Below are 72,089 nucleotides of genomic sequence, written 5' to 3' on the forward strand. Positions count from 1 at the left end.
ATTCATCTGTAGTGAAGTAGGTTCTGCGAATACATGTACTGCGGTCGGATGAGTGGATAATTTTGTATTATTAATGTTATTTTGTTATTATTGTATTGTTTAATGTGTTTATTAATTATTCTTTCCATGTTTTAAATTTTCGAGAATGTCCAATTACAGTTGTTATGTTGCCGAAATTTCGCTAAATCGAATTAGGATAAATTTTAATAAAATGCATAAAATTTACTAAAATACATATGTGTGTGGTACTTAATTTAACTAATTAATTACTACACATATTTAAACAAATAATAGAATAAAGTTACTTTTTTTAGAAGTTTCGAAATGGATAGAAATTGGATGAGTGCGAATAAATTATCAGCGGAGTATAGTGAAGGCGTTGAAAATTTCTTGGACTTTTGTAAGAAGTATGCCAAAATTCCTAAATTGGTTCTTTGTCCTTGTCTTAAATGTGGTAACATGGAGCGTATGAACACTACTAGACAAATGAGCATTAATATAGGAACGGAATAGACAAGAGTTATAAGGTTTGGGTTTATTACGAGAAAAAAAATAGAGTTCTAGGCGAGGGATTGTCTAAGTCTAACAAGGTTAACACATAAAAATGATAATTTATAATTAGTCATAATTTTTTTACTTTAAGTTACAAATTTTGTTGTGACTGAATGTAAGATTTTTTGTAGTGTGTTGTGATTTCGAGAAATTATAAAAATTACATTTATGGTTTAATTCAATAAAATACCCAAAATTCACACCACCGACACCGTGAACATTCAACTAAATTATGAACGCATATTAAAAAAAAGTTAATACATAATAATAAATTAATATATATATATATATATCATACATGTACGTTTACAAAATTGTTTAAAAAATTTGAGAAATGTAATTTTAGAGGAAACATAAATATTTTTGTGAGTTGAATATTTTATAAGCATATTTATATATATATATATATATATATTTATATATATATATTATATAAAATTTGAGCATTAAAAAAAATTGATAAATTATTATGTAAAATATTTTTTCTCAACATATTCATATATTTATACATCTTTTAAATAAATTATTTTTAATAAATAAAATATAAAAATAACTAAGTTATATAACAAATTATATATACAAGTTCAATATTCTAAATGTATTTTTCTCTAAAAAATATTTTTATTAATTTTTTTAGTTGATAGGATATTATGAGTCTTGGGTATAAAAAATGATTATATATATACACTACTTGAAAATTGAGTTTTAGTGACACTCTATACATGTTACTGAAACTTTTTAGTGACACTTCAACGCGTGTCATTAATGAGGCTGACTGGAAATGCAGTTTTTAGTGACACTCCACACGTGTCACTGAAACCTATTGCACTCGTTTTTTGCGCGTTACTATAGGGATATAGTGGTTTTGCCAGACTAAAAAGGTAACAACCACACACAAGGAGTGTCACTATATCCTATTTTTTTTTTTCTTTTTTATTAATATTTTTAGAGTTATAGTGACACACCAAAAGTGCCACTATATTAAATATTTTTTAAAAATAAATAAAATAATTAATTATTTTAATTCAAATTTTATATATTATAAATAATAATTTATATTAACTATACACAAATACAATTAAATATAACAATAATAATTTTAATTGACTAAATTTAAAATTTATAAATTAGACCATTATAATAATTCACATCAACAAAATTAATAAATATTACATATTAGTTCATTATACTAATAAATCCATAACTATAAAATTATATAATAACTATTGGTCTATTAAAACAAAAAACAACTAACATCGGTAAGTTTGAATAATCGATAACATCTCACTTGCCCTATTAAAAAAAAAAATAACTAACGTCAGTAAGTTTGAATAACTGATAACGTCTCACTTGCCCAATGCTCTTTCACTTCATCAATTTCTTCTTCTGTATACTTTGCATCACTTAACTACAAAATTTAAAGATAAATAATATATTAATTAAAGTTATCATCATATGCATTTTTAATAATAATAATAATAATAATAATAATAATAATAATAATAATAATAATAATAATAATAATAATGTATGACATATTTATATAGTTTGTATGTTATGTACCTCGGCCAAAAAGTGTTTTTGATTCGAAGCTTGAATTAAATCTTTCATCATCTTCATTACATAATATCTACATTCAGTGTCTTCCGGTTGATGTGGACACTAAAGATTTTTCTTTAAATTAATAAAGATCTTAATAAAATATAATTGAAATTTAAAATAAAGAATACGTACAGTTGGGCGTCGAACTTTTAGCTTCAGTGGAATTTCTTTCCTTATCGCCCTGTAGTAAGTTTGAAATGCCAATGTGACCGTTTCTCTAATATCAGGTCGATTACTCAAGTGTGAGTTTTTAGGATCCATGAAACATAACCAATAAGAGTCGGGCACCAATAATATCAACATCCAATGCTCACTATGTAATCCAAAAAAAAAAGTTAATTAGATTGAGTATTAGATCACAATTTTATTTATCATACATAAAACTAAATTTAAATTTACCCATCAATCCAAGGAGTGACCATGTACTGCTGATTATTTGACATTTTTTTTTTATACGTCTATACAAAGAAGAGACACGTGCATCAAGCGATGTAAAACGAGCTGCTACTTCATTCGGATTAACAAATTGAAAACAATTGTTGGCGATTATGTTGTACGAGCCATTGATATAGTATCCTAATAGAAAATTTAGACAAAGCTACCTTAGATAAATTTTTGAATAAATAACAAGAATAAAGTTAAAAATAATAAATTTATTATATATATATATCATGTAATATACCTCATGTAGCACGTGATGATACCTTGCCCAATCTTTTTGTTGAAAATAAAGTCCAAGATGTCTTCGTTCGATATATACAAGCCTGACATATCTAGATCAAATATGTGTCTTTCAATGGATACTTTCACATTCGCATTGTTAGGCCACGTTGATATAATTTTATAAACCTCATTCAAGTAATGACCTCTTATTACAGGTTGTTACACTTCTTGTGACAGAGGTTCACGAATACGACGTGTAGGCTCTTGTTGTTGTTGGGTTAAGGGTGCCGCTGAGTGTCTTGATTTGGTAATTAAAGCATCCTGCATATTGATTTATGAATAAATTAAAATTAAAAAAGTAGCTTTTCTAAGAAGTATAGATGACAAATAAACCAATTGTGTCACCTGATCGGTCCAATCATGAAATATGACCAAATATTTGGGCCATGCTATGACAACCCCAGTAGCTTGAGAAACTACACACACATCCATGTCAACCATGGGGTAAGGCAATGGAGTTGCTCCTTTAATAGGGTGTTGGATGGTCACATGGCAATCAATATCACCCATGTCTACATTGAAGTCATTTGGTCTAGTATCAAGATGAAACCCAAGTGCAACAATATTATCTCTAGATTGTATGGCTAATCGACATTTATGGCGCTGCACACAAAGTATAATTCATACATATCGATATGAACAAAAAAATTTTTAGAAATAATTAGACAGCATTTTTCCTATAATATTAACCTAACCATCCAATAAACACACAATAAGTTTTCCCTGTATATTTAAATTTATTACCTCAGGCATAGGAGGCGGTTCTAATGGTGGGTCCGGTACATAATAGGATGTTGGCGGTTGTGGTACATAAACACATCCTTCGATTAGTTGCTCACGAGCATCTTGTTATTGTTCTCCGGAGTTCGATCTTGAAGGAGCTCCACAAGATCCCCACCAACTATATTGTTCTTGAAACATCTTTCTCATCAATTCTTCTTGTTGTCGACGGAATAGCTCTTGTTCTCGATGAAAAGCCTCTTGTTGTTATCGAAAAAGTTCTTGTTGTTTACGAATTTGATCGTGTTGTTGACGTACAAGTTCTTCTTGTTTTCGAATGCGCTCTTCTTGCTCGCAAAACCGTTGCTCCACATCAGATGTAAGGATTTGTTTCTCTTTCCCTCTGCTTGACCTAGGTCTTGGGGTGTTCCAAAACTATGTCGGGGTCACACCAAATCCTACACCTCGAACTTGTCCTCGTTCTTAGGTGTACCCAATGCCTTTGTTAGCACGTCCTCAGAACCTTGTGGTTCCCACTCGCCTTTTTCTTGAAGCTCTCGGTAATGGTCCTGTTAAATTATAAAAAAGTTAAAGATATAGAATATTATAAAAAGTGAATCAACACTTATGAAATATTCATTAATACTTACAATTTTTTGTTTAATCTCTTTTGCATCTTCTGAAAGCTCTCCTTTATTGTTAGTTCTTGCTCTTGACCATAAATCAGCTCTATCAAAACCATTCAACTGATGCCCAAGTTGTTTCTCTAATTCAGCCTTAGCCCGCACATACCCTCCTCGTCCAAGTTTGTAGTTATACTTATTCATTGCTCGTACATCTTGCATTTTCTTTCTTAATGCAAGCCATTCATCTGAAATCCTAGATTCAACAAATTTTTGCCAATCCTCATCTGGTATCAATTTCTCATACCCTTTTGGTTTCCTAGGAGGAAACTCATCTGGTCTCTCTTTTATGCCTTTTGAACCCAATTTTTGGTTAGATAAGTCTTCTAATTTCTAAAGCGCGCCGCGGCGTGACTCAACATTTTGATTTTATGGTTAGGGTCTAACTCAAATGTTTTCTACAAGATTAAAAAAGTAAATCATGTAAGAAAAAGAAAAATACAAGTAGTAAACACTTAAATCAATTAATCAAATAATACCTACATTCATGACCTCCCATATCTCTTTTTTTTTGGCAGCGGGGACTTCTTTCCAACAATTGCAGAGAATTGACACAAGCCTGCGTACCGTAGACCCTAACATCGAAGACATGTCTACTCGACCAATACCAGTTGGTTGACCGTAGACATTGTAATCAACAAAAATACGCCTTCCTTCACTTCTAGATTGGATTAATCTAGGCAATAGAGAAGGTCCCTTAGAAGGTTTCTGACTGTTGTTCTCTTCTCCAACCCCATCATCATCTTCTAAATCATCCTCCAAATCATCCTCTAAATCAACCACATCATCACCGCAATGATCATACATCTGTGATAAGAAACTAAGTTAATAATAATAGAAAGAACAACAAACAAATAATACATCAATATAGCTAAAAGCAAATAATAGAAAATAATATAACTCAATAATCAAGCAACATTATATCAATTAATACAGCCATATAGCTCAAAGCAAAAATAGAAAATAAGCAAGCTAATACCACAACTCTATATTTAATACCTTAAAAATTTATTAATCAACCCATACACCTTCACCATTTTCACGAAAAGTGCTATCATTATCAACCAAATCATCATTTTTTGGTATGGTGAATGTGACATGTTGTTCTTCAAGTGGTATATCATGCAAATCATCATTTTTGTTACTCCAATCTCTTGTTTGTGTTGTAAGCACAACTGACCATTGATTGTTTGCTGGATCATCCACATAAAAAACTTGTGTGGCTTGTGATGCCATCATTGATCGATCGTTTTTGTGCCCAATTTGATTTAGATTTACTAATGTGATTCCAAAGTTTTCTTTTTTCACACCAGTGTCACTCTTCACCCAATCACAAAGGAAAACAAGTACTCGAGTCCCGATATAATCTAACTCCCAAATTTCTTTAATTACTCCGTAGAAAGACATATCACATTGAACAGGATTTCTATCTTTCGAAGTAGATATTTGAACAGTTCTAGCAACAAGACTAACACAACTGTTTTGTGTAGTTCTATCATTATCATACTCTGCTGTATTAAACTGAGTACCATTCACCATATATGTTGAAAACTTTGTCACACTGAAAGAAGGACCTCTAGAAATCCACTTGACAATATCGGTCACATTATTTGATGTTTTGCTCATTTCATTCACAACCTATTCACGAAATATCTAATTAAAATCCATATAACACTAAGAAACATCAAAACTGCTTGAAAAAATATGATACCTTGTTCTCTAACCAACTACTAAATGTTCGATAATGTTCATCATGTAGCCATCTTTGATTCCTAGCTTTAGATGGGTACTTCGTCTTAATCCAATTAAAATGTTTCCTTCAAAGTTAAATCAATTAATTAAACTTATTTTGCAAAGATTCATAATGCAATCATAAAGATTATGAATATAAACTTACTCAATGTAAGGCTCAATTTCAGTTACATTCTGCAACACAAGACGATGTGCTTCATCTCGTTCATCTCGGCTAACAGTGCATACAACACTACCTTGACGACTTTGAATCCCATCATTGGATACATCACGAACCCCAATGCTCTGTAAACCCGGTATGTATTCACAGCAAAACTCAGAAGCCTCTTCTGCAATATAGCATTCAATAATACACCCTTCTGGTCGAGTTTTATTCCTAACATAACCCTTAAGAATCTTCATGTATCTCTCAAACGGATACATCCATCTAAAGTAAACTGGACCACACCATTTCACTTCTCTAACTAAGGGAACTGTCAGATGAATCATTATATCAAAGAATGCAGGAGGAAAGAATTGCTCAAACTTACACAAGATATAAGAGATTTCATCTTGTAACTCTTGTAGGTTAGACATATCCACCACCTTAGCACATAGTGACTTGAAAAAAAAGCACAACCTAGTTATTATCTCTCGAACTGTTTTCGGCAAGACAGATCGAATAGCCACTGGTAATACATGTTGCATCAGAATATGACAGTCATGAGATTTCATGCCACTCAAACTACAAGTTTTTATGTTTACCAACGAAATTATATTTGAACAAAATCCATCTGGAACTTTCATATTGAACAAACAAGAACAAATTTCTTCCTTTTCATCTTTAGTTAGTGTGTAACAAGCCCGAGGCAAATATGTCCTACTTTTCACAATCTTTGGAGCCAATTTTTCTCACATTTTCATTGCAACCAAGTCTTTTCTTGCCTTAATTCCATCTTTACTCTTTCCAGGAATATTCAATAAAGTTCCAATCAAACAATTGCAAACATTTTTCTGTATGTGCATAACATCTAAGTTATGACGTACAACCATGTGCTCCCAATACTCAAGATAAAAAAAAAAAATTGATTTCTTTTTACAAAGTGACTTAGGTTCCTCCATAACCTTAGACTTTCCACGACCCTTCCGCTTTTTAGATGCACGAACACTTGACTTCCCCAACTTGAAAACAATTTTAGACATCTTTTGAAGTACCTGGGTTTCGTATAAAGCTTCAAGAGCATTTCTAAACTCTTGTTTACCATTGAATGCCTTACTCCATGTTCGAAGTTTATGAGTATCCTTCAAGAATCTCCTATGTCCCATATAACAAACTTTCCGAGAATATTTCAAGAATTCGGAACATGTTTGTTCTTCACAAATAGGACAAGCTTTATATCTTCACACTATAGCCAGATAAATTCCCATAAGCAGGAAAGTCATTAATTGTCCATAACAATATGGCTCTAAGATTAAATTCTTCTTCCCTGTGAGCATCATAAACCTTAACACCTTCATCCCACAAATTTTTTAGATCATCTATCAAGAGGGCCAAATAGACATCTATGTCATTACCACGTTGTTTAGGTCCTAATATCAACAATGTCAACAATGTGAATTTTCTCTTCATACACAACCATAGTGGTAGATAGTAGATAACAAGCATAACTGGCCAGGAACTATGCTTACTGGTAAGAGATGAGTAAGGATTAAACCCATCAGTAGCAAGACCTAGACGAATATTACAAAGTTCATTTGCAAAAGAAGGCCACTTCATATTAACTTTCTTCCATTGCAAAGTGTCAGCTGGATGTCTTAATTTATCGTCATCTATTCTCTCATTTGCATGCCACGACAAACTTTTGGCATGTTTGGCATTTTTAAATAACCGAATAAAACGAGGAATAGGCAGAAGGTACCACAATACCTTGGCAGGTACTCCTTCCTTAACATCCACACCATTTCTTTTCTTTTTCCATCGTGACTCTCCACAAGTAGGACATGATTTTAAATTTGACAATTCTTTATGATACAACATGCAATCATTAGGACATGCATGGATTTTCTTATATTCCATGCTTAATGTACATATTGTCTTTTTGACCTCGTAAATGAAAGCGACATCTCATTTTTTCCGGCAATAAGTCATTCAAAAAAATAAGTAATTCTGAACAACTAGTATCACTCCAACCGTGTTTATCTTTCAAGTTGAACAACCTAATAATCGTTGATAATTTTGTAAACTTTTTACAGCCGGGATAAAGCGGTTTTTCTGCGTCACTAAGCAAATTATCAAACTTACTTTGGTCTACTGTCGATCCGTAATGTGCATCTTCAATCATTTCATCTAATGGATCCCAATTCACCTCTTCAATATACTCACTTACTTCCTTAGGCTTAGGAGAAGTATTTGGTCTACTAGGGGGATTCTCCCCATGACTATACCAAATATTATAGCTTTTGTCAATCCCATTGAAAAACAAATGCTCCTTGACCTTACTTAAATTCAATTTTTTTGCATTTTCACACTTAACACATGGACAAAAAGTATCATTTGGATCTACTATATTTTTCATACAAAATCTTATGAAGAATTCGACACCATTTCTATACTCCTCAGATAACCTATTTGTTGACATCCATTTTTTATCCATATTTTTCTTCCTACATCATCCGTATTAAATTATAAAAAATAAAATAAAAATGAAACACATAAAATTTCATTGACAATACGATCAAATCAAACAAGCTAACATTTATCAATAATAACAAATAAAATTCTAAAAAAAATTGGACAACATTTCCCCTATAATATTAACCTAACCATCTGTTATAGCAAACAAATAATTCAAACAATTCAACCAACACGTAATAAGCTTTCATCCTTATACCACCGCAACACAATCAAATTTTCGTAGAACCTACTTCACTAAGGCACACAAGTTAGAAACCTTCTGTTATCACCGCAACACACAATTAATATCAAAACCTACTTCGCTATGGATGAATATTTAGGGTATTCAAACTCCTCTAACATTTGTATAATATTAATTAACAGAAAAAAAAAAATTAATATGCACACGTACCTCTTCTAATTTAAAATGACTACATTAACTTTGTAACGATCCTTGCTAGTAACCAAAACACTAATAATAACATTGAAAAAAATTATTAAAATAGGTAGTAGAAATGACAATCATCATGATCAAGCTAATAATAATAATAAAAAAAAGTATAGTTTGCTTTGCTTATTATTTCTCTTTCTTATGTTTGAGATTTGAAATTGTCACTATAAAATTATTACTTTCCAATAGAGTAATGATTTAAGAGAGTAGACAACATAGTATTAAAAAAAAAGTTTGATGTAAACTTTGACTATAAAAAAAAATCAAAACTTTATTAGCTTTTCTCTAAAAATTGATAATTTCATTACCATTTTGGAATAGTCTTAATAGGTACATTCTCCTCTCTTATGATATGAAAATCATCGATATTTTTTTTTTCTCTATAAGCTTAGTTGTATTATTAATCTAAAAAAAATGTTAGTTTTCTATTATTATATTAAAATTAAAATTAAAATTTATATTATTTGTTTCTTAAAAGATTTTTATCATGCTATAAAATAGTTTAATTTTTATATTTAGATTAAATCTCTAAATACAAAATAGAGTATACACAAATTTTAATTAATTTTTTGCTTTTTCAATTTTAGTGAGCTTGAACTCAATAAATTTTATATTAATATAATCTAAAATAACAAAAAAAAAACATAAATAAACAAAAAAAAAAACAACATAAATAATCTGAAATTTTAAAAATATAATTCATATTTAGATTAAAGTTTTGAATAATATATCCAAATTTTAACTAACAAAAGACACAACTTAAAAACAACTACACTTTCTTCATACAAAATCACATTTTTCAAATGGAAAAAATAACGAAAATGGAAAAATAATCTGAAATGGAAAAAAAAAATAAACGAAAATGAAATAAAAACTTCTTACTTGAGATGCGTTCGTCTGTTGCGCCTAAGGAGGAGCACGGGTCTCCGCCTGAGAGGGAAGACCTCGCGCCGGCCTCAGATGGGGAAAATTTTTGGGTCTGGTTGGGGTATCGCGCGAGAGTTGCAGTGGGGTGTGGGGAACGTTTGTGGGGGAAGAGATGAATTACTAGGGCTGATATATATATATATATATATATATATATTTTAAATAAAATGGTATGGTTCTCACGTGGCTTTAGCGATGCGCAAAAAGCATGGGGAAACCTGTTTGGTCACATGCGTGGCACGTCACCATAGGCCTTGCTTTTTTTTTTTTTTTAATTTTTATAAAATTATATATTTTGAGTTTTATTTTTAGTGACACTCCATATTTTTTGTGACACACATTCCGCGTAATAAATACCGAACATTTAGAGTCTAATGCTGTGTGTCCCAAAAAACCACTCTTAATTTTTTAGTGACACACACTTTTATGAGTGTTACTATATAGTGTCACTAAATGCCTAATTTGTAGTAGTGATAGTACAATTAGAAAAAATCTTTACAGGTGTAATAAATTGTGAAGCGTCTGAAACTCTAAGGTAGAGTCTGAAAATAGAGTTTGATGATAGCATTGCTCTCATTTATATCTAAAAAGGTCATTATTTATTGGAACACACTCCACATCTCTCTCGACAAAGATACTTCTCTCTTTATTCCTATCCCTTTCTCTCTCATTAATTTTCTAGTACAACTTTCTCTCTCCCCTCCTATGTTTTTCTTTGGTAGGTGGGTGTAGGTCAAAAAGAATACAATAAAAGTAGTCAATATTTTGTGTAAGGCTTCTCACTATAGTTACAAACTTTTGAAACTTCTCCCTTTATATATTAATATATATAGAACTAAAAAAAATAAATTAACCAATTAAATTATCAATAAAATACTAATTTGAACAAAATTACATAAAAAAAAAAAAAGTTAAGACTATTAAGAAAATTTAAAAGAACAGAAAAATACTTTATATTGCAACAAATTCTTAATTACACGTTTAATACCAAAATTAATTTCTTCGATCTTGGTTATCTAGATCACCATTTTGGTTGTCTAGATCACCAACTAGGAATGAGAATGAAAATTCCTTAGGAGTAAATTCACAATTATGATAATCATTTTCTTCATATCTTGCTACATCATAAATAGGGTCATTAGAAAAATGATCCGATGGATAACTGTCACTCGTGGATTCATTCACCGCCTCTATATTTGGACCAGACTTCTCAAAATGTTGTTTCCTCTTACTTATTTTTACCCTTAAAGAGACTTCTTCGCATTTTATTTAGGGCTCCTTTTATTTCTTTAAGTGTTCCTTTTTTCTTTTCTTCTATTAGTTTTTGTACATCGTTAAAATTAAAATAAGGATCATGTGGTGATGAAAACCTCATACTTTGTGTTCTACGTACATGATCAAATAAATAAGTTTTTCCCATATCTGCTTGATATATAATCTGTATATATAATTTATAGAAAATATAAATTAGCACACTAACTATTATACTTTAATATAAAAAATATAATCCGTATAACAAATATAATCATGTAGTAAATTTTTATTTGTTCATACTAATAACTTAATATTAATAACTTAAATATCATAAAAAAATAATTAAAAATATTTTAAAATTAAAAAAATCAAAAAATATATTATAATTTTTGAAAATATTATTTTTTTCTTTCTCTGATTTGTTTTTCTTAACTGACTACAGTTTGTTGTGTAAAAATAATATATATATTACTTTAATAAGTAAATATATGTATGTATTACTTTCTAAGTAAATATATGTATATATTACTTTCTAAGCAAATATATATTACTTTCATAAGTAAATATATATATATATATATTATTTTGACACATTAAATTATAGTCTGTTAAAAAAAAACACATTAGAGGAAAAAAATTAGTATTTTTAAAAATTAAAATATATTTTTTGTTTTTTTTTACTTTTAAAATATTTTTAATTATTTTTTTATGATATTTAGATTATTAATATTAAGTGATCAGTGTAGATAAATAAAATTTTACTACGTGATTATATTTGTTATACTGATTATATTTTTTGTATTAGAGTATAATTATTAGTATGTTAATTTATATTTCTATGAATTGTGTATACAAATTATATATCAAGTAGATATAGAAAAAGTTTATTTATTTGATTATGTACGTAGAACGCAAAGTATGAGGTTTTCATTATCACATAATCTTCATTTTAATTTTAACGATGTACAAAAATTAATAGAAGAAAAGAAAAAAGAAACACTTAAAGAAATAAAAGGAGCCGTAAATAAAATGCGAAGAAGTCTCTTTAAGGGCAAAAAAAAGTAAGAGGAAACAACATTCTGAGAGGCCTGATCCAAATTCAAAGGCAGTAGATGAGTCCACCAGTGACCGTTATCCCTCTGATCATTTTTCTAGTGATTCTATTTATGATGTAGCAAGATATGAAGAAAATGATTATCATAACTGTGAATTTACTCCTAAGAAATTTTCATTCTCATTCCCAGTTGGTAAACAACCAAGATGGTGATCTAGATTACTAAGTTCGAAGAAAATTATTTTGGTATTGAACGTGTAATTAAGATTTTGTTACAATATAAAGTATTTTTTTATGTAATTTTGTTCGAATTAGTAATTTATTGATAATTTAATTGGTTAATTTATCTTTTTTTAGTTCTATATATTGTAATATATATATATATATGGGGAGAAGTTTCAAAAGTTTGTAACCATAGTGAGAAGTCTTACACAATATATTGACTACTTTTATTATATTCTTTTTTATCTACACCTACCTACCAAAGAAAAACATAAGAGGAGAGAGAGAAAGCTGTAGTAGAAAATGAATGAGAGAGAAAGGAATAGGGACAAAGAGAGAAGTATCTATGTTGAGAGAGATGTGGTGTGTGTTCCAATAAATAATGACTTTTTTGGATGTTAATGAGAGCAATGCTATCATCAAACTCTATTTTCAGACTCTACCTTAGAGTCTCAGATGCTTCATAATTTATTACAGCTATAAAGATATTTTTTAGTTGTACTATATATATAATCATTTTTTATACTCAAGACTCATAATATCTAGTCAACTAAAAAAATTAATTAAAATATTTTTTTTTAGAGAAAAATACATTTAGAATATTGAACTTGTATATGTAATTTATTATATAACTTAGTTATTATTTTTTTTTATTTATTTAAAATATGTATAGATATATAAATATGTCGAGAAAAAAATATTTATACATAACAATTTATCTATTTTTTTAATACTTAAAATTTATAATATATATATGTAAATATGTTTATAAAATATTAAACTAACAAAATTATTTATGTTTCCTCTAAAATTACATTTCTCTAATTTTTTTAGACTATTTTGTAAACATACATGTATATATATTAACTTATTATTATGTATTAACTTTTTTTTTAATATGCATTCATATTTTAGTAAAATGTTCAAGGTGTTAGTAGTGTGAATTTTAGCTATTTTTTCAATTTAAGTCGTACATGTAATTTTTATAATTTCTCAAAATCACAGAAGCAATGTAGTGCAAAGGGTGTCGGCAGTTTGCAATATTGCCAAGTAAACAAGCAATATAATAATATATTTGCAATAAAATAAAAATATGACATCTTATTGAACTTCCAACAACACGCTTAATAAAAATAAAACAAATTTTGAACTAAATATACACGCAACTAGTAAACAGGCCGTGCTTCGCGTGCGGCTATTTATAAAAATTTTATATTATACATATGAATATTAATTGAATAATAAAATCATATCAAATAATTTTAAAATTATTTATAAAAAAAGAAGATAAATCTATATAGAGAACTCTAAATAACTCTAAAAAAATTATCATACAATTTTTTATATAAAAAAGAAAGCACGCAAAAAAAAAAAAAATCTTCAAAACAATTGTCATTATCCTAACTCACTTGATCACTACTATATTTAAAGTTGATGTCATTACAGTATCTCACTTGTAGTCATCATTAATATCTTTTCGAGTAGATTTGCTGTTTGCTTTGTACATAAAATAAATCAACAATAATCGATAAATACTCACTTTTATACAAATGTGAATCATTCTATTATAAATTAATTAAGTGAATCATTACCATATTTCACTTGTAGTCATCATTAATATACTTTTCAATAAGTTTACTCTGTACATAAAATAAATTTAACAATGATCAGTGTAGTGTGTACTCACTTTTATACATAAGTGAATCATTATCTTATAAATTAATTAAATGAATCAATAGTTATCATATATGGTTATATATTTTATAATTATTTTTAAATTTTTAATTAATTAATTTTTTTTTAATTTTTTTAACAAAATTAATGATCTTTAATTAAATTAAATAAAAAAAAATAGAAAAAATTGATTAAGGAGAGAATTAAAAGTAAAATAAAAAATAGGAAAGTAAAAAATTTAAGGAGACAATAAATAGAGGTTGTTGCCTTTAATTTTGCCCAAAATACGTGGACTTGGATAAGGACGACACGTGGATCTGAGAGGACCAACTTTTAAAAAAATCATCTAAGTTTTAAATGACATAGGAGCGCCTCTGGGAAGGTGCCTCCCGGAGGAGGCATGAGAAGGACCTTCACGCTCCCGGAGGCCAAGGACATATTAAGGCAATTCCGGGAGGTACTGGACTCTATTGAACAATTACCTCGCATTTAATCCCGCATGGGGAAAGACGTATTGAAACTACCATAAGCGATATGACAGATGGCGTAACCCCCCTTTCTCAGCTATTATGCTATGATTATTGAGGCTAGTGACGGCTAATTTATGAGAAATCACATCAACCCAGAAGGGATAAAAGATTATATCCACCTAACACCTAAGATACATACGGTATAGGTTATGTATTTCCTATTTTGTATATGTTGGGAATATGTGCCCCTATGAAGCCTGCACAGAAAGACAAGTGATTCATTCCTAGGGATCACCCCAGAAAAACACTATAAATACCCTACAAACACACTGAGAAAGGGGTCGAGGATTCTGGATTAAGAGGACGGATACTTAAATCCTATGAAGGATGCTTGAATTCTTTTACGGATGGAAAGTCCTAGAGTGGCACTTTTTGCTACGTGACATCGCTAGGACAGATACTTAAATCCTATGAAGGATGCTTGAATTCTTTTACCAATGGAAAGTCCTAGAGTGGCACTCTTTGCTACATGACATCTCTAGGACGGATACCTAAATCCTATGAAGGATGCTTGAATTCTTTTACGGATGGAAAGTCCTAGAGTGGCACTCTTTGCTACGTGACATCTCTAGGACAGATACTTAAATCCTATGAAGGATGCTTGAATTCTTTTACGGATAGAAAGTCCTAGAGTGGCACTCTTTGCTACGTGACATCTCTAGGACGGATACTTTAATCCTATGAAGGATGCTTGAATTCTTTTACGAATGGAAAGTCCTAGAGTGATACTTTTGCTACATGACATCTCTAGGACGGATACTTAAATCCTATGAAGGATACTTGAATTCTTTTACGGATGGAAAGTCCTAGAGTGGCACTCTTTGCTACGTGACATCTCTAGGACAGATACTTAAATCCTATGAAAGATGCTTGAATTCTTTTACGGATAGAAAGTCCTAGAGTGGCACTCTTTGCTACGTGACATCTCTAGGACGGATACTTAAATCATATGAAGGATGCTTGAATTCTTTTACGAATGGAAAGTCCTAGAGTGGCACTTTTTACTACGTGACATCTCTAAGACGGATACTTAAATCCTATGAAGGACACTTGAATTTCATTACGGATGGAGGTTCCTAGAGTGGCACTCTTTGCTACGTGACATCTCTAGGACGGATACTTAAATTCTATGAAGGATGCTTGAATTCTTTTACGGATGGAAAGTCCTAGAGTGGCACTCTTTGCTACATGACATCTCTAGGACGGATACTTAAATCCTATGAAGGACGCTTGGATTCCATTACGGATGGAGAGTCCTAGAGTGGCACTCTTTGCTACGTGACATCTCTAGGACGGATACTTAAATCCTATGAAGGATGCTTGAATTCTTTTACGGATGGAAAGTCCTAGAGTGGCACTCTTTGCTACATGACATCTCTAGGACTGATACTTAAATCCTATGAATGATGCTTGAATTCTTTTACGAATGGAAAGTCCTAGAGTGGCACTCTTTGCTACATGACATCTCTAGGACGGATACTTAAATCCTATGAAGGATGCTTGAATTCTTTTACAGATGGAAAATCCTAGAGTGACACTCTTTGCTACGTGACATTTCAAGGACGGATCCTTAAATCCTATGAAGGATGTTTGAACCCCAACACAGATTGAAAGTCCTAGAGTGACACTCTTTGCTACGTGACAATTCTAGGACAGATATAAGAATCGTAGCTAGTACAGGATGCCACATGACTGCCTTATAGATACAAAAGTAAAAAAATCAAATCAAATCAAATCAAATCAAATTCTCCATTTTAATAAAACATCTCATCCAATGAAAATTTAGTGAATGATACTCATAATCCTACATCAAGAAACAACAATACACAAGCTCAACATATAGAATAAAGTTGTGCATCAAAGAGATCTAATACACATCAAGAAAGCTCAATACATAGAGCAAAGTCCTACATCAAGAAAGTTCAGTCCAAAGAGCATAAACCCACACCAAAAGAGTTCGACATAGAGCATTACACATAAAAGAAAAGTCCAAAAAACGACAAGGTTCCCATCATAAATAAGACACGACATCGCTCAAATAAAATGGACATACAACAAGTAGAAATAGGATACTAATGAGCCGCCTCAGAATCAACCGGAATTTCAATGGTACCTTTGTCGAACTCGACAACCTGATTGCCATCTTCTTCAGCCTCAGGAACACCAGTGTCAAACTCAGAAGCAGTAGATTCCTCGTCACCAGAGGCAACTGAATCAGGAAACATTTTCCTATAAACTTCTAACTCCTCATCTCCCTTCCATGTAGCAGACCTACCTTTTTTGAAATCGGTGAACAACTCTAGGCGAGCTTTACACATAGCTTTAAATGCAATGTCATCTAGCTGAGCATACAAACCAGCTGATTTCTCCTTTTTCGTTTACAAGCTCTTTATCAGTCTCTTCAATCTTCTTCTGTAAAGTGTTAAGCTTTTCAATGACCTTCTTGTTTTCCTCCTGAAGCACTTTGTTAGACTTCTTAAGGACGGTGTTCTCCTTGTCAAGTTGTTTGCGATCTCGACGAATAAAAATTGCATCGGAAAGAGCCTTTCAAGAACAAACAAACATCAGAACAAATAAAAATCTCAATAAGAAAGAAGCTTTGAAAAGATACTTACTCGATATATTGAAGAGACCAAGTCATCAGAAGATGCAGCGCATCCAAGCTCATGTAAACGCCTCTCATCTAGAGGACTCAAGAGAGCCTCAACATGTCTTTCAATCGTAGAAGGATTCGAGTGCACACAAATATTTCTTGGAATAATAGTGCCCTCTTCGTCGTCACTCCCCAAGTCAACTCTACATCTCTTATTTGGATCTTCCCTGGCATAAGTTTTCGAAGTAACAACACCCTTTGGAGATGCAAAAGCACTTGAAGGTCCCGTAATTGATGATTGCCCGTCGGAACCAATTTTTTGAGTCGTGGCCTTCTTGGCTCTTGCCAAAATATTGGAAGAGGACGGCATTATGAAAGACATCCTCTTAGTGTATTGGTCTGTTAGAATCGTTCTTCCTCTGTTAAATGAGCAAGAATAAAAAACTTGGCCCCAGTCAACTCTAAAGCTCGCTTCAATAAGAAAACAGAAATTCGACCACTCGGTCAAATAAGGAAATTACCTTCTGTCCGCCCCTCGACTTTGCTCCAAAGAAAACTTGAAGCCAAATCTTTCTCGTTCAACAATTTTTTCCACCATTTATCCTCCTGAGAGATTGCAAAAATCTCTCGCAGTTTTCATTTATTCTATGATGACAAATCAGGAGCGGTCCTTGATTCACCACCTACAATAGGGAAATGCAAATGAATTAGAAACACAAGGATCACATACAAAATGCAAGATGCTAGAAAATATAGTGGCCTAATGTGTGGCACCCACCTAGCACCCTCCAACTAGTAGGGAACCTATCAGCTCCAGGTGTGAACATTTCTTCTCCATGGAAGAAACAATAAAATTCTTTCCAATCCCGGTCCGCAGATTTTGGTTTCCAAATTAAAAACTGGTCCTCATTTCGACTTACAAAACTATACCTCCCCTTTTCTTTATCATGTTCTTTTACAGTGTACAGAGCACGAAATTCTACTAAGTCAACACTTATCTCAAATACATCAGAGAACCTCTCAATACTTAAAAGCAATCTCCAAGAAATAGGCATCAGTTGGCTAGGAGCAATCTGATACCAATGCGAGATCGACAAAACAAAAGGTGGAAAAGGAAACCTGAAGCCTCAAAAAAAGGTATACAAATACATACCACACCAATCAGAAACATCCCAGCCTATTCGTTCCTCCCTCCTAGGTAGCCTCATTTTTATATTATGAGGAATGCCATAAGCCAATCTGATTTGAGCTAGGAGTGGAACTGTCAATTTAGAGCTGAGATTGATGCGTAAAATACTCTGTGATTTACCTAGGAGACTCGGTCCATCATCATCATTCACTAATTGGGCTAAGGCATAACCTATTACTGGGACTTCCTCCGCGTCCACCGCTAACCCAATTGCATCATGGTCGTCTACATCCTGACCATAGTACTCTTCTGCGACGGTGACAGGAATGAGAGACGAGGCATCCGGAACCTCTCGATCAAAATCACTATCCGTGTCCGTAAGGACCACAACCTGTCAGCGACCACTATCAATATCAGAATGTGCTGATCTAACAACCATACTAGGGACAAAGAATGACGGGTACCCCCTTTCCACTACTCAATGTAAGTAACAATATTATTAGAAAATATCCATCTACATGGAGATAAACCCCCTTTGGAATTCCGTAATTTCGAGATGAATACATAGCTTGGGGTCTACACTCTTTCCTATCTCAACAATCTTAAAATGGATGAGGAACACAATAAACACATTCTTTGCTACTCAACAATTCAAGGATGGACACAAATACTCAAAAATACATTTTCCTATTATTTAACATTTTACCAAATGCCCAATCTAAAATTCCTAGTCCAAGCCCACAAAACACATAATTTTTTTTTACCTTTTATTTTCTTTTTCCTATCATGTTTTATAAATAAAAAAGTTATTTTTCTAAACACAAAAATAAACTTCATCAAAATATATATATACCCACCAATACACACTATATTTCACCACTAGTTCTCAAGCATTACATCAATTATAAAATAGTCCCTATACACTATTCAGATTTTATACATCATTATAGAAAAAAATCAAAAACATCAAGAACAATGCTCCTCTACTTCACCAAAACCCTAAAAATGCTATTCTAAGTCATTCAAATATTTATCAAACCCACTTTACCAATATTTCTACAACAAAAATAAATTTCATACAAATTCTAAACATTTTTCAAAATCTTCTCTTTCATTTATTTCAGATTATTTATTCCTCCATATCCATTTCCCCACAAGTATCAATAACTCCATAGAATATTTACAAACCCATCCAAAAATAAATGCGCTAGAATAAAACCACAACTAAATTGAAAACTAAACATGAATCAAGAAGGCTAACCTGGAATAGGTGAAGAGATCTTCAAAGCTCTTCAAAATGTGTTCCTGTGAGTAGAGAAGGTATGGAGAAAATGAGAGCTCGAAGGTTCGAATCAAATAGGGTACCTGTCTATAGTAGAATAGCCAGAGAAAACGCTTTGGTACGTGAAGATGGGTTTGAAAATTATAGTCAAATTGTGTGTGACTATAGTTAAATTTTAGGGAAACTTTTGCTATTTTTTTTATAAAAATACTGTCAGACGGAATTTTTTACTTTTCTACTGTGTGTTTTTATAAGTTTCATACTGCAGTATACTGTTTAAAGTTTCACTGGTGTTCTACTGGTATTTTTTAGTTGTTCTACTTTGTGTTTTACTGGTGTTTTATAAAAACACAGTATTTTTGAGAAAAATTTCTTGTGACAATATTTTTGTAAAAATTCACTCAAATTCTAGTAATTTTGTAAATTTCCCTAAATTTTACTCAAATCTACTTAGTGGACAATTGAAAGACCAAAGCCCATTTAGTTATTCTTTGACACTTAACTCAATAAAGACCATCCTCCATAAGTCAAGGCCCACCAGCTCTTAATCGGACTCAAAATTCACTATATAATATATTTATACTAACATATAAATGTATATAGTGGTAAATAAAAATTATTATTATTATTATTATTATTATTATTTTACTATTGTTATTATTATTGCCATTATTACTTACCACACATACTACTCATTTAAACTACTCCTTATGCAAACTTAATATTTATACATTCTTGAACTCAATCAATGCAATGAAAAATTAAAATTATCGTCGATGCATTTATTTCAATTTTTTGCCAGTTGTCGATGCAACTACTCTTCAAGTCAACCACACTTGACTCCAAGAGTAAGGGACAAACTGTAGTGGCCAAAAATTTCACCAGGCCCAAATGCCTCTTACGACCCAAATCGGAATTACAATCCTTCAAAACCAAGTCAGTAAATATAATCCACTCATCCAAAATGCATTGGGCTTTAGCCAGGGCCGTCTCAAGGTGTTGAGAGGCCTAGGGCGAATTTTGAAATGAGGCTTTTTTTTTTCTTTTACAAAAATTTAAAATAAATATTATTTAAATTTTGACACAATATCGATTTTAACTATTTTATCTCCATATAACAAATAATTTTTCTTGCCACGTAAATTAACTCGATAATGTAATATTTAATTATTAATAACATCTCTATTGGAGTACTATATATTTTGGTACTTTTGTTAAAAATATAATAAAAAAAAAATAGTATATCAAAAATTATTTTAATTTTTTGTTACTAGTTTGTATCTTGAAATGCTACTGTACTTTATATATTAGAGTAATTTCATAAAAAAAATATACTAAATATAATATTGGGCCTTTTTCATTTTTACACTTTAAAATAGTTTTTTTTTTTTTTTTTGTATTTTACGAAATTCTACATAGAAACCCTTATTGCAACTAGCGCTGCAACCACTTTAGAAACCCAAATCGTAAATTTGAAAAAAAAAATTAAAAAAATAGTATATGGAGTAATTTCCCTTTAATATTTTCTCTAATTTTTGTACCAGTGTGTACCTTAAAATACTATTGTACATTATATATTAAAGTAATTTCATAAAAAATATACAAAATATAATATTTGGTCCAAAATATTATATTCTTATTTTAAAGAAATAAATAAATAAAATAAACCTTACAAATTTAAACTAATTCTTCACTATGTATTTGTTCTTATATGGATGTATTATGTAAAACACAAAAAAAATTAAAATAACCAAAATTGGACTCAGCAATGAATCGAACCCAGGACCTCCCCAATCTATACAAATTTATGCTTCCATGCTTCCCACTTGTGCTACAGCTTTCTATAGATATTTGTTGAACTAAAAGAGATATATACTCTTTTGTGTGTATATATATCAATTTAATTTTTCGGGGGCCTCCAAAATAGTGGGGCCTGGGGCGTATGCCCCGGCCGCCCCACCCTCTGGCCGGCCCTGGCTTTAGCTAAGATACAAGGCCCAAGCGAGCCCAGTAGCTACAAGACCAATCAAATACAAAGAATAGGAATGAGTCTATAACGGATCCAAAAGAATCGATCCTTCCTCTTGGAAAAGGGGAAGACCACTTCCCACATTCGTTCTTCATAACGGATGAATTGGACGATCAAAAGCTCTATAAAAGGAGAACCCAAGAATCTTGAAGGATCATCTCATCTTCATTTACTGAACACTTACTCAAGCATTTACGAAATACATTACTATTATTATTACCAGTCATTCTCCATCACCCTACAGTGGAAATATATATTTTCTATCTTCTTTATTTACATTCAGATATTCTTTATTTGAATTGTTTGCTGACTTGATCGTCGAAGTCCCTTCGGCTGGCACCATCCCAGTGTCCCAAGGTCTCAACGGTCCTTTTTTCCTTTGTTCTACAAGTTGTCGGTGCCCGCGATCCTTCCATTCCGATCATTGTAGATTTTGCCCTCTACACTAAAAAAAATAATTAGAAATTCCAAAAAAAATATTACGTTTACTTAAACAAATTTAAAATTTTGGAGGAAAAGAAGACTCAAACTTGTTTCTATAAAATTTAGTTTTTACAAAATTGCATTTTAACTTATTTTTTTTTATATCTAAATGGATTTTTTATAAAGAATATATAATTTTTAAATTGCTTATTTAGTTTTAAAATTTTGATCTCTTAATTATTCAAAATGATTTTTTTAAGAACTAATTTTTTTTTAAGATTTACCAAAAAAATGTTAAATATTTCTCATTTTTATTTTCAGGAGATACTATTTGATAATTGTTAAAGTTATGGGTAAAGTTGCTAAAGTTACGTCAACATTTAAACAAAATAATAGAATGCAACCTAACAGAAGGACTAAATTTTTATAAATGTAATTTTTTTTAAAAAAAATTGTAAATGTAAAAGTTCAGGGTAAATTTTTAACATTGTGTATAGTTAGAGGGCAGAATCAGGTAGTATCGAAAGTTCAGGGGGCAATATTACTAATTATTCTTTTTTTTTAAGTATATTTTGTGAAAATTTAAAGGAAAAGGTTATTATTCTATTATATATACACAATTGAACTTATATCTAAGAATATTTTATTTAAGAATAACTTCTAATGTATTATAAAAAAATAAATAAACAAATAAGCCCAAATTTAAGATACTTATAAATAAGAATAACCTCTAAATTGAAATTAGTTATACATTTTTTAAGTCTCGTATTAAAAAAATATAAATCTATGTAAGAATAATTATATCTTAATAAAATATATATATCTTATACATTTATTTATGTTGTATTATTATAATTTTACTCTAAATTATAATACATATATAAATATTATATTTACTCGAAAATAATTTTGTTATGATATAATATTAACGATTGTTTATTGTTATTTTTATTTGATTATTTTTTAGTGTTTTGATTCATTTTTTCTAGTGTACCTCTATTTAGTTATAACTTTTTAATTAAAATATAATTTTTTGGTCATGTATTCTTAGATAGAGATACTACTATATATATAAAATAGGCATGCTCTTAATGGGTATTACCTATGAATGTGTATTGTATTATTAGCCATTGGATCAAATCTAATGGTTGATATTCATAACTATTAATTAAATTTTTAAATTAGATATTTTTTAATTTTAACCTATTACCTGATGACATGGAAGTCATTTTTTATATCCATTCTTTCTATTTTTTCCTCATTCCACATATATATATATATATATATATATAGGCGAGTATTCAATAATTATATTTTTACTGTAACCATATGGTTACATTTTCCTTTGACCTGTAATAGCAGGTTACTAATAGGTAGACATTCATTTTTTAAAATTAATTAATTATAATTAACTATTTTCTTAAAATAATTAATTAAATATTTAACAAGACCTCTTTTAGACATTAATATTTATATTTAAATCCTTATTTTAATTATTTTAATAATTAAGCCATTTAGTTATAATATTTACAATAATTTTTTTTTTTTACAAAAATTAAACTTCTTTTGACACAAATTAAAATTCTCTTCTTATAATAAATTTTTAAATAATTAATTATTTTTAAATGATATTTAATTATTTTGTTACAATTAGATGAACTAAGTATGAGGCCTCAAGCTAATCAATCGATAACAAGTGCAGCCATTTTTTTTTCTAAAAAGTCCTTCAACTTCTTTTACTTTTTACTTTTTAAATATTTAAATAAAAAAAATTAAATAATTAAGTTTAATAATTTAAAATTAAGATGACAAGTATAATAAAATTTAAATTATGAAATTATATGTGTATAATTTTAAATTATAAAAAGTTTTGCTATAAAATTTTAAATAATTTAAGTGTAAAAAATAAATTGCTAAAAGATCCTTATATAGTAATAAATTGCAAAAAATTAATTAATAATTATAATTAATTTAATTTTAAAATATAATTAATCTTAATTAAAGTTTTATAAGGAAATAAATGATTAGGTTACTTTCAAGTTACAAGTTATTTATTATTTATTTTTATTTAATTTCCAAATTAATCACAACCATTTAATAGTAATCCAATGGCTTAAAAAAATGTAACCATGATGGTTACAATAAAAATGTAACCATTGAAACCTCTTCCTTTATGTAAATATTAATACATTGATACCTTACAATTTAATTATGGTAATTTAAAAACTTCAATAACCGTCAATTACACCCTCAAGCCTCACTACAACAAATATTTCCATTCTAAAACATATATTATTTTTTTTTTTTTGAAAAGGCATAACATATATTATAAAGGTAGAGGTTTTAATGGTTAAGGCTGAGCATCAGCGACCTGCAGGGTTGCTGCAACCACTGAACATACCAGAGTGGAAATGGGAGGACATTGCTATGGACTTCGTGGTAGGTATGCCTAGAACCACGGGACAGTTTGACTCTGTGTGGGTCATAGTGGACAAGTTTACAAAGTCAGCGCACTTCTTACCTGTTCGGACGAATTTCTCCATTGACCAGTATGCTGAGTTATATGTCAGAGAAATTGTTCGTCTTCATGGTGTCCCAAAGTCCATTGTTTCGGATAGAGATCTGAAGTTTACATCGAGATTCTGGGAGAGTCTGCATCGAGCTATGGGTACTTAGTTAAAGTTCAGCACAACTTTTCATCCTCAAATGGATGGACAATCCGAGAGGATGATACAGATTCTAGAAGACATGCTATGGGCATGTGTGCTTGACTTTGAAGGATCATGGGTAAAGTACCTTCCCTTGATCGAGTTCTCTTATAACAATAGCTATCAGGCAACAATCGGGATGGCCCCATATGAGCTTTTATATGGAAGAAAATGTAGATCACCTATTCATTGGGATGAAGTGGGTGAAAGAAAGTTTTTGGGTCCCGAAGCTGTTCAGAAAACAAGTGAGGCAGTTGATAAGATTAGAGCGCGAATCCTCGCAGCTCAGAGTAGACAGAAGAGTTATGTTGATCCAAAGCGTTGGGAAATTGATTTCCAGGTCGGAGACATGGTATTTCTCCGAATATCTCCGATGAAAGGCATTAAACGCTTTGGAAAGAAAGGAAAGCTTAGCCCGAGGTTCATTGGGCCTTTCGAAATCCTTGAAAGGATAGGGCAAGTAGCGTACAGGTTGGCTATGCCCCCAGCGCTGGCAGCTGTTCATGATGTGTTCCATGTTTCTATGCTTCGAAAGTATGTCTCAGATGCGTCCCATATTCTGAGCTATGAAACATTGGAACTCCAACCAGACTTGTCATACGAGGAACAACCAATGCAAATACTCGATAGAAGAGAAAAAGTCTTGAGGAGCAAGACAGTGGCACTGGTGAAAGTACTGTGGAGGAACAGTAAAGTGGGAGAGGCAATCTGGGAACTCGAGACGGATACGCAACAGAAATATCCGGAGTTGTTCAGGTAAATTTCGGGATGAAATTTCTATAAGGAAGGGGTAATTGTAATACCCTGGAATTAGGAAATGGATTAGCAAAACCCTAATTAGATAATTATGAATAATTAAGGAATTAGATTATTATATAGTTCAGTATATGTGAGTTAATATGAATTTTAACATGTTAAGACCCTGTTGGTGAGCTAGAGGCATTTTAGTAATTATGACCCGAGAAGGTTAAAATGATGAAATTAATTTAATTAAGTGTTTAATGGAACTATATTATTATATAGTATGCCTATGTTTTCTTTTCAGGTGTGTTCTGACATGTTGGCGTGGTATAGTCACAACCGGGTATTTCGGGCCGAACCGGGTTCGAGCCCGAAATACAAATTGGATTGATTTATTTGGCATTTTATTTGATTATATAAAATCTGAAATTTATTTGGAAATAATTGAGTATGAAATGACTAAAATACCATTGTGAGGGTGTATGTGTGTATTTAAGCCCTAGGGGCAAAATGGTCTTTTGACCATATTTGATTTACACTTAATAAAATTGATTTTGAGGGAAATAGATGATTTTTTTTCTGGTTGCTTCTCCCTCTCACCCGAACCCTCTTTCTCTCCCTAACCCTCTCAAAATTTTCAAAGCTAAATTGGTGCGAATTGCTTGAAATTGGTTGTTGATTGGAGCTTTGGAGTTGTGAGTTCTTGTGCAAGGAATTTGAGGTAGATTTATAGCTTTTTAACTTTGAATCCTTGTTGAATCTTATGGTTGTAAAAGCATGAATTAGTTGATATGTTCTTGTTAATACATGTGTGAAAGAATTGGGGTGTTTTTATGTGATTTGTGTGTTAATCTCTTGATTTGTGTTTGATTGAGCTTAGAGTACAATTCAAGGATGTTTTACATCCTTAAACCTAATTTTTTATCTATTGTTTTACTGCTGGAAATTGTTAAGTTGTTGAAGATGAAGCTCTTGTTTAAGAGCTTGAGTTTTGTTAAGTTGGATTGGGTTTGGTGTGAGCTATAGATGGGATTCTTGAAATGTTTTCTAGCTCGAATCCATGTGTTTGTTATGTTTTGGTTGCTGGAAAATAAGGTTGATTCATGCCTAGAGATTTAAGGTTGAAAGTATGAAGTTTTGTTGAATTATGTTCTTGAATGAAGCATGATGTTCATGGATTTGTAATATGAAATTATAAAGTTTATTGTTGGATTTGATGCATGAGATATGTGTTTTTGATCCTCTGATATATGCTAGCAGCTCTATTTCGTGATTCTGAGAGATATGTATGTTTGGGGTGAGTTTGGGTGAGTTTTGGTACTTATTTTCGAAGCTGAAATTGAGTTTTCTGGGTTTTAAAACCCAGTGGTCGCGACTATCATAGGTCTGGTCGCGACCATGGTAATGACAGTTTATTAATTTTTATGAGTTTTTGTTTTTGCCATAACTTTTGACTCGGGACTCTGTTTGGGACGTTCTTTATACTGTTGGAAAGCTCTTTTCGAGCTCTATGTGATTATCTGTTATTTGAATGCTAATTTTATATTTTTGTGAAAGTGGATTTAGGGATTAACCCTATTTGTGTAAATCCCGGTATTGTGACTAGGATTACCGGCACCTGGTCAGGAGCACCCGGGGATTTGGAATCTCTACTATTGCGGGACATCAGGTAAGACAATAGGTAGCACGTAGAGTTATGCGCGGTGGCGCTTATATTGGAAATGGGATATGTGAGTAATTAATAACTGGGATTAGGGTTATTACCCTAATGTGAGCGGTTTGATAGCCTAGGGTTGTTACCCTAGTGATATATGTTGTGTAAATGCTATGCCATGTTATATAAAAATGAATATGTTGAGATTTAGGGTTATGTGTTCAAGGCATAACCAGGTTGGACTCGGTTACTAGAACCGAGAGGAACCATTCTAAGGCCTTATTGTAATTAGACGTGTGAGCGCAACACGTAGGTCTACGCTACGTAGACATAAATAGGCATTCGAGCGTAACATGCAGGTCTGTATCATGCATGCATATGTGAATGGCATTACTGATTATATAGTGTGATAACTATGTTTATCATTATTTTATACTGTCTTGCTGGGCTTGGCTCACGGATGCTCTACTGTGCAGTAAAGGGTAAGGCTTTAGCTGATCAGCCATGAGTTTAGGAGCTGGGCGAAGAATGTACATGTCCGAGCCATATCAGACCAAGCGGGTTAAGGGTCTACCAGTGATATATTTTGAAATTCCATTTTGCCGCTCGGCTGAAAGAAAAAGACTTGTAATAAAGTTTGTAAATATTTTTGGGATCCCAACTATTAAAAAAGATTAAATTGTTACAAGTTTTATTTTAATTCTATTTATTATAAAATTTTAAATCATGCGCTATTTTGATTAGTAATCCCATTTAGGGGACTAGGATTTTCATAAGTATTTTGGGTAGCGTGCCTAATTATTTAGGGCGTTACAAAAGTGCTTACTTCCTCCCGAAGTAAGACTTTATCAAGTCTCCTCCCGAAGACTAATCTCTTGTTCAATCAAGTCGTTCTTTACAAACTCTAGGACAGAGTAAGATCAGAAATAAACTACTAGAACCTAGATGAACAAATAGGCTCTCACAAAACAAAGAAAACTCTCTTCTCTAAAATAAGATAAGTGCAAAAAATGAATAATAGAAGAGTTGATTCAAATGACTGCTCTCTAGGCTCTATTTATAGAACATAGAAACCTTAGAGACAGTCACAAGATCGAATCTATAGCTGTACAAAAAACTTTCCTAAGAAAACACGATCTACAACATCAGATTCGGATGCTGACGCAGCATATCAGACCAGAAACGGGAAACTTGCTATAATCGGGTCCGATCCTCTATTAATACTTGATTCCTGCCAAAAACAGATTAGATAATCTGATTGTATCAAGATACAATCGAAATCAATAAGGAAAAGGCAATAATCAAAGTTTTCTTTAAAAACCAACTTTCCATAAGAGAATTGCTTCTCTTACAAGAAGTTTCCAAATAATGGAAAGCCCAGCTGAAAAGAGCAACTTTCCTAACAAGGAAAAGAGCAACTAAAACCCGAAAACACAAGGTAAGAAATCGGGTATGCATGCAAAACAATCTTACCATAAAGGAAAAAATATTTTGTCAACTAACTTGCCAAAAAAGGACTTTACAATCTCCCCCTTTGGAACTTTAGATGAACAAAATATTTTTTAACACAAAGTACCTGCAAATTAAAGTTAGACATAACAAATAAAAACTCCCCCTGAGTAACACAATCGAAAAACAAAATAACATGCTAACTTTTAATCCAAAGTAGTTCACAAGTACCAAACACAACTCCCCCTGAAAAATAGGTCCAATTAAAAACAAAATATTACTCCCCCTTTTTGTTTATCTAAGGGCCAAAGATAACAAACAAGAAAATATAGTAATATGTCCAACAAAAGCAATAAAAGAAAGAAAAACTTATTCTCTATAAAGCTTAATCAAAGAGGACAACTGCTTGGACATCTCTTGCTGAACCTCCTCCATGGTAGGGGTGTTCACTAAGTATCCGATCCAATCCAATCCGCACGATCCAATCCAATCCAATCCGCAAAATGCGGATATCCGCACTTGCGCGGATTGGATTGGATTGAAAAATCTAAAATCCGCACTTGTGCGGATTGGATGTTGTTTGACCTCAAAAAGTAACCGATCCAATCCAATCCGCACTTAATTATATATATTTTTAAAAAATTATAATATATAATATATATTAATTTTCTAGTAATATTAAAAAAAAAACACAAATTTCTAATTTATTAATCTTTTTTAGTAATATATTGAGTTAGTCTATTTTATTTATTTTATAATAAAAAACACTAGAAAAATTATTCTATTCAAATAGACACATACACACAAATTTAAATATATATACTAATTTATTTATTTTAATAATAAATACATATATATTTTAGTGTAAAGTATATATTAACATATATGTATATGGGTTTGATTTATATATAAATGGTGATGGAAATAGAATATTATTTGAGATTAAGAAACAATAGTCTTTTTTTAATTTTTTTTCTATGAAATATTAAATAATTTATTATTAAAAAAATAACCGATCCAAAATAACCGATCCAATCCGCACTATTGCGGATTGGATTGGATCGGATTTAAATTATTATGCGGATCGGATTGGATCCAAAATATGAAATCCGCACTTAGTGCGGATTGGATGTTGTTTGACCAAAAAAGTGCGGATTGGATCGGATGAACACCCCTACTCCATGGTAGCAAGACGATTGTTCACCAACTGAACCTCATTCTTAACCTCCTGGATTTCTGCAGAAGTAGAACTCGAGCTTGAAGCAGCAACACCACTAGCTTTAGGCCTCTTTTGAAAAATGCCATCAAAATACTCTGAGGGTTGGAATGTTGTTCCAGTCAGTGAAGACTCAAGAGTTTCATGAGATTGGGCCACATTTTTCTGAGAGGACAAAACCTTAAAGATTAAATTTGGAAACACAAACTTAAAAGTTGGCTTTTACCTCTTCAAAATGAGACAATTTGGTTCAAAATGTGGGAGGCCAAGTCAATGGATGCTCCTGAGGTGATACGGTAGAGGAAGGAGGCCACATCTTGAGACACCACAGTCGTGTTTGAGTTTGGAACCCAATTGCTAAGAGAAAATCGCATGAGAGATGCATGAGCAAAGGTTAGATGTGTAATGCGAAGACTCTCCCCCGATTTCAGTTCTGCCCGTGCACTAGTGAGTTCAGTGAGCATTAATTGGCGATCCATAGACATTATGGCATTTGGGACATTCTCTAGCAGTTGCAAGGCGTGAGAAATATCTTTTTTCAGAGAATGAAAACCAATGTCCTCTAACATACACTTTTCGAAAAAGTCTAGAATTCTCTTCAAGAAAATCATCAGGTAAGTTAGCATAGAAATCTTTGACAATGTTTGCAATGTACCCTTTGAAACTAGTGAGAGTGTTCTCCCATTGATGGTATTGAATGAACTTAACAATTCCATACACCCTATGAGCATGGAAATCGTAATTCCTTTCACTCTCAAACTTTTGGGTAGCATACAAATTCCAATCACGCTCATTATCACGATAGTAGAAATGAGGACAATAGGAGAGAGATGTAGGAATGTTACCAGGAGATGATTCCTTCATTGGCTGCTTGCCTTTGGCAGCAGCAGAAGCCTTGGCTACTAAAGATGATCGAGCAAGAGTTGGAGCAGATTTGGTCAGAGGTGGCTCTAGTTCAAGATCAATTTCCTCACTGTCTGAGGAAACTCCAATGTCTTCTGGAATGTCCTTCTCAGAATGGAGAGACACAGATTTGTCCGAGGAACCAACAGAGGGATCCTCCATGGGTTCTTCTTCTTCAGAACTCAAAGGAATTGAAGGGGGATTTACCTTTTGTTTCATGGCAGGAGGAACTAGCTTTTTATGACTTCGAGATGATTGAAGTTCCTTCTCGACAGAAGCTTGCTGGGTACGAGTGCGAGTGGAAGGACCAGTTGGAGTAGAAGCAGCAACTTCTTTTACTGATGCAGGAGGAGGAGAAACTGTAGCAGGTGGTGGAGATCCCTTTAAAGATGAAGAAGATGAGGTCCAAGTTTTGTATGGGCGCACAAATTTTCGAACCACTTGTTTAGGAATTCGTTTGGGCTTCACGGGCTGAGATTCACGCTGAGGAAACGATGAATCTCCTATTTTTGCAGTAGCAGGAGGGACGGTTGAAGCAGCATGAGGAGGATTCGAGGGGGTTGCATCGGTTTCTACCACCTTTTTGGGCTGCCCTAGGTTCTTTGTGTTGGAATTATATTTATCCAAGATCTTAGATCTACTCACAAGTATGTTGATTTAACAACCTAATATTGAACTTCTAAAACGATGAACTAAACACATAAAAGTTAAGAATAACTTACAGTGATTGCAGCGAAATTAATGTCTCCTTCCACTCAGATCTCTAACCCTTGATTCCTGTCTGTAGCAGAGTATAATCAAGATCTGAGCCCGAAAGTTCTTCAGTTGGATGTGATCCTTCACAGTCTTCCAAACTATAATGAGGTACTGAGTGATGTGTGTGGGCACTTCTCTCTCACTAGGAATTTCGAAATTTCTCTCTTGTTTTCTCTCTTGATTTCGTGTGACACAATGCAAAGCAAAACTTTTTTAAACCTCTTTAAGAGTAGAGAGAGGGGCGGCTATAAATAGGAAAAGGGCAGAGCACAACTTTCCAAATAAACAGTTTCCTCTTTTACTGTGTAATTGAATAACTGCCTTATTTAGTGTGATCCACCACTTTCCTATTTAGGCTAGGCTTTGATTAGCAATTATATGGAAATTTAAATTGAAAATAATAATTGGGAAACATGCAAGCATGTGGCCGGCCATGGTGTGTATGGGCCTCACATGGATTTTGCAGTTTTCTCAATTTTATTTCTATTTCTCCAAAAATGCCATTTTTCAAATTCTAATCATTTAAATGCCAAAACTAATTATTTAATAACTAAAATAGATTATTAAATAATATTGCCATTTAAAATAATTATTAATTTAGACATGCAAAGTCTCATAATTAATAATTAAACCTAGAAACCCTTTTATTTACAATTTCATCCTTAAACTGTGAGAATTCACAAATTAGACATAGTCTAACTTTTAGAATTATAATTGATTAATCATAAATCAATTATAGAGTCTTACAAACAGTATAGTCTCAACTAGAATGGGGACCATGGATCTATATACTGAGCTTCCAATAAGTTGAACCGATTTACCAAGTAAATCCCTAACTTATTAATTCCTCGTTGAATCCACTCTTAGAACTTGGAATTGTACTCTCAGACTTATATAGAGCATATCATATGTTTCACGATATCAATATGCTATCTCATTTAACCATTGTTATAATCTTAATGTGATTTAGAGATCCTCTATATAGATGATTTACATCGAGATGGGACCAATTTACCGTTTACACCCCTCAATGTATTTTGCCCCTTTGAACACTTAGTTACCTGTAAATGATGTTTTAGTGATCTGATATACAGTCACTGAAACAAGAGCTCATCCATTTACTTCTATTTAACTAAGCTCAAAAGGAACCATCACTTTACTTCTATACACCAAAAGAAGCTATAGATTTCCATATTTATGTTCAGCACTCCCATTCAGTTATGCTATCATGTTCCCAAAATATATGTATTATCCTGACCCAAAGGTAGGCTTAACTAATAAATCAAAGAACAAGAATATCACTCCTGAGATTGAGCCTAAGCATATCAGGATTTAGATTCTCTTAATCTAAGATCAACTTCTAATATTGACTTGGACAGATACAACGGTAAGTTTACAATATCTTTGACCAAGTTCAATATCGGTCCAGTCCAATGCATACTCCATACATTCGAAACCAGTATACTTTGCCAATGTTCTGGAAAGAACATAACACTTACTCCAAGTGTAAGTATACTTCATCGCTGATTATCACATCAGTGTAAATCCAAAACACTGATGAATAGGGACCAAATCTTTTGAATCATATAATCACAATCACATTCGACTGTATTGACAATACTGTAATTGTGAATAACTATATGTTCTGGATTTAACTGATTTTGTGCATATATCAAGTATATATATTAAACCATAAATATGTAACATACATGTAATCATAATTCACTTCAAAATTTTAAATTGATAACTAACCAGATTGTAATGGGTTTTATTTAGGGCATAAAACCCAACAAACTCCCACTTGCACTAACATAAAACAAGTTGTGCATTACAATCAATCTTTTACCTTGATCCTCTGATCAAGTGTAGTATATTTGAATCCACCCATATATCTGGAACCAGGTTCATAAGACTCATGAAATCTCCTTAACTTATGCTTTACTCATCAAGGGATACTGAAATCCTTACTGCCCATTAAGTATATCTGAACAACCAGAAGACATATCTCTCAAATTTTAAAATTTGGAATTGAGATAATGCAGTGTAGAATTTTCTTCAGTAAAATAACTTTCTGGTAATTTTGAATTTACAAAGTTATATCTTCTCTGATGAAGCTTGAATTATTATAGATGGGTTTTAACACTCTTCTATAATGATTCCTCCATCCCCAGAGTAACCACCATCTCACAATTTTAATGAGTCGGTGTGCATATAGGGATCATTAATGCATAGTTCCTTAATAACATATACGTCACTTTTATAAATCTTTCTTGATGGTCCCCTAATGTTCCCCATTTGATTACATCTCAGATGGCTCCCACTCAATAACAAATGTCTGATTAGAAACTTTTAACCTTTTACTATTGTTTCTGGGAATATCTCATTGTGACTTATTATCTTAAGCTGAAACTGTAAGTTTCTTTAAGACTAGATCAACAACATAACAATCTAGTATTTGAAGTGTAAAATACTTGCTAGAGATTTAAGCAATCAAATCAAGATACCATAAAATGTTATGAGGAACAGACATCTTGAATCAAGTCTTTCGAATAGACTATGCAAGAATTCTTCTATCTTACTCTCATAATTGTGATAAGTTATTTCTATCCATGTGAATGGTTAGACTTGTTTTTATCAGAGGTGTTCTTAAGTTCCTATCACAATTATCAACCAAACGAAGATGGGTAAAGAATTTTAATATTCTCCCACTCAACCAAGGTAATGTGATACATTATCAAAGAACTTTAATGGTATCAATAACTATTACAACAATGAATCTAAACTGGAACATATAATCAAGATCAAGGATTTATTCTGATAATAGCTAATTTATTATATTATTTCTATGTTTAAAATTATTTGTCACAAAGGGTACTGTAGAATAAAGTCCACCCCTAAGCTTATAGAGATTATGGTCCACCCCTAAAGGTTGTCAATCTCTAAGTGTGATAGAGAATCTGTGGAGTTGAATATAATCCAGAGTTCATTAGATATAAAAGATCGTTTGAACTGCATATTATTCTTAACTTTTCTCCACCCCTATCAGATCAAAAGATCCTTTTATTAAACAAATTCTCAAATAATTGTTTTTGGAACTAACAATTATTCATAAACATAGAAATAATTTCTAGTGTTTATGTAGTAATAACTCTGTAAGGAGTTTAAATACCTTTTGAATTTGTATCAATAATAAAAACACATACATATGCAAACATAATAAATATAATAATTGGTAATAGATAAGATAAAGTACTGAAGCTCAAATCATAAATTGCAATTTATTTGAAAAAGATACTTTATTATAAACCAAAAAATTGTTTGCAATATTATGAGAACCAAACAGGGAATTAAGATCCCAAAACTTGAAATCCAAATTGTTTGAAAAACTAAACAATTAATTCAAATGAAAGAGCTTCTTCTTTATTGTAGACAATCTCCATCCACCATCCAGCTTTCTAATCCAACTCGCTAAGACAGCACCCGAGTTTAAGAAGCTTTAGCTATAAGAAGAATAATAAACAAGGTTAGTAGTCCAGAATTAATAATCCAAAAGGATAATAATTCACTAAAAACACATCAGTTTATAAAGAAAATACCTTGTTTCTTTGCGAGATACTTAGGACATTGGGATTTCCAATGGCCTTTCTCATTGCGGATAGAAACACTTTCCTTTTGGTGTATTACCGTAAGCTCCGCATTTTGTTCTTAGCTGCATTTGCAGCTTGAGCTCGCTTCTTGGCATTTTTCCACTTCTTCTTATGATTGGATTTGGAAGTAGAAGCAACACGTGCCTCAGGATTACTCGTCTTATTACCATTTCCAGAATTCTGAGGTTTATTCCCTCTTTTCTTGGGACCTCCAATCAAATTTTCATATGTCTGAAGGTCATTGACTAAAGTATGAAAGTCTTGTTCCTTCTTATTCATGACATAATTTGATGTGTAGGGCAGAAAATCTGGAGTCAGACTATTCAAGATGAGACTTACTTGAGTAGTCTGATCCATTTCAGCACCATGATTCTGGGCTTCCTGGAAATAACTAGCCATCTGGAGAAGGTGATCACGCACATTCTGATGGGGTTCCATCCGTGCGTTGATGAATTTCTTAATCGCGTCAAAACGAGACTGGATAGATGCCATACCGAATAGCTCAGTTAACTGTGTCATGATTTCTGCAGCCGTGACAGTGTTTGCAAACCTTGTTTTCAAGGTGTCAACCATGCTGGAAAGCATGAAGTAACGAGCTTTATTGTTAGCATTCTGCCAACGCTCGAACTTCTCTTTCACAGTTTTGGTTGCATTGTCACCTGGTTGCTCAGGGGACGGCTCAGTCAACACAAACGAGGCACTTTCACCTATGAGAGCAATATGAATGTTCTCTCTCCACTTTGGGAAGTTAGACCCATTTAGCTTATTTTCAGTTAAGAGTGACAACATGGGATTTGACATTGCAATTCAGGATACTACAAGATAATACATAGATATCAATTATGGTTTATCACAAAATCTTATTTAGAAATTATTAGCACACAGCAAGTAGGAATGACTATAGAAAATACAAAAAAAATATTCAATCCTAAATAATTTCCAAGGTTTTCAACAAACTGATATCAGTGTCCCGTTTAGGCGAGAGTCAAAGCTATCATCCATTGAATAGAGTTGTCAGCTCATCTAAAATGGCAAACATTCTAGCAACCTTTTATTCGATCGAAAAGAGAATCTGACGTTGTCCCGTTTAGGCGAGAGTCAAGGTCATTCCTATTTCATGAGCTTCTACCATTGTTTCATATGTTTGTAAGTCTTATACAGTACCCACCATTAGGGTGATCAATACCAATATAAAACACTTACAAACATACTTATCTTTCGAGATTAAACGACGCTAACTTGCTAATGAACGTTCCTCCATTAGGGAGGATTACTCACTAAAAAAATAGCTATGTAAAACCAACAATGGAGATCGAATATCTTAAAATAATAAAGCTCATTATTTAAAATTGTATTTTCTTCTATTATTTATTTATTTTAAATCCATATATATTTGTTAAATTTTAAATTAGAATAGAATCTAAATAAAATTTAATTTAATATCTGTAAAATTAAACTTAGATGGTTAAGAAAATAAAATGAATTATTTCCATCTTAGTATTAATTTTCCAACAAATTAAGAAAATTACTTAATTTAAGTTGTATTAATTTAAATTAATTTGCAACTCAAATTAAAATTTTCTATAAATATATATATTGTATTTCCAAAAATATACAATTTTCGAAATACATTAAAATAAATCAAACTTTACTTAGAAAAAATACTTCAAGCAAAAATATTATCTATCTAGATTTTCTTGACTAATTAATCCAATTTCTAATAATATATTTCAGTTCCTTTATTTTAAATTAACCATTAAATGAAAAGATCATTGATTTAAGTTGATTCAAAATTAATTAAAATAATTAATTTACAACTTCAATCTATCTTTCAAGATAAATTCAAAATCATCTTTCATAATTAAATGCAATTTTGAAAAAATGATTAATAAAATAAATAAAATATATTTTGAAAATTATTCAAATTTAAGTTGTTATGGAAATATCCAACTTAAAATAATTTTCTTATTTAATTAAATATCATGAAAATTACAATATATAAGTATCATTATGAAAATCAACTTAGATATTTAATTTTCAATTTAATTAAATGTATTAAATTCAGGAAATAAATAATTAAGTATAGCGAAGGCTTAATCATTAATTTCCAATTTAATACAAGGAAAAATATCCTTAATTGAATTGTACCAAAATTAATTATTAAACAATTAATTTCACAATCAATGATATTTTCCTATATTAGAAATAATAATTAGTATAGAAATAACTATCTAGAAAATATCTCAATTCTACTAAGTATCTTTTCAAGATCTGGAAAATGTCTGATTTAAGTTATTATAGAAAGAATCTATAATTTACAAACTTAAAATTTTCCAAACATAATTTAATTAAATATCAAATTAGGTGGTAACTACCTAATTTAAAGATATTCCCCTTTTAAGTTTAAAACCAACTTAAAATAATATCTTTTAAGAATCTTCAATAACTAATTCCTAGAATTCCTCAGCTTAATATTATAATCAAAATATATTCAAATTTAAGTTAAAAGGAAAAATTAGTAATAACTAATTCATAACTTAAATAAGGATATTTAATGAAATAATAAAAGTAAGTTTCAGAAAGAATCTAGTTAGTTAAAATTCTTTATTTAATTAAATACAATAAAAATACAAATAGTTTATCTAGAAATGAAATTCATTAAACTATGTTTTTCTTAAATTAATTTCGAAGAAATTAATTATGTTGCTATTCAATTTTATTAGGTCAAACTAGTATAATTAACCGAGCACAGTTATCCAAATCAAGTAAATGGGCCTTCACAATTGGGGTTGTTCATGTGAGGGGGGGCTGGGTCCAGTATGTCGCACCCACTTCTAAGGCTCCCAACTCTCACACAAGGCCCAAAAGAGAGGAATTTAACCTTAAAATGAACAACTGTTATTAATTGAATAGGCCCATTAACTAAATGAGCCTAAATAAAATCTATCAGGTTATGACATTTTATTTAGCAACAACAACCTATATGTATCTATAATAGAAATTAAACATATAGGCTCACACAGGCACACAGATTTGGATGGATCCTATCATGTTACTACGTCATACACATATGAAAGAAGTTTGTAAAAATTACCTGTTACAAATTATCTACTTGATCTATCATCAATTGAACCATGGGTTAAAATCAGATCAATTAATTTGTCAACAAGTTAACCCTGGCAATTTAGATCAAGTAATAATAGGTTTTAGAAAACTTACAAACAATCTAAAACACATACTCCTGCAACAAGGTTAGATTTGGATAGTTGGATGTAGGATTTATTTAATTTTAAACATGTATTTCGAAAAATAAAATTAAAATTAAACCTACCATTTTGAAAAATTAGGTTTTGGGTAACCTAAATGTCATTTCAAAATTAAATTGCTAACTTTCCTTTTAAATTTCATGTTATTTAATAAATCAAATAATAAAATAGAAAATGGTAAATACATACCCTTTTCTTATTTTACAATTTAATTTAATTAAAAAAAAAATTTAAAAAGTTAACAAAAATACCTTATTTCCTCTTTTAAAATTATCATGATTATTTTGATATTATTTTAATTAAGGTCAAGTTACCAAAATAAAAAATTAATATCTGACCTTAAAAAAATAAAATAATCAAATTTTAAAGGAAATAAGAAAAAAAAGATAAGCAAAACTTGATTTTTCCTATTTTCAAAATCAAATTACACTAATATCTAAAATTAATTTTGAAAAATTAAAATTAATTTATTTCTGATAATTAGATTTGAAATTTGAAAAACAAAAATCAACATACAAAACTACACAAAAAATCGGAATTTAATTCCATGAAATAGCATGAAAAATCGAACAAAACGAAGAAAAATAGCACACTGTACGGATGGTATGCGTTGCATACCATCCGCGCGCGCAGGGAAGGTGATCTGCCGAGTTTCCTCGGCGTTGGGAGGCTTCCAGCAGCCCTTCCGCGCGCGTGGGTAGGGTGATCACCACCCAGATTTTTCCCGATTTTCAAAAATTCATAACTAATTCAAATTAAATCGAAATCGAGTTCTGTAAAAAAGTAAATTGCTTAGAATTTTCCAAACTATCCAATAAAAATAATTCCAGATACAGACAATCAATTATTTTTCTCAGAATTCACAAACATCAATCAAACATCAATATGACACATCATGAAACCATCCAAATCACAAGCAAATCGTTTTAAGTCCAAATTTCTTGCAAGCAAATCAATTACCATGGCTCTGGTGCCAGTTGTTGGAATTATATTTATCCAGGATCTTAGATCTACTCACAAGTATGTTGATTTAACAACCTAATATTGAACTTCTAAAACGATGAACTAAACACATAAAAGTTAAGAATAACTTACAGTGATTGCAGCGAAATTAATGTCTCCTTCCACTCAGATCTCTAACCCTTGATTCCTGTCTGTAGCAGAGTATAATCAAGATCTGAGCCCGAAAGTTCTTCAGTTGGATGTGATCCTTCACAGTCTTCCAAACTATAATGAGGTACTGAGTGATGTGTGTGGGCACTTCTCTCTCACTAGGAATTTCGAAATTTCTCTCTTGTTTTCTCTCTTGATTTCGTGTGACACAATGCAAAGCAAAACTTTTTTAAACCTCTTTAAGAGTAGAGAGAGGGGCGGCTATAAATAGGAAAAGGGAAGAGCACAACTTTCCAAATAAACAGTTTCCTCTTTTACTGTGTAATTGAATAACTGTCTTATTTAGTGTGATCCACCACTTTCCTATTTAGGCTAGGCTTTGATTAGCAATTATATGGCAATTTAAATTGAAAATAATAATTGGGAAACATGCAAGCATGTGGCCGGCCATGGTGTGTATGGGCCTCACATGGATTTTGCAGTTTCCTCAATTTTATTTCTATTTCTCCAAAAATGCCATTTTTCAAATTCTAATCATTTAAATGCCAAAACTAATTATTTAATAACTAAAATAGATTATTAAATAATATTGCCATTTAAAATAATTATTAATTTAGACATGCAAAGTCTCATAATTAATAATTAAACCTAGAAACCCTTTTATTTACAATTTCATCCTTAAACTGTGAGAATTCACAAATTAGACATAGTCTAACTTTTAGAATTATAATTGATTAATCATAAATCAATTATAGAGTCTTACAAACAGTATAGTCTCAACTAGAATGGGGACCATGGATCTATATACTGAGCTTCCAATAAATTGAACCGATTTACCATGTAAATCCCTAACTTATTAATTCCTCGTTGAATCCACTCTTAGAACTTGGAATTGCACTCTCAGAGAGCATATCATATGTTTCACGATATCAATATGCTATCTCATTTAACCATTGTTATAATCTTAATGTGATTTAGAGATCCTCTATATAGATGATTTACATCGAGATGGGACCAATTTACCGTTTACACCCCTCAATGTATTTTGCCCCTTTGAACACTTAGTTACCTGTAAATGATGTTTTAGTGATCTGATATACAGTCACTGAAACAAGAGCTCATCCATTTACTTCTATTTAACTAAGCTCAAAAGGAACCATCACTTTACTTCTATACACCAAAAGAAGCTATAGATTTCCATATTTATGTTCAGCACTCCCATTCAGTTATGCTATCATGTTCCCAAAATATATGTATTATCCTGACCCAAAGGTAGGCTTAACTAATAAATCAAAGAACAAGAATAGCACTCCTGAGATTGAGCCTAAGCATATCAGGATTTAGATTCTCTTAATCTAAGATCAACTTCTAATATTGACTTGGACAGATACAACGGTAAGTTTACAATATCTTTGACCAAGTTCAATATCGGTCCAGTCCAATGCATACTCCATACATTCGAAACCAGTATACTTTGCCAATGTTCTGGAAAGAACATAACACTTACTCCAAGTGTAAGTATACTTCATCGCTGATTATCACATCAGTGTAAATCCAAAACACTGATGAACAAGGACCAAATCTTTTGAATCATATAATCACAATCACATTCCACTGTATTGACAATACTGTAATTGTGAATAACTATATGTTCTGGATTTAACTGATTTTGTGCATATATCAAGTATATATATTAAACCATAAACATGTAACATACATGTAATCATAATTCACTTCAAAATTCTAAATTGATAACTAACCAGATTGTAATGGGTTTTATTTAGGGCATAAAACCCAACACTTTGTTCTAACCATGGTGATCTGAAAGAGAGAATGAACAACAAACAAGCAAGGAGACAAAGAAATAGAATCGGGTAGGTGGTGTGAATAAATGACAAAAAAAAATTGGTTTAAATAAACATGGAAGCATGAAGAAAAAAAAAGGAAACCAATTTTGAGTTTTTGAAAAATAACCGCCAGCCCGTGAACAAAAAGGATACCGCCCACTATCTTGCAAAAATTAATTTTTCTCCTTTCCCTTTTTTTTTTAAGAAAAATAAAGGGAAACTAGATACACCAACATTATTTCCAAAAATATCATATTTAAGACAATCTTTCAAGATTAAAGACACATTTCAATATAAGAGATCAAACTTTAAATGGAAACATATTAAAATAAATCAAGGAAGAATAAATATTGATACTTACCAATTAAGCACAAAATTCCTTAGCCCAAGAATCAAGTCACCAACGCCTCCCTCTCTTTATTTTTTATTTTTTATTTTTTTTTATTTTTAAAGAATCGAAAATAAAATAAAATATGTACAATAAATGTAAGGAATTCTAAACCAAGCAATTTAATCAAAAATCATTACAAATGACAAAAATACATGTTATGCTTTCAAAAGAGAATAACTAATTAGTATCTCAATAACAAATCATACTTAATTGATGTTGAGGAAAAAGATATGCATGTTACTAAAAATTGTGAACCATGATTTTTAATTTATTTTAGTAGAGGAGACTTACAAATTTGAACACACTTGTCAAACATAAGTGTGTGCAGTGAAAATAGGATCATTGTTCTTGGCATGATTTTTTATTTTCGCCTTTTTCAATTTGATCTCGCAACTGGATGCTATCACACCATATTGAAGGTAGCCCTTTTCTATGGTAGTACATCCTCATCATAGTTGCTAATTACAATGTTCCAGTTTACTCAAAAGATGGCTTTCACACCTCAGTATGGGCAGCTCTATTCCAGCAAGGGGCCTGACAAGCAACTGAAACAAAAATCGCTCAACTCTGTATAAGAACATTATTTAATCCCAGACACAAATAAAAAGTAACATGAACCTTCTAACTCAACCTCAAAAAATATGATAAGAATGAGATCCTAACTAATTATAATCCAAAAGCATAAACATGATTTGTCAAATTAGAATGAAAGAAGATTAGATGCTAGTAAGGAAAAACTTAACAATATTGTACAAAAATATGAACAAGAGAGATTAAACAATGCAAACTCCCAAAGATTTTCTGAGGGAGTCAAAGCGACTTGAGTCTAGGGCCTTGGTGAAAATATCAGCTAATTGTTTTTCAGTATCAACATATTCTAATTGCAAAGATTTATTTTCAACAAGTTCTCTGATAAAGTGATGTCTTATATCAATGTGTTTTGTTCTAGAATGTTGAACAAGATTCTTGGAAATATATACAGCACTGGTATTTTCACATGCAGAATGACAAGTAAGAATAGATGTGAGAGTATAGCAATTATCAACAGATCTAAACCCTTGTAAAATGCATTGTTTATCACTGTTAAGAACAAAACAATGATCATTGTCAAAATTGACGGTATACCCTTAATTACAAATCTGACTAATGCTAAGTAAATTAGCTTTTAGTCCCTCAACAAGCATAACATTTTTCAACCTTGGTAACCCTTCAAAATTGAGAGTTCCCATACCAATGACATTTCTTGTTAAACCATTACCAAACGTGACCTCACCACATTGCATTGGTCTGATATTCACTAAAAAATCCTTGTCACCTGTCATATGTCTAGAACAACCATTGTCCAAATAATTTCTTCATCTTTTAAACAAAAAACAGTCTCAAAATTTCGTTAATTTTCATTTCAAGAGATTCAGTTTGATGAGACAATTGTTTATTTATTTTTGACAATGATCTATTTTCAGAAGTAACCTGTATCCACTTTTCATACATAACCTTGTAAGACTCAGCCAGTGACTCCTCATAGATGTCAAATTCATCAGCATCAGAATCAAAATTTTCTTTTTCAATGGTATTATTCAAATATACCAATCTTTCTTTCACCTGTGAATCACAAACAAACTTAGAAGAAACTGAGGTTAGTGCAACATTTTTAGAAATATCTTCATCACTATCAGTTTCATCGTCACTCCATGTGACATTGAAACTTTTCTTATTCTTTTTCAGTGTATTTGCACATTCAGATTGAATATGTCCAAAACCATCACATTCCCTGCACTGAATTCCCTTTTTGTTAGTCATTGAAGGTTTTGAAAAAGTATTACCTTTGGAGAATTTTGGAAAATTTTTTTTGTCACTTATCTTTTTCATGTATTTTTGAAAGTTTTTAGTTAAAACATCCATCTCATCATCTTCTTCATCATCTGAAGTTTCTTTTTCAGCAACATTAAAAACAATACCTTTACCTCTATCAGCAATGGACTTGGGTTTGTCCTTCTGCTTGATTTGTTGATTTAATTCAAAAGTGCGCAAAGAACCCATTAATTCTTCCACCTTTATTGTTCTAAAGTCTTTAGCCTCCTCCATTGCTAAAAGTTTAGTATCGAACCTCTCTGGAAGAACTCTAACAATTTTTCTCACAAGAACAGAATCATCAAGTTTTTCACCAAGAGTAAAATATTCATTAGCAATATCAGATAGTTTTTCATAAAATTTAGTTAGGGTTTCATTATCTGACATCCTATGATCATCAAATTTGGTCTGAAGCATGATATATCTAGAACGCTTAACATCAGATGCTCCTTCAAACTGAGTTTGAAGGATCTGCCAAGCATCCTTAGCAGATTCACAAGAAGATATAAGCTTAATATAACCTTCACCTACTCCATTAAATATAGCATGTAAAGCTTTGCTATTATAGGCAGACAATTTATCATCTTCAATAGACCATTCAAGTTCATATTTTAATTTAGAATTACCTTCGAAATCTACCACAACAGGAGGAGACCAACCTGAAAGAACCATCCTCCATGCTTTCTCATCTTGAGACTTGATAAAAGCTCTCATTCTAACCTTCCAATAAGGATAGTTGGAATCATTGAGGAGTGGTGGGCGAACAATAGAAGTTCCTCCTGTAAAGGGAAACATATTGCAAAAATAGAAGAAAACGTTAAAAAGGATCATACTAAGAGTTTAGTGTCCCGCTCTGATACCAAACGAAAAACCGAGTTCTTGCAAATGTCAATTAAATATACGAAAATATAAATCTGTATACTTCTGTAGAAGCAGAAAGTAATTCTGTTGCTGCAGAAACCAGTTTTGCAGTGACAAAACAGAACAGGCAGAATATAAAAAATATTTGTAGAAAATCAAATAACTTACAAGAGATTTATACGTGGTATCAGTGTTCTCCCGAACACTCCTAGTCCACGGGGCCACGCTCAGAGAATGAAATCAATTAATAAAGTATCAAAATTACAAAGACAATTGACTTAAACAAGTTTAGACTCCCTCTAAAGTATTGCCGCAATCCATTGTAATCCACTTTATGAATCTGACTTCTGAAACACCTTTAAGCCCAAACTCCCTTCTTCTTTAAAGTGTGAGTGCTTACTTCCTCCTGAAGTAAGGCTTCAACAAGTCCTCTCCCGAAGACAAAAGTGCTTACTTCCTCCCAAGTAAGGCTTTATCAAGTCTTCTCCCGAAGACCAATCTCTTGTTCAATCAAGTCGTTCTTCACAAACTCTAGGATAGAGTAAGAACATAAATAAACTACTAGAACCTAGATAAACAACTAGGCTCTCACAAAACAAAGAAAACTCTCTTCTCTAAAATAAGATAAGTCCAAAAAATGAATAACGGAAGAGCTGATTCGAATGACTGCTCTCTAGGCTCTATTTATAGAACATAGAAACCTTAGAGACAGTCACAAGATCGAATCTACAGCTGTATAAAAACTTTCTTAAGAAAACACGATCTGCAGCATCAGATTCGAATGCTGACGCAGCAGGTCAGACCAGAAACGGGAAACTTGCTATAATCGGGTCCGATCCTCTATTAATACTTGATTCCTGCCAAAAACAGATTAGATATTCTGATTGTATCAAGATACAATCGAAATCAATAAGGAAAAGGCAATAATCAGAGTTTCCTTAAAAAACCAACTTTCCATAAGAGAATTGCTTCTCTTACAAGAAGTTTCCAAACAAAGGAAAACCCAGCTGAAAAAAGCAACTTTCCTAACAAGGAAAAGAGCAACTAAAAACCGAAAACACAAGGTAAGAAATCGGGTATGCATGCATGATAACTCTAAGATTTAGAGTTATTTTCATATCTTTAAGCTTGAATTTAATGTGAATTGTGGAGCAATTAATGTCTATATTGTGTAATTGTGTTTAGTTTGTTGTGTCTTTGTAATAAATGGAAGTGTGTGTGTTAGTAAGTGTTAGATGGACTTATGTTGTTGTTTGTATGTGTTTTAAGCAGAAAAAAATACAAGAATAGGTATTTGGAAATGTTTGGGACAAGGAGAAAAAGGAGCAGAAAAATGATTATTGCTGACTGGCATTGCTATAGCAATCATCGCGTAGCAATTTGTCAGCCCAGTAAGTTTATTTTGGCAGATAGTCCAAATTTGGCTTTAATGAAAAGAAAAACGAGCTGAGGTGGCAGAATTTGGCTATTGACTCAACAAACATGTGGAAAATGAAGGACAAGTGGGAGATGATTGGGATTTCCAATTAGGGTAAACTTTGGTACCCTAATTGGGGTGAAAAAAGAGAATTAGAGAAGAGGAGGCGGCTGACAGTGAAGAAAAGAAGAAAAATGAAGAAAAAGAAGAAAAAGAAAAAAAAAAAAAGAAAAGAGAGAGAGAGATAGTTTTATTTAGGGTTTTAATTTAGCATTTTTAATTTTGAGATTGGCAAAAATCAAGAGGAAGAAGAAGAGCAATTTGGAGAAGAAACTTAGAGTCTTGTGACAAGCTCTAAATGGGTTTTTATTTCTATCTTTCTTTTCTTTTAAATTTTGTAATTTTTGCACAATCTATTATGAGTTAATTTTCTTTTTGCTAGAATTATTTTCTTGACTTAAATTGTGATTTGATATTTTGTTGCTATGTTTTAGTGAATTGATTTTGTTCATTCAAGTGTGTTTATTGTGCAATTGCTTACTTTTGCTTGATCACCATTAGTAGGTACTAGCTAATCTTAATTTTGGAAAAAATAGGGTTAGTGGAATTGCTTGAATGATTCATGAATATCACTTTGGAAAAATGTGATTTGTAAATGGCATAGGAATATGTTATTTACCTTGTATGACTTGAAGGAATTGTACTTAAATTGATATTCTTAAATTAATTGGGCATAGGAATATGTTAATTAATTAGAGAATTAAACCATAAACACTTTGGAAAAAGGATTATGACATTTTAAATTCCTAGTTGACATTATCAATTTACAACAATACTCATTAGCACCATTATATCAACTTTGCATTTTTAGGCCAATTTAATAATTCTAGCTTGTTTTCTTCGTAGTTTGTGTTTGTTAATTTTTTTACATATTCTCATCACTTTATTTTATTTTTGTTGAAACCAATTTGTGAGTAATTAGTTTTATAAATCAATTTCTAATTTTTAATCCCTGTGGATACGATACTCGATTTATCACTTTATTACTTGTTAACGATTGCGTGCACTTGCGTATACAATTTTCACAACAAGTTTTTGGCGCCGTTGCCGGGGACTTTAAGTTCTAAATTTTGTTTTATCAACTAATTGACATTCTAAGAATTTTTGTGCTTTTAATCTTGCTGGTTTGTCTTTGAAATCTCAGGTATCTATAGTGTATGAACCAACAAGAGGACTTTGAACTTGCTCCTATTGATCCCGAGATTGAACGTACATTCCGAAGAAGAAGAAAGGTTCAAAAGGCTGAGGGCCGAGACATCATGGCTGAGAATTTTGATGATGAGGGGATTGCTCAACAAATTGTTAATCCCATCATATTGGCAGATGATCGAGCAAGGGCTATACGAGAGTATGCAGCCCCCATGTTTAATGAGCTCAATCCAGGCATTGTGAGGCCTGAAATACAAGCACCGCAGTTTGAGCTCAAGCCAGTGATGTTTCAAATGCTCCAAACCGTGGGGCAATTCAGCGGGATGCCAACTGAAGATCCTCACCTCCATCTCCGTTCATTCTTGGAGGTGAGTGATTCTTTCAAGATCCAAGGAGTAAGTGAAGAGGTGTTAAGGTTGAAGCTATTTCCATTCTCACTACGAGACCGAGCTAGATCATGGCTCAACACTTTGCCTCCTGATTCTGTGACCAATTGGAATGACCTTGCTGAGAAGTTTCTGAGGAAATACTTTCCTCCTACTAGAAATGCAAAATTCAGAAGTGAGATCATGTCTTTTCAGCAACTTGAAGATGAGTCCACAAGTGATGCGTGGGAGAGGTTTAAGGAACTTTTGCGAAAGTGTCCACATCATGGTATTCCACATTGTATTCAGATGGAGACTTTTTATAATGGCTTGAATGCAGCTTCTCGAATGGTGTTAGATGCATCGGCCAATGGTGCTATTTTGTCGAAGTCTTACAATGAAGCATTTGAGATTTTGGAGACCATTGCAAGTAACAACTACCAATGGTCCAACACAAGAGCTCCAACAAGTAGAAAAGTGGCGGGAGTCCTGGAGGTGGATGCAATAACAGCTTTGACAGCTCAAATGGCTTCCATGACAAATGTTTTGAAGGATTTGAGTATTGGGAACGCTAAAAATATTCAACCAGCTGCTGCCATTCAAAGTGATGATGTCTCATGTGTGTTTTGTGGAGAAGGGCATGCGTTTGAGAAGTGTCCATCTAATCCGGAGTCCGTTTGTTACATGGGAAATCAGAATTTTAATAGAAACAATGGGGCATTCTCAAACTCTTACAATCAATCTTGGAAGAATCATCCTAATTTGTCTTGGGGAGGTCAAGGAGCAAGCTCAAGTACCGCACCAGCCCAAGGAAGACAAGCATATCCACCGGGTTTTTCACAACAACCGCGACATCCACAACATGCTCAAAATTCCCAACCAAGCTCTTCGGAGAGTCTAATGCGGGATTATATGGCCAAAAATGATGCGGTGATACAAAGTCAAGCTGCCTCTCTTCGAAACTTAAGAGTTGCAACTTGGACATTTGGCCAATGAATTAAAAGCTACGCCGCAAGGTTCTTTGCCTAGTGACACGGAAAATCCAAGGAGGGATGGGAAGGAACAATGCAATGCCATTCAGCTAAGGAGTGGCAAGAATCTGAAAAATTCTGAGGAGGAAATAAAGGGTAGTGGGGAGCCCACTTCAATCCAAATCGACGAAAAATTGAGTAACAAAATTGCCCAGGAATTTGCTGATACCAGTCCAGTTGATACAGCAAAGGGTCAGCAACATGACAGTCAGCAATCCGCACCAGTATGTTCTAGTCCTAAACCACCCCTTCCATTTCCTCAAAGATTTCGGAAACAGCAGCAAGATGGACAATTAAGGAAGTTTTTGGATGTGTTGAAACAGCTCCATATCAATATTCCCTTGGTAGAAGCGCTAGAGCAAATGCCAAATTATGTCAAGTTCTTAAAAGATATTTTGACAAAGAAAAGGAGGCTTGGCGAGTTTGAAACGGTCGCTTTGACCGAGGGCTGTAGCGCTATGTTGAAGAATAAAATTCCACCTAAATTGAAAGATCCGGGCAGCTTTACAATTCCAATTTCTATTGGGGGACGGGATGTTGGAAGAGCTCTTTGTGATTTGGGAGCTAGTATTAATCTCATGCCCATGTCTATTTTCAAGAAGTTGGGAATTGGAGAAGCAAGGCCAACCACCGTCACTTTGCAACTAGCGGATCGTTCCATGGCTCATCCGGATGGAAAAATTGAAGATGTTTTGGTACAAGTAGATAAGTTCATCTTTCCGGCGGACTTCATTATTCTTGACTATGAGGAAGATAGGGAAGTTCCAATCATTTTAGGGAGGCCATTTCTTGCCACGGGAAGGACTTTGATAGATGTTGAAAAAGGAGAGCTCACCATGAGAGCTCAAGATGAGCAAGCCACATTCAAGGTTTTCCATCCCATACGTGGCCCGGATGCAATAGGAGAATGCTTAGCAATTGAAGATATGGATCCTAACATGGTTGAGGAGTCTAAATTCAAAGTTAGTAAGAAGGTGAGAAAGAAGATTCTCCTTAAAGAAATTGCTAAGGATCACGAGGCACAAGAAAGCAAAGACAAAGCATCAATTGACTCTAAAAAACCACCCAAAAAGAAGAGAAAGAAAAAGAAGCTTAGTAGAAAATTTCGGTCTCAAATGTTTGAAGTTGGGCAACAAGTGATTTTTTCCAACTCTTTAACGAAGGCTACTCATGGACGACTAGATTCAAGGTGTGATGGATCTTTCTTGGTGGTGAGAGTATACCCCGATGGGGTGGTGGAACTTCGTGATGCACTTTCAAGAAGAAAATTCTTAGTGAAAGGCCAAGGAGTGAAGTTTGGGGGTGGAGAGGTCAACCGAGAAAAGGCCTCTATTTCCTTGAAGGATGCTTGATGTTTGTAGTTTGGGGGTGCCAAAAGGAAAAAAAAAAAAAAGAGATTGAATTGAAAAAAAGAAAAAAAAAAAGAAAGAAAAAAAGAATGAAAAGAGAAAAAAAAAAAAAAGAAGAAAAAATTCAATAAAGGCACCCCAAGAAAAAAAAAAGCAAAAAAAAAAAAAAAAGAGATTGAATTGAAAAAAAAAAAAATTGAAATTGAAAAAGAAAAGCAAAAGAAAAAAAATATAGAAAAAAAAGAAAAAGAAATTATATATATTATAATTAGCTATAAATAATTGTCATGATGAAATTGAGATTGTGTTCTTTTCTTTGTGCAGAGAATCAAGTGAAAAAGGCTGTGGAAGTGAAGAAATTTTGAATTGGGCAAAAGCATTAAGTTTGGGGTGGCATGATGCTGTTCAGTTGCTATAGCAAAGGCTTAGCAAGAGGAGTTTTGGTTTTGGGCTGATCAAAGGATTGGGGTTTTGAAAAAAAAAAAAAAGAAAAAACAAGTACACGGTCTGGTCAAGAGGAACAAGTGAAAAATGTGTTAATGATGCAATCATTTATGTCAGTCCAATCATTTGGGCTGATGTACTTGGGTTGACCATCTTTTACCCAAAAAATGCCAATCTGTTATGAACAAAGAAAATAAATACAAGGGAGTTAGTGTTTATGGGGCTTTAATTGGTAGTCAACTGGGCCCCATGATGTTGTTGACTAGCCCATTTCCTCAATGACCAGCCCATTAGATCCTAGCCCTACCACATTCATCATCATCATCAATTTCAATTCCCATTCAAAACTCAGCCGTTTCCTCCATTCGTCCAGCACCAGACCCACCCACGATTTCACCTGACCTCGCCACAGCATCTCGACTGAGCTTCAAACCTTCGATCCCACCAAGAACCCAACTCCACCACCTTCATCATTTCACGGTTCAACCATCACTCATCTCTCCACCAGCCATTCTTCCACCTCCGTTCAACCACGTCGGACCCAGCAGCTGACCACGAAGCCAACCCAACCTTCGAACCACCAACCCAACCAACACCCGCACCATTCCAGCGATAATCACCACCATTCATTCACACCACCATCTTCATCACTACACCTTCCTCACGATTCAGCAACATTCAGTTCACCATCTTCAACCCGCACCAGCATCAGAATCCAAATCACCATAACCTCCATTTCATCTGAACCCGTAACCACCTCCATTCGACAATCACCAACTCGACCCACTACCAGCAAACCTCACTCAAAGCACACGACCCGAGTAACCTTCATGCATCAGACTCACCACCACATTCAGCAACCGAACACCACATTGAACACGAACGAACTCCCTGGTTTGTCAAGATTGATGTTTTTAATTTTTAATTTGTATTTGAACAATTTCTTGGCTGCCGAGTGATTATTTGTGGATGTTTGTTTTGGATAAAATTGAATTTAGATTTGCTGAAATAGTTCAATTGGTGGTGTAGTGCTTTGATTTGGAAGTGATATTTTGAAATGGTGTAGTTAAAAATTGGGTTTAGTGCAGCTTGGAAAGTGTGATAATTTTGGAAGAGTAATGGTTGTGGACGGATTGCTGTAGTGATGGAATTCGGTATAATGTGCAAAATATTGGTGTGAGTTTGACAATATTGTTGTGATTTGAGAAGTGTAAAGTGGTGTGTGGGTGGCTATAAAAAAAAGAGAGAAGAGTTGGGAGTTCTGCAGTGCCGTGGCTGTTGTGGTGATAGTTATTAGTATTGTGCTTTGGATATATGGGATTGTGAATATATACAGGGGGAATGTACCATGGTCAATTAAGGTTGTGATTGTTTGTGTGGATTTGGTGTAGTGTGAAAATTATTGGTGTGAATTTAAAATTCTTAGTGTGATTAGAAGTGTTGGTTTGGTGTGTGGATAAATTTTAATATATATATATATATTGTGGGAATGTGCAATCCGAGTAGTTGGGTTGAGTGTGGGTGATTTTTGAAATTGGTGAAGTGTGCTGAAATAGTTGAAGTAGTTTTAAAATTATTGTTGTGAACTTGGATAGACTGGAGTGGTGGTAAAGAAAAAAAAAAAAGTGTGGTGTTGGACAAGTTTTAAAAAGAGAAAAGAAGAGGGGAATTTCTTTGTGGCTATGTAGTCTTCAACCAAAGAAAAATGCCTAACATTCAAGAGGGTGACGCCACGATTTGAGCCCAAGTTCTCGCCATTTCCTCAGCAAGCTCTCAACCCGTGGACTGGGCCATCAACATCGAATCCAGAGGAGCCCCACGAGGTCTCCGAGTAGAGGGAGTTTCCTAATACCTAAACTATTTTGTATATATATATATTTTTTTTGTTATGTGTCGTTTTTAGTTTGTATTGTGCTAATTGTGTGTTGTCTTTTGTGCTTGGAACTTTTATTTTATGTCGCTTATGTGTTTGTTAGTTTGACATTGAGAGATTTATGAGTTTTTCTGTGGCCTAGTGTTCTGCTCGATGATGATATTTTCCACTCTTTCCATTACTGTTGCTGCCTAATTTTATTTGTTGTCTTTGCATGTTGAATTGTTGGATATCATGGATGTTTCTCTTTAGTCTCTCCTCACTAGTTTATACTTTTATTTTTCTACCATGCGTTGCATTTTTCATACGATTGCTTCACATATATACTTTTAGCATCTAGAATTGGTTAGTGCATCTCCTTTAAGCGAAATCCTAGTTAGACTTGTCCCTTAGAAATGATTTAGGCGTTCCTTGGACGTTTGAGCCTTTCTAACCCTCCCTATCAATCAATTTTTCCCTAGTCACCCAAGTTTGAGCCGTTAGCCTCGTTTTGTTGTGCAACCCAATCATACATATCACATCCTTCCTAAATTGCATTTCCACCTATGTCCTAACTTAATTGCTCACTTGTCAAGAGCCAAGTTTTACATTAAGTTTGGGGTGAGTGCGGTGAGTGTCAATTGTGGCGAGCTAATTCAAGATTATACTTTTAGCCACATTGGGGACAATGTTGGGTTGTAAGTTTGGGGTGGGGGAATTAGCTCACAAGGTATATTAGTATGCATTTTTTAATTAAATTTCTCTTGCTATATATAAGTATAATATAATACTAAATTCCTTTTTAACATATAAAAAAAAAAAAAAATCAGCAAAGAAAAGAAAATAAAAATAAAAAACAAATAAGTATATATATATATTTACTTGCAACTAAGTTTGGGGGTGTTCCACCCATTTTAGTTTTTTTTTTTTAAAAAAAAAACATAGCAAGAGAAGTCAATTTTAATATCAAGTACTTGTGAGTATTGAATTAGGGAACTGAGTCAAGAAAAAAAATCATAAGGAAGAGGCTCGGTTTTTGACAAGTGAAGTGGTTAGGTGTTGAGCTAGCTTAAATACATCCTTTAACATACCCTAACCCAAGCCTAACATTACAAGCCTAATAAAGTCCTATTGATCAAGGGGATAAGTTTAGACTACATTAGTGGAGAGGAGTGCACTAATCCAACTTATGGAGCTTAAATGAATGAAAAAAAAAAAGTGAAAAAAAAAAAGTTTAAGGTAGTTGTAGGAAAGTTCAAAGTGTTGGTGGGATATACTTGTATAAATTGTTGATTAGGTGACTTTTGGGAAATATTAATGTTATCCAATGACAAAAACGTTAAAGGGGCAGCATATAAAGTTACGGCAAGCAATTTCATATTCCATTTAATTCCATTTTTTCTGAGAGCGTCAATGTTCGCTAGGCCATCTTGAAGTTCTATAGAATCTCTCATGTGTCTTGTGTGTGAGTCTTTGTGTAAAATTTGTTGTTGTGTTTTACTTTGTTTATTTTGTGTTGTCATTGCTCGAGGACGAGCAAGATTCTAAGTTTGGGGTGTTGATAACTCTAAGATTTAGAGTTATTTTCATATCTTTAAGCTTGAATTTAATGTGAATTGTGGAGCAATTAATGTCTATATTGTGTAATTGTGTTTAGTTTGTTGTGTCTTTGTAATAAATGGAAGTGTGTGTGTGTTAGTAAGTGTTAGATGGACTTATGTTGTTGTTTGTATGTGTTTTAAGCAGAAAAAATACAAGAATAGGTATTTGGAAATGTTTGGGACAAGGAGAAAAAGGAGCAGAAAAATGATTATTGCTGACTGGCATTGCTATAGCAATCATCGCGTAGCAATTTGTCAGCCCAGTAAGTTTATTTTGGCAGATAGTCCAGCTGGCTTTAATGAAAAGAAAAACGAGCTGAGGTGGCAGAATTTGGCTATTGACTCAACAAACATGTGGAAAATGAAGGACAAGTGGGAGATGATTGGGATTTCCAATTAGGGTAAACTTTGGTACCCTAATTGGGGTGAAAAAAGAGAATTAGAGAAGAGGAGGCGGCTGACAGTGAAGAAAAGAAGAAAAATGAAGAAAAAGAAGAAAAAGAGAAAAAAAAAAACAAGAAAAGAGAGAGAGAGATAGTTTTATTTAGGGTTTTAATTTAGCATTTTTAATTTTGAGATTGGCAAAAATCAAGAGGAAGAAGAAGAGCAATTTGGAGAAGAAACTTAGAGTCTTGTGACAAGCTCTAAATGGGTTTTTATTTCTATCTTTCTTTTCTTTTAAATTTTGTAATTTTTGCACAATCTATTATGAGTTAATTTTCTTTTTGCTAGAATTATTTTCTTGACTTAAATTGTGATTTGATATTTTGTTGCTATGTTTTAGTGAATTGATTTTGTTCATTCAAGTGTGTTTATTGTGCAATTGCTTACTTTTGCTTGATCACCATTAGTAGGTACTAGCTAATCTTAATTTTGGAAAAAATAGGGTTAGTGGAATTGCTTGAATGATTCATGAATATCACTTTGGAAAAATGTGATTTGTAAATGGCATAGGAATATGCTATTTACCTTGTATGACTTGAAGGAATTGTACTTAAATTGATATTCTTAAATTAATTGGGCATAGGAATATGTTAATTAATTAGAGAATTAAACCATAAACACTTTGGAAAAAGGATTATGACATTTTAAATTCCTAGTTGACATTATCAATTTACAACAATACTCATTAGCACCATTATATCAACTTTGCATTTTTAGGCCAATTTAATAATTCTAGCTTGTTTTCTTCGTAGTTTGTGTTTGTTAATTTTTTTACATATTCTCATCACTTTATTTTATTTTTGTTGAAACCAATTTGTGAGTAATTAGTTTTATAAATCAATTTCCAATTTTTAATCCCTGTGGATACAATACTCGATTTATCACTTTATTACTTGTTAACGATTGCGTGCACTTGCGTATACAATTTTCACAACAATGCAAAACAATCTTACCATGAAAAAATATTTTGTCAACTAACTTGCCAAAAAAGGACTTTACAAATGCAATTTTCTTAACATTCTTTTTGGGTATTCAAAACCCACTATAAAATTGCATCAATAATAATCATTTTTAATGATTCTTTAGTTGTATTCACATAAATACAATCATTTTTTTTTCGACAAATATAAAACATTTATTTCAGGAAATGTTTGTCAAAATCTATATCGATATTAGATTACTTTTCATTGTCCTCAAAAAATACAAGAACATATATATAAATATGTATTCATCTCTTTCATTATATATCCATCAACTATATAATGAATATTACGTTTGCATAATCTTCAGGATATATGCAAGATTTTATTGAGGACGCATAATCATTAGGATATATGCAATATTTTATTGAGGATGCATAATCTTCAGGATATATGCAATATTTTATCGAAGATGCACAATCTTTAGGATATATGCAATATTTTATCGAGGATACATAATTTTCTGGATATATGTATAATTTATATAAATTTTCTCTATCATATCATAGACACACATATATTGTAAATATTATGAATGATAAGAACATAATATATATATATATATATATGAAATCAATAATAAATATATAAAAACATATACATACATATATAATATATAGATATATAGATAAAAACAAAAGGAAAACAAATGATTCTTGAAATTGTTTCAGTCAAATGAGTATATATATATAAATATATATTTAGTGTATCTTGATTTTGAAACAATTCAAGAACTTTAACAAGATACTTACATTGGAAAACAAATATACATACATATAGATATATCTTGATTTTGAGTATATATGTTTTTATAATAAATATATAAAAACATATACATACATATATAATATATAGATATATAGATAAAAACAAAAGGAAAACAAATGATTCTTGAAATTGTTTCAGTCAAATGAGTATATATATATAAATATATATTTAGTGTATCTTGATTTTGAAACAATTCAAGAACTTTAACAAGATACTTACATTGGGACTTGGGCAGTGACTCATGCTTGAAGCTTGGGCAGAGACTCGTGCTGATAACGTGTTATAAAATAATATAGAATAATATAAAATAAGTAAGAAGAAAAGAAGAAGAAGATGAAGAGAGAAAGAGAATGAGAATTTATCAGTTGTTTATTCCAATGGGGTGAACCCCTATTTATACAAATAGGAGAGTCAAATATTAAGAAACTAAGAAAAAAGAGGAATGTTGATTACAATTAATGGTAATAAATAAAAGATTTGGACATCTACCTATCTATATATATATATATAAAAGAGAAGTATGAGGCGGTGATGTGACACTCTATAATCACTCCTAATAGGCTTTTTTGATCTCTCCTTAATTATTTCACTTTTAAATTTTTTATTCAATTTATAAATATTAATGAATCAATTAATCAATTAATTAAGAAAAATATTATAATTAATTAATTAATAACATATCTAAAATATATACATTTTAAAAAAACTAAAATATCTAATGTTAAATTTAAATCTTTATTAATTTATTATATATATAGGGATATGATTTTGTCCCGTTATTGTACTTTCACGGATTGTAATCCGTGATGTACGACAACCGTCAGATGAGGAAGTTATTTGATCTGACGGCTGAGATTGATCTAGGGATAATTAGGATTAAAAAGTAAAAACGTACCCGACCACACATTTAATGTACCCTGAGACCCATCTAATGTACCACAGAATACATTCCGTGAAAGTACATCACGGGACAAAATCATATCCCTATATATATGTATTATCTCTCTCACTCTCTCACCTTTTTCTTTCTTTTTTTTTATTTTTTTCTATTTTTTTTTATTTTCTTTTATTTTTTAGTGCACAATCTTTCTCTAATTCTATTTTTTTTTTAATTTTTTTTCTTTTGTTTGTTTAGAGTACCTCAAAGAATAATGAGCAATAACAATGATATTAATGGACAACATCAAGAACTCGATTTTCTATTGGTATTTCTTTTCTTTCTATATTCTATAATATTTTTTTTTGGTAGATTACTAATTATTGTTAATATGATCTATTTATTCTTAATATCTCAGTACTTATCAAAATAATTCTCGATAATTTGAAGACATATAGACTTTTTTTTGATGTCCACAGTACTTCACCATCGTCAATAACTTCGAATTATGTATGATTTATTCATTAGTTTCGATTTTTTGTTGGTATTTATTTTCTCTCTATATTTATAATATATTTTCTCTATAATAGATATATAGATTATAAAAGATTAAAATTAAATAAGTCTATTAAAATGTTTTTGTAAAAATACAAAAAAAAAAAAATAGTTTAAAATGTAAAAATAAATTTTTTTTTATTAATTATTAAAAGTAAAAAAAATATTAGAAGAATTACTCATATTATTAAAAGAAATTATAAAATATTATCAAATTTTGAATTTAAATATAATTTTATAAGTTAATTATCACTAAATAAAATATAACGCAGGTGAAGCGCGGTATGTTTTCTAGTTATTAATATTTATAATATCTATTCTATTTTCTCGGTTGTTGTTGTAAATGATTTTTTTTTTTTTTGTGAGTAAGTTGTAAATCACTTTTAATTTATAATAATAGTCAAATTTCTCAAAAAAAAAAAAAAAAAATAGCAGGGTCAGGTTGGCGCCAATTCATTTCAACTACGTTTAATATCTGAGACTCCAATGCTCGCACTCCCAGAGCTACGGGGTCAGAGCTCACCGTACAAATTTCAAGGTTTTCTTTCTCGTTTTTCTTTGCATGCGATCAAATTTTGAAAATGCAGAAGCTAGGGTTTCCAACCATGAGAAGCTTGGATCATTTGAAGTCGCTCACCGGATCGGTCTCTGGTACTGCAAAGACCTTCTCATTCTCTTCTCGGCAGCCTACGGATTCAATATCTTCGGGAAGCTTTACGAATTTGAAGATCACTGCAGGTTCTATTTTTATCTGGGAATTGTTGGTTGTTTGGCTGATTTTCTCTGAAAATTTGGAAATTTCCTTACACTGTTTCGTCGGATATTTTTATTTTAGAGAAACTGGTGAAAGAGCAAGCTTCCGTGAAGACTGATCTAGACATGGCGGTACCTCTCTTTGTTTCTCCCTGTGTCTGTCGGTGCTTTCGTTTAATTTGTTCGATCAAGCTCAATGTCTGTCTCATTACGCACACAAGAATTTTTTACCAATGTATGATCGTTAGGGTTTGGTATTCTTCCTTTTTTCTATGGGAGGCTGAAGATGTAGTGATGTAGATATTACTGATGGTGATTTAATAAACTATTTAAATGCAGAACAATAAACTGAAAAAATCGATGGAGCACATCCGTGCGTTAGAAGAAAAGTTACAGAATGCGTTTAATGAAAATGCTAAACTCAAGGTGAAACAGAAAGAAGATGAGAAGCTGTGGAATGGCTTAGAATCTAAATTTTCTTCTACGAAAGCACTGTGCGATCAACTCTCTGAAACTTTAAAGCAATTAGCCAGTCAAGTCCATGATGGTACATACAATATATTTGGAGCTCTGTTTTTCCTATTCTGTTTTTATTACGAGTTTAATGTTATTGAAAGAAAAAGAATGCTAATTGTAGTTTCCTTCTTTTAATAGCTGAGAAAGATAAGGAGTTATTTGAAGGCAAACTGTCTGCAAATGCAAATGTTCTTGATGATTTGAATCAGCTAATGAATGGTCTGTCTTTAAAATTAGATACTGCAGAGGAAACTATTAAAAAACGTGAGTTTTCTTGCTCCCTCTATCTTGCAAAAGTTATTGGATGTCAAATACACATGGATGATGCATTGTATCGTGTATAGCTGCTGCTTACAATACTAAATTTGATTACTGATCCATTTATAAATAACAAGAGACTGCAGATTTCGACTACTAAAATATATTCGATACTATAATCTGCGAATACTAATGGCAGGTGAAAAGGAGTTTGAAGATCTAAAAATTGAGAAAGAAGAAATGGATAAGTTTTACAGAGATGAACAATGCAGAACGACTAATCTCATAGATGAAAAAGGTACAATTCTATCATGGTTGAGATTTCTTTTAGAAAAGCAACAAAAAGACGAAAAATAAGTTTTTGAGATTTCAGACATAGTTTCTATCTGGATGCAACTTAACTTAATTGTTGTTTGTGTGGTTACTCTTTTTACAATGCAAGGTAGGCAAAATTTCAGTGGATAGTTATGGTCACATTTCTTATCATGGAACTTTTATTAGGCTGCAATGTTGTGATTAGTGTTTTGGAGAATTTGAATTGGAATAAAAACATCATTACTGTTAGGCAATATAGCACGTGCTTCATAATTGAGTCTTCCCTTTCTTGAAGATTCAATCAAATATATTAGACTTTGGTTCTTGAATGTTGAAGTTGAACAAATTATGCACGTGCTTCATGCTTGAGCCTTATAATAAACTTGATATGGTATGTTGAAGTCGGTGGTAAGATTCATAGTATTATACCTCAGTTATTCTTTGTACTCTAAATTGCCATTTCATTTTTTGTTTTTCTTCTTATTATGAATTGATTTCAAATATCTGTATATATATATATATGTATATATATAAATATTTATAGTATTACCATTTAAATGAATAGATATTAATGTTACTTTTGTTGTCTGTTTAAGTTATTTTTTTTTTTTTTTGATGAATCAGGAAATTATATTGCACAAAACACTTTACATCCTAAGAGCACCCCAAGAAAGAGCCTCAATGAATTAATCTATACAAATATTGTATTTACAAAATTACAATCCATAAAACCAATCCCTATCTTTACAACTCAACTTCTTAGGCAAAAACATAGTCACCCGAGTCTTAATTCTCCACCGAACAGCCTCCATGATTTTCACACAATCCGGCTGCTCATTTTGCCATTCAAGCTTGTTTCTAGCCTCCCAAATGCTATACACCAGACCTGCAATTACAGCAGCCAACACATTCTTCCTAAACTTACTTATCTTAGCTTTCCTTATCCATCTCAATATCAAAGGAAGCTCAATGGCAGCCGTGCCCCAAACCAGCCATCTTTTGGCTGCCTGTAGACAGTTTCCAGCAAAGGAACAAGTGAAAAATAAATGGTGTGTATCCTCTGAATGATCATTGCATAATCGGCACCTGTTATCAATTTGCATGCCAAACTTGGCCAACCTTTCCTTTGTCTTTAATCTGTTCAATACAGCCAACCAAAGAATCACACTATGTTTAGGAATGTTTAGTCTTGCCCAAACTTCTCTACTCCAAGGAACTTTATCATGCTGTGGCTTGAGCAAATCATAACCTGCAGAAATCACATATTTTTTCTCTTGGAACTCCCTCGGGTTCTGGATGGTTTTTAGATGTTCCTTAAGAGTTACAAGCTTCCTCCAATACCAACTCGAATGGATAGAAGCATTGTAACTCCACCAAGGTTCTCTTTTGATATATACACTATGTACCCATCTCAACCACAAACTTTCTTGTTGGTTTGCAATAGCCCACATGTACTTACACATAGCAGCCCTATTCCACTCTTCAAGTCTTTTAATACCCAAGCCCCCCTCCTTTTTTGAGAGACAAACATTATCCCAAGCTACCGCACCACCTCCTTGGAAAGTAGCTTGCCCTTTCCAAAGAAATGCTCTACAAATAGCCTCAATGTTTTTCAGGATCTTATTTGGGAGAATCATCATTTGACTCCAATACGCTTGAATGGCAATGAGTACCGAGTTTATTAGAGTTATTCTACCTGCAAAAGACAAGTTTCTCGTACTCCAACTCTTGATTCTAGCTGTCATTTTTTCAGCAAGTAATTCACAGTCCTTTCCAGATAGCTTTTTAGAAGAGATTGGGATCCCCAAATAAGTGAAAGGCAATACCTGCTTTTGGAAGCCCGAAACAGCCAGCAATTGTTGGACTTCTCTTTGAGACATATTACTACAGTAGCAAGCCGTTTTGGAAGCATTCGGGCATAAACCAGATGTTCTTGAGAATAGCTTCAATGCCTGTAGCATATAGTTGATACTCCTCATGTCTCCATTACAAAATAATAGCACATCATCCGCAAAAGCAAGGTGATTAAGTTTGATTTTTGAGCAGCCATTATGAAATTTAAAGTCACTCTTCTCCCCAATCTTCTTCATCAATCTAGACAAATATTCCATGCCTAGAACAAACAAAAGAGGTGACATAGGATCTCCTTGCCTAAGTCCTCTCTTAGATTCAAAGAATCCATGTAAAGATCCATTGAACATAAGAGAGAATTTAGGAGTTCTAACACATTGCATAATAAGCTGCACAAATGAGAAGGGAAAATCAAGTCCAACAAGCATTTCTTCAAGAAAGTCCCATTCAACAGTGTCATAAGCCTTCTGGAGGTCTAATTTTATCATACAACTTGGTTTATTTGCCTTCCTTTCATAATGTCTAACCAAGTCCTGACAAATCATGATATTATGCCCAATATATCTTCCCTTAATAAAACCTCCTTGGGAAGGAGAGATTATTTGAGGCAAGATATTTCGGATTCTAGAACTCAAAAGCTTGGTTGCAATCTTATAAATAACATTACAACAAGCTATTGGTCTAAAATCCTTAACATTATTGGGGCATTTGATCTTAGGAATCAAAGTAATAATTGTAGAATTTATCTCTTTTAATATATTACCTGACTCCAAGAATGACAGCACAGCATTAGAAACCTCCTCTCCAATGTAGTCCCAATTATCCTGATAGAAAAAGCTCGAGAAGCCATCCGGTCCGGGCGATTTATTTCCAGGAATACTAAAGACAGCTGCTTTCACTTCTTCTTTAGAAAAATCCTGAAGCAACATGTTTTTCTGCTCCTCAGAGAGCCTAGGACCTTTTGCAAGAACCCCTGGATGCACCTTCCTTCTATTGTCCACATTTGATCCAAGCAACTTTTTATAAAACTCAAGGAAGGCTGCTGTAATATGATTCGGGTCATGAGTTCTAGATCCATCCTCCAGCTCTATAGAAATAATTCTATTCTGCCTCAATCTCTGCTTGATACTAGAATGAAAGAAAGCTGTGTTTGCATCTCCATCCTGAATCCAAGCCGATTTAGCTTTCTGCTGAAGGAATGAGGCATAATTTTTCTGTGCTTCGATCAATTTAACCCTTATCTCACTCTCCTGCGCAAGCAAAGTAGAATTTAGAGGCTGCTGGTGCACTTCCGATTGCAAGCCATCAAGCTCATGCTGATATCTGGTGACTATTGCCTGCAAATTATTGAATCCCTCCTTATTCAGCTCCTTTAACATCAGTTTAAACTGCTTGAGCTTTGAGACAAGTTGAAACATGGGAGAGCCACTAAGATTTCGACTCCAGCACTCACGAAGAAGACTTTCATATTTTGTATGAGACCGCCACATGCGAAAATATTTGAAAGGCTTCTTGCCAGTACTAGCAATCGGATGAATGGTAAGAACCCCCGGGGAATGATCAAAAATCCCTTCATTCAGATAAATCACTTCAGCAAATTCATATCTATTCAACCAAGCCTGATTAGCTAATACTCGATCAATCTTAGAAAAGATTCTGTCTCCACCTTGCTGTTTATTTGACCAAGTAAAGAAATTCCCACTGGTTTTAATATCATCCAACTGACATTGATGAACACAATCCCCAAATGCCGAATCAGGATAGTACCTAACCTTGTTTCCGATTCTTTCTTCCTTTGCTAGAACATCATTAAAATCGCCCATTATACATACATTGTAGGATTTTCTTAATTATTCTTCTACACTTCAAGCCTAGTTACTTGTTATACATATTTTTATGTTAAAAGAAAATTGGATGTAGTTTGCTTATACACATTTTCTTTGCATGTGAGTCATTCTTGTTTAATGTTTAGAGAGTAAAGGATTTTTCCCTGGATATAAGAAATCTGGGGTAAGGTCCTCATATTTTTGATGTTATTTCTTTCTTTTTTTGTGATTGTGTTTCCACTCAAATAATGTCTGCTATATAGTACATTTTTCTCAGTCTCATACTTTTGTCGTAAGATGGTTGGCTTCCTTTGATCTCCTTGGGCAGGGAAATGAAATGTTAGAAGCAAATGAAATGAAATGTTATTCTACTAGACCCTGTTCATCCCATAAGTTTTGTACATGGGGGGAGGGAGGGAGGGAGGGGGATATCACATAGATTTATGTTTTGCAATAGATACTGAGAATAGTATCTTTTTTCACTGGAACTGGAGGCTTGCATCTTTTATCATGATGAGTGAATTTCAGAAATTGTAAATCTGATGTCATTAATTCCGTGTGTTCCTTTTTATTATCTAATGAATTTATTTTACAACCCTCTTTCTATTCACCTACAGATGCCATGATAAAGAACTTTGAAACAACTGTAGCAGCTAATAGATTGATTGCAGAAAGCTTGAACTCTAAGTTGAGCGATGTAAAGCTTGAGTTGAAGTTAAAAGAAGATCATATTAATCACTTGCTAACCCTGAGGGACAACCTGGAGAAAGAAAAGAGTGATGTTCAATTGCTGAAGGAGGATCTTGCTAAAAGATTAGATACGTCCTTCCTTGAGATAAAGAATCTTGAAGCTCTTATCCATGTGTTCAGTTCCCTGTTGGTTGAAGTGGATAAACAAAGTTTGACTGTTTTAGATAAGTTTGATCAGCTAAACTATCTTTACAACTCTTGCTTCAAGTTGGTCCAGGAGGAGAGGGACCTTGCTAGCAAGCATGCTAAGAGACAGTATGATCAACTTAATGATAAGTTCTTACTCATATCATCAGAGAAGAATGCATTGCAGTTGGGAAATCAGGACTTAAACAATAAGGTCATTGAGCTTCAGAAAGTTCAAGAGTCTATCATGGCACAGCTTTCTGAGGAAGGCAATATAGCCAGGGAGAGGATCCAGAATTTGGAGTCTGAAGCAGAAAGTCTGGTCTCAAAGAAGATCGAGTCAGAGAAGCTGATTTCCACATTAGAATTGCAAGTTGAAACTCTTTCGGAAAGTTCAAGGTCATCAGAGAATAAACTGGTTAGCAATTTTCTCAACTCATCTATGGAAGTTCCTAACATACAAAGTTTTTAAACTAAGGTTATTTTATGATCTTGCAGCAAGAACTACTGCTAAAATTTTCAGCATTAGAAAATGAAAATAAAGATAACACAGAAAAATTACAAGCAGAGATGCAGAAAAAAGTCGATGAAATAGATATTCTGCAAAAAGAGGGAGAGAAACGAGAGGAGCACATAAGCTTACTGGAGAAACAAGTAGAGCAACTTCGTAACATCATAGAGGAAAAGGAAAGGCTCATTTTGCAATATAAAGAACGAGAGACTAAACTGGAAGAACAATTTACAGAGGTTCTATAAACAGCTTTGGCATATTATTTTGTGAGTCCTATAATATTTCATTACTGAAGAGATTCTGTCGGTTAATGCAGAATCAGGTGTTGTTGGCTACTGCTGAAAGTAGACTAGCAGAAGCTAGAAAGCAATATGATGTTATGTTAGAAAGTAAACAGCTAGAATTATCAAGACATTTGAAAGAATTATCTCAGAGGAATGATCAGGTCTTGTATCTTATTATTTACTAAAATATCATTATCAAGCCTCTGTAAGCTGTACAAATACCTTTGGATTGACTCAATATGGAATTGGATTAGGCAATTAATGACATCCAGAAGAAGTATGAGGCAGAGAAGTTAGAAATTATCAACATGGAAAAGGAAAAGGTAAGCCTGTTTCATAATCTCTTTCCACATTTTTAATAGTGAATCATGCTTTTCATACTTTTGAACCTTCAGGTAGAAAACATTACTGGAGAATTGGAAGCAAAATGTGATAAAACAGTTGCTGAATGTAAAGAAGAATCAAGACAGTACCTGATGCGTGTCCAGGAGGAACATGCTTCTCTGGTATGCCTAAAAAAGTGGTGCAAGCCTAATATTGTTAACTTGCTAAATATCATTTTTCCAATGGCACATTCTTCTTTATGGTGCAGCACAAAGATCTTTGTTTATTTTCCTAGAGGTATTTTGACAAAGGACACTGGCAATCTTTTTCTTTCGCTTAAGGAGTAAAAATTGTATGAATATGCTGAGCAGCCACACGGATTAACCTATTTAATGGATCTAGTAGATTTCATTCATTCTTAATTATTCACCATTTAAATCATAAACCTTATGTGGTATGCAAACTTATCCAACCGAAACAAATGGCGTTCGGAAAATGTTTCTGAGCTACATCCGATACAGTTTTCTGATCTTGTTTTTTCTGCACACTGATGTGTACTGTTATGATTTCATTTCCATCTTGTGCGTATCTAGGTAAGTCGCATTCAGCAGGATTATGATCGTAAAGAGCTGAGTCTTAAAGCCAATCACAGTGAAGAACTAAAACGTTCTCAACTTCAAGCTGAAGGTGAACTGAAAGAGGTACATGCTATTCATATTTAGTTGGAGAGGTTCAATTTTAAAACGAAGTTTGCTTCAGTAGCTAATTAGTTGTAATATGATCAGAGAATGACAACACTGAGGAAAGAGTATGAAGCGCAGATGGACACTTTGAGGTGTCAGCTTGAAGATGAATGTAGAAAGCTTCAAGATGAGTTGGATCTTCAGAAATCCAGAGTAAGAACTTTCCTCGGACATGATATAACATCATGATCACTGCTTTGTATTAATTTTGCTTGTAAGCGCAGGAGGACCAACAGAGGGCTTTACTGCAGTTGCAGTGGAGAGTGATGGGCGATAAACTACAAGAGGACCAAGAAGTAAACTCGAAAAAGGTTTCTCTTTAGAATTGGAAGCTCTCTCCCTTTCTCTCAAGTGCTCACATTTACATAACAATGGAGCTCGATACTACATAAATTTTCAGATGAAATTACCCTACACATCTTTATTTTGTTGAAGATTTTTATGGAGCTGTATTTTTTTAGAACTAAATTTGAATTTTTTCCTTCTATTACCTACCTGTTACATTTTCATAATCTTTTAAACTTCTTTTTCTCTTCAGGATTACTCTGTTTCCTCAATTCATATCAAGAATTCTGCTGGTGCGAAAAGAAGTCAACATACTCTAGTAAGACCTGACAATGAAGAGAAGGTGAAAACAGAAACAAGCGATCAATTTGCAACATCACCTTGTGTAAAATATCTCCTTCTAATTTCACTATTTTTAAAATCAATTTCCTTTTTTCTCAGGATTCTTCATACTTGAGAGCAACACAAACACCGGTATCAAAGATGTTGAAGAAAGTAGAGAATCCAACCGCGGGAAGTGTGTTGAGTATTCCAAAACATCATAAGAAGGCAAGCAATTCTGTAATTGATTTTTTACTAGAAGTATACTCTTAAATGGTGGTTCAGAAGTTTGGTATAGCTGCAAATGATATTTAATTGAGCTCATATATGATGCTTCGCTTTGAGACTCACTTCATAGTTCTGCAGGTTACTCATCACGAATATGAAGTTGAAACTTCTAATGGAAGGACAATTACAAAACGGAGGAAAACAAAGAGTACTGTCATGTTTGAGGTAGGCACTTGGTTACCATGACAAAGCTTACATACATGAAATGAGTAAATTTATCTTATAATACAGTATTTTTGCTTAATGCTGTATCAGGATCCCAGAAAACGTAAAAAGATGAACACTCCAAAAGTAAACACTCCAAGGAATCTTATCAAGGTGAAATCTGTAATGAGATTCTATTTTTTCCTTTTAAGAACCTATTGTTGGAATCTAGCTGAATATTAGATTGTCAGGTAGTACTTTTGATTATGCCATTTTCTTCTAGATAGAATAACAGGAAGTTCCGTGCTCTCTAAATAGAGCCTATAACTTAATCTTGATTGGAAAATGAGCCCTGGCTCACCGTACGTGTTAGTTACTTTGTTTTTCTTTGCTTATTACTAGTGGGGTTCTCTGGAGCTTGTTTGATGTAGGAACGTAGAGAGCTTATTTTTGTTTACTGACTTGGAAATAACTTTTGATGCTTGAAGTAGATTAGAATTTAAAGAAAAGAAATACTGTTAAAAACCAAGATATACACAGAAATAGAACTGAATTTTGAGTGCAAAATTTTCATGGCTTATGCAGGGAGTCAAGGACGGATCTCATTTACCTCCTCCGAACCTAGGTGATCTGTTTAGAGAAGGGTCTTTGGATCCATACGCAGATGATCCATATGCCTTTGATTAGAGGTATTTAATTCACCCACACTTTCTAGAGATAATTCTATCAAATCATAAAGTTTGAGTTACTTTCTCAATAAAGAAGTAGCAAATAAACATTTGATATTTAAAAATATATTTATATAAAATCCAACAATTTCATGATGAAGAGCCTTGTTTACTAACTTATTTTTAGTTTTTACTGGCAATTTCCTAGTACAGGCTTTTCAGGAGGCTTCTCTTCTCTTCTTAACTGTGCTACTGTGACCAGAGCATAGAGGTTTCTTGGATTGCTGTTTTTTTCTCCCTTCCCTTTCATATGCACATAAGATTTGCGATAACTGCTTCATGTGGAAGACAGGATTAGAATAATTCATACATAATTTTTTTTACTAGTAAATGAACTAAGCGTGGATTGAGAATTTTTTTTGGTCTCAATATGAGATTTCTGTCTATCTGTGCTCTGTAGTCATTTCAACACTTTTTTTTACACACCAAAATGTTAGTACGTAGGTATGATTGTTCTTATTCTTTTAACAACTAAACCACAAGTCAATGGAATAGTGGAAAGCACTCCTCACTCGAACATATAAAACAAATTCTATTGGAATATTTTCTCATGTTGGAATGATCTTTCTTCCATTTCAAAATAGAATAATCATTCTACCAAAATGGTGGAAAGGACATTTTATTGGAATGACATTCCAATATTTTAAAAAGCAACTAAACAAGGGAATAAAATGAAAATTGTTTCATTTTCATTCCATTTCATTACTTCCAACCAAACGCCACCCAACATAAATGGCATAAGAAGGTAAACCGATCACGCCCATGCAAACACATCCAACAACAGTGGATCAGATCACCTTTTAAAAAACCTTACAATGTGCTCTAAATAAACTAAGGATACTTTGAAATTAAAATTGGCCATGTACATTAATGAGATTAAATATATCAAGGATAGTTTGAAATTTGCGAGAAAATTTGAATTGCTTTATATGCAGCAAGTTGGGAAAACATCAGCATGGATAAAAAGACTTCAGACCTGATTTTTAATGTGTATTATCAGTTAATTTGTTCTGTTACAACTTTATAAATATATATGGAAGTTTATCCTTCAACAGATTAACTAACATAACTAATTATTTGGTAAGTTAGTTAAAACTGGTTCAACTAAGTTTAGACAACTCAAATCCTAACTCTTTATCCTGTTACAAACAATTTGCCTTTCCTTGTGTATGAGTTGTGCTATATATAGCTCAAAGTCCCATTTCAAAGAAAAGACGTGCAATCTAATGAGAGAGGCAAAGAGTATTAGTGAGAGAGTGATAGAGTTCTTTGTGACTAAGAACTCAAAGGGGAAACACATGGGGTTGAAGGACTGTTACTACTCTTCTAGTGTGATTTCAGAGGGTCTGCTAAGACCTCTGCCATTAGTGTTGTACTGACTCAAACTTGTTTATAGTGGATTAATGATAATGGCTTTAAGCTGGAGTATGGTTAGTAGGGGTGTTCATCCGATCCAATCCGCACTTTTTTGGTCAAACAACATCCAATCCGCACTAAGTGCGGATTTCATATTTTGGATCCAATCCGATCCGCATAAGAGTTTAAATCCAATCCAATCCAATCCGCAATAGTGCGGATTGGATCGGTTATTTTGGATCGGTTACTTTTTTAATAATAAATTATTTAATATTTCATAGAAAAAAAAATTAAAAAAAGACTATTGTTTCTTAATCTCCAATACTAATCTATTTCTATCTCTATTTATATACAAATTAAACCAATATACATATATATCAATATATATATATATATACTTATCTTTAGATTTACACTAAAATATATATATGTATCTAATTATTAAAATAAATAAGCTAGTATATATATATTTAAACTTTATGTGTATGTGTCTATGTGAATAAGAATTATTTTTCTTGTATTTTTTATTACAAAATAAATAAAATACACCAACTCAATATATTACTAAAAAAGATTAAGAAATTAGAAGTTTGTGTTTTTTTTTTTTAATTAATATATATTACATATTATAATTTTTTAAAAATATATATTTAAGTGCGGATTGGATTGGATCGGTTACTTTTTGAGGTCAAACAACATCCAATCCGCACAAGTGCGGATTTTAGATTTTTCAATCCAATCCAATCCGCACAAGTGCGGATATCCACATTTTGCGGATTGGATTGGATTGGATCGTGCGGATTGGATTGGATCGGATACTTTGTGAACACCCCTAATGGTTAGGAATCGATTTGATTTTTAGGACCAGAACCAAGATAAATCTTGTCTCCCTCTTCAATTTAATTTTTTATTCATGATTGATTAATTTCAATTCTATTTTGGTGTTTGATTTCTATGAATTTTTGATCAATTCGTGTGTGTTTTAGATGAGTCTTGATGTTGTTGTTGAGATAGAATTTCTAACAAATCAGAGTTAGTGTTCATGATCCGAAAGAAGAGACCGAGACTCATCTAAGATTGATCGTGATTTAAAGATGAGTAGCTCATCTAGATTTGAACTCAAGAAGATCAATAGGGGGCTTTGGATTGTGGAGAGAAAGTTTGAAAGGGATTCTGGTTCATCAGAAGGTAGCAAAGGCAATAAAGTTTACTTACACCTTGGATAAGTGTTATGTTCTTTCTAGGACATTGGCAAAGTATGCTAGTATTGGATGTATGGAGTATACGTTAGACTGGGACGATATTGATCTTGGTAAAGATATTATAATCTTAGCATTGTATCTTTCTAAGTCAATATCACTCGTTGATCTTAGATCAAAAGATCTTAATCCTAATATGGTTAGGTTCGATCTTAAGAGTGTTATTTATGTTCTTTGAGTTGTTCGTTAAAACTCATACGGGCGAACACTTACATCTTGGGAACATGATAGTACAATTAAGTGAGAGCGCTAATCATAGATATAGAATCTATAGCTTCTATCTAGACATAGAAGTGAAATGATAATTTTCTTCGAGCTTGGCTTAATAGAGATAAATGGAAGAGCTCTTATTTCAGTGATTGTATTAGTTTACTGAAATGTCATTTATAGGAAGTTAAGTGTTATAAAAATAAAATACATTGAGGGTAAAACGGTAAATTTATCCTTACTCGATGTAAATCATCTATAAAGGATCATTGATTATTGGGATTAGAACGATGAATAATTTCATACCGTATCTATATCATGGAACATATAGAGCGCTCTATATAATTGAGAGTGGAATTTTAAATCTATAGTAGTGCAAGGAGGAATTAATAAGTTAGAGGATTTACTTGGTAAATTCTAAATCTGCTTATTGGAAGCTCGATTATATAGGCCCATGGTCCCAAGGGCATCAATTACTTATATGCCCTATTCGTTCTCTATGCCTCACAAGGATGCGGTGAGCCGTCCCCGCATGATACCAATTGGCTCTTTGATCTGAAGTCAAGTCCTAAGCAGAACAGGTCAGGATACTTCTATTTTTCTCAGATCGAGAAGAAATGGTTGACGGGCACCACGACTACTGAGGTGACTAAGATAGGGTACTTTGTGGACGAATACTACTTTGTCAAGGGAATGGACACTGTCCACACCAGTTTTCAGCATGTGTCATCCTACTGCCGCCCTCCGTTCACATTGGAGCTCAAGAAGAGGGCACAAAAGATTCTTCAAATGCTTCCTGCTGCACGAAACATCTCTCTCTTCACTTTCGAGGCTAATTTTGTCAAGTATAAACTTTTTCCAGCCAATTTTGTACCAAAGGCTGTGAAGAAAGCAAAAAAGGTTGAGCCCGAACAAGAGATTGTACCCAAATAGGAGACTCCGAGCAAAAAGAGGAAGAAGGCCCATCCAAGAAGCCAAGCACTTGTTGAACGGTCTCTCAAGATTAGGGAGGAGCCTGAAAGACCTGCTCGCCAATCCACCCCAGTGGTAGGAAAGGGAAAAGCCGTTCTGACGGAGCAGGAACAAGAAGACTCTTCAGATGATGAGCCTCCATCTTTGCTTGTTCGGGAGAATGCTCCTGCCAACATGCATGATATTTTAACTCATATTTAATTGTCATCTGACTTGGCTTATCTCACACTTGTTTCTAACCTTCTTGTTTTGTTCATATGCAGCTATGTCTCAGAAGGTGTTCCAGGCTCTGAAGAAGAGGTCGGGTGACAGCTCCGGCCAGACCCCTCTGCCCAAACGATCAAAGGGAAATGAGATACCGTCGAAGGAGATACCACACAAGGATAAGAGCTCGGTCGAGTCTCCTATCGACCTCTCTGAGGAGGTGGTGTCCGAGGTGGAGCCACCAACCAAGAAGGCCCCCAAGTCCAAAGGTGCCAAGGGAGGTAGCACGGAAGGGTCTGGCCCGCCCAGGCCCTCAAACACTCCTATCATGTTGAACCCTGAGACCAAGAAGGGCAAGGAGATGCTTCAGCACTACCAAGATCGGCTACTTCCTGAGATGAACGACCAGCTGTTCGAAGGGGACGAGATGTCTGTGGAGCTTCTGATGGGCGGGCTCCTGAAGGAGGCAACCCGAGTACGTATTTCTCCTTTGGTTTTTATCTTGTATTTTTGCCCGTGC

General features: G+C 32.7%; 3 protein-coding genes and 1 non-coding gene across 12 annotated transcripts; 1 reads left to right on the top strand and 3 right to left on the bottom strand.

Annotated features, from left to right (window-relative positions):
* Positions 1-1,673: 1,673 nt before the first annotated feature.
* Positions 1,674-3,958, bottom strand: LOC115700049 (uncharacterized). Of its 2 annotated transcripts, XM_061105695.1 has the most exons (6): positions 3,223-3,957; positions 2,837-3,138; positions 2,554-2,730; positions 2,287-2,467; positions 2,116-2,214; positions 1,674-1,960 (listed from the first exon to the last, which is right to left on the bottom strand). In XM_061105695.1, the coding sequence occupies exons 3-6, from the start codon at positions 2,595-2,597 to the stop codon at positions 1,871-1,873; spliced, it is 414 nt and encodes a 137-aa protein (XP_060961678.1). In that variant the 5' UTR covers positions 2,598-2,730; positions 2,837-3,138; positions 3,223-3,957; the 3' UTR covers positions 1,674-1,870. The 2 variants fall into 2 exon arrangements, 1 of the variants encoding a protein (XP_060961678.1); XR_009684957.1 differs by lacking the exon at positions 2,116-2,214 and having other exon boundaries at positions 3,223-3,958.
* A 12,611-nt stretch (positions 3,959-16,569) lies between these two features.
* Positions 16,570-19,941, bottom strand: LOC115699181 (uncharacterized). Of its 6 annotated transcripts, none has more exons than XM_061105585.1 (5): positions 19,781-19,940; positions 18,169-18,910; positions 17,912-18,073; positions 17,413-17,789; positions 16,570-17,341 (listed from the first exon to the last, which is right to left on the bottom strand). In XM_061105585.1, exons 4-5 carry the CDS (start codon positions 17,770-17,772, stop codon positions 17,132-17,134), a joined length of 570 nt encoding a protein of 189 aa, XP_060961568.1. In that variant the 5' UTR covers positions 17,773-17,789; positions 17,912-18,073; positions 18,169-18,910; positions 19,781-19,940; the 3' UTR covers positions 16,570-17,131. The 6 variants fall into 6 exon arrangements, with proteins under 6 accessions (XP_060961568.1, XP_030482330.2, XP_030482311.2 ...); XM_030626470.2 differs by having other exon boundaries at positions 17,413-17,809; positions 18,700-18,910; positions 19,781-19,939; XM_030626451.2 differs by having other exon boundaries at positions 17,413-17,809; positions 19,781-19,938.
* Positions 19,942-47,833: 27,892 nt separating this feature from the next.
* Positions 47,834-47,940, bottom strand: LOC115703336 (small nucleolar RNA R71). The gene has a single exon (XR_004009109.2). It is a non-coding gene; the product is annotated as a small nucleolar RNA R71 (small nucleolar RNA).
* A 9,980-nt stretch (positions 47,941-57,920) lies between these two features.
* LOC115699159 (synaptonemal complex protein 1) lies at positions 57,921-67,955 on the top strand. Of its 3 annotated transcripts, none has more exons than XM_030626420.2 (19): positions 57,921-58,286; positions 58,384-58,433; positions 58,641-58,848; positions 58,956-59,081; positions 59,275-59,373; positions 63,685-64,361; positions 64,442-64,690; positions 64,771-64,899; positions 64,993-65,061; positions 65,134-65,244; positions 65,656-65,763; positions 65,848-65,958; positions 66,030-66,116; positions 66,344-66,433; positions 66,532-66,639; positions 66,778-66,864; positions 66,955-67,017; positions 67,429-67,532; positions 67,725-67,955. In XM_030626420.2, exons 1-18 carry the CDS (start codon positions 58,130-58,132, stop codon positions 67,528-67,530), a joined length of 2,631 nt encoding a protein of 876 aa, XP_030482280.2. In that variant the 5' UTR covers positions 57,921-58,129; the 3' UTR covers positions 67,531-67,532; positions 67,725-67,955. The 3 variants fall into 3 exon arrangements, with proteins under 3 accessions (XP_030482280.2, XP_030482289.2, XP_030482304.2); XM_030626429.2 differs by having other exon boundaries at positions 57,966-58,286; positions 67,699-67,955; XM_030626444.2 differs by having other exon boundaries at positions 58,187-58,286; positions 58,384-58,536.
* The last annotated feature ends 4,134 nt before the right edge of the window (positions 67,956-72,089 follow it).

This window comes from Cannabis sativa, chromosome X (assembly GCF_029168945.1).
Source record: "Cannabis sativa cultivar Pink pepper isolate KNU-18-1 chromosome X, ASM2916894v1, whole genome shotgun sequence".
In the NCBI taxonomy this organism is placed as follows: Eukaryota; Viridiplantae; Streptophyta; class Magnoliopsida; order Rosales; family Cannabaceae; genus Cannabis; species Cannabis sativa.

Bases quoted from the DNA above. Each gene is read 5' to 3' on its own strand.
- LOC115700049 (XM_061105695.1), bottom strand. From the start codon at position 2,597: ATGTCAAATAATCAGCAGTACATGGTCACTCCTTGGATTGATGG. The intron at 2,215-2,286 runs GTACGTATTCTT...AAAAATCTTTAG, and splicing joins TAAAAGTTCGACGCCCAACT to TGTCCACATCAACCGGAAGA. The intron at 1,961-2,115 runs GTACATAACATA...TAAATTTTGTAG, and splicing joins AAAAACACTTTTTGGCCGAG to TTAAGTGATGCAAAGTATAC.
- LOC115699159 (XM_030626420.2), top strand. From the start codon at position 58,130: ATGCAGAAGCTAGGGTTTCCAACCATGAGAAGCTTGGATCATTTGAAG. The intron at 59,082-59,274 runs GTGAGTTTTCTT...TACTAATGGCAG, and splicing joins AGAGGAAACTATTAAAAAAC to GTGAAAAGGAGTTTGAAGAT. The intron at 66,117-66,343 runs GTTTCTCTTTAG...TTTTCTCTTCAG, and splicing joins AAGAAGTAAACTCGAAAAAG to GATTACTCTGTTTCCTCAAT.
- LOC115699181 (XM_030626478.2), bottom strand. From the start codon at position 17,988: ATGGTGGAAAAAATTGTTGAACGAGAAAGATTTGGCTTCAAGTTTTCT. The intron at 17,810-17,911 runs GTAATTTCCTTA...CTCATTTAACAG, and splicing joins AGTCGAGGGGCGGACAGAAG to AGGAAGAACGATTCTAACAG. The intron at 17,342-17,412 runs GTAAGTATCTTT...TGTTCTTGAAAG, and splicing joins TGGTCTCTTCAATATATCGA to GCTCTTTCCGATGCAATTTT.